The sequence below is a fragment of the Rutidosis leptorrhynchoides genome, chromosome 7 (assembly GCF_046630445.1).
Source record: "Rutidosis leptorrhynchoides isolate AG116_Rl617_1_P2 chromosome 7, CSIRO_AGI_Rlap_v1, whole genome shotgun sequence".
Classification (NCBI taxonomy): Eukaryota; Viridiplantae; Streptophyta; class Magnoliopsida; order Asterales; family Asteraceae; genus Rutidosis; species Rutidosis leptorrhynchoides.
Window position 1 is genome coordinate 71,835,861 of NC_092339.1, and position 72,089 is coordinate 71,907,949.

Genomic DNA, 72,089 nt, shown 5'->3' on the forward strand with positions numbered 1-72,089 from the left:
TATAAATTGCAAAGCAATTAAAAAGGGAGCAAATGAAACTCACCATACTGTATTTTGTAGTAAAAATACATATAACGACATTGAACAAATGTAGGGTTGGCCTCGGATTCACGAACCTATATCATTTATATTCTTATTAACATAAATGATCGTAATCGAATAAAATATATATATATATATATATATATATATATATATATATATATATATATATATATATATATATATATATATATATATATATATATATATATATATATATATATATATTATTAGTGACATAATTTTTATATCAATAACTTTTATATATTTCATTACATAATTAAATGTATTCGTTTTGTAAAATATATAAAAGTATTAATATAGTTAAGTTTTGTATATTTAAATATATTTTTATATATGTATCATTTGTTTGTTAAAACTAGTAATTAAAATAATTCTTAAATATGTAATGGTAAATATGTTAATAATGCGTATGCTTAATGTTAATAAGAATGGTACTAATATTTATGATTTCATTGATATAACTAATGATGTTAATAATAATAATAATACTTATATTAGTAATAATAACGATAACCAATATTTTTGTGTTTTAATTTCTAAACTACTAACTAAAGTTTATAACATCAATTCATAATTTTAATCATAATAATAATATCAGTAATGCTTATCTTGTTAATAGTCTTATAAGAATAATTTTATTAATGATAATAAAGTATTTAATGATAATACTAGTAATGATAATAATAGTAATAGTAATAATACTAATAATAAAAATGATAATATTCTAAGTTATGTTAACGATGATAAAAATTAACAATGCTAACCTTTAGTAATACTTATATTACTTGTATCTATGTCATTCATAATTTCATAATACTAATTACTATAATACCAATAATAATAATAATAATAATAATAATAATAATAATAATAATAATAATAATAATAATAATAATAATAATAATAATAATAATCATAATAATTATAGTAATAAAAATATTAATAATAGTAATAACATTAAATTATACCTTAGGGCATTAAAAAGTAACAACTGCTTGAGACGGGACTCGAACCCGAGACCTATCGCTCCCCCTCTAACCCCCTTAACCATCCAAGTGATTCTGTTTTTCTGAATATATTCAAATCAAGAAATATATATCCCGTATTTCATGTGCCTTTACTTCTTCTTCTTCATTCTTAAATTGACTCAAGAATCAAACCAACATGAAAATCAACTAAACGGTTTTTGGACTTTCTATTAATATAAAAATCAACCTTTCTCAGTTCTTGAATCAATTGAAATGAAAGAAAAAAAAAAGTAAAAAAAAAAGGCTGCTGTCGCAGCTATTTAAAAAAAAAATTGATTTCCACAATTTAGAACGTTTTAGATAAAAGTTCCTAAATGAAATAAGTTCTAAATCGTTCTTAGAAACTACCCGGATCATCAATTGAACCTAAAACCTCAAAACACTTACGAATTTCCTCATGAACACAAAGTTTTGACTTTTTATAAAATAACTTTGACCTCAAAATTCGTTGTTGATAGAACGAATTAAGGTATAAGAATTTGCAGAAAGTTCGAGTACGAGATTACTAACAATCCTGCATTTATAGTTTTTGAAATAAAAATCAAATTCGAGTTTTGGAAATAAAGTGAAGTAACAGAGGTACCGCAAATAAAAATAAAATATAAATATATCATTTTTTTTTTATTCAATCACAGCACACGTTGATATATAAATACAGAATGAATTGCTGATTGTAGGGTCGATGTTTGGAGTCTAATATTACGAGTTAAACAGTTTGACAACAACAGATAACAAATTGATTTTGATATATAAATTACGTGTATTTATAAATCATATTTAATATTAATATTTTATAGATACATTAAATATAATATTATGTTAAAAATATTTTTAGACTAAATTACTTAGTTTTTAATCAATGGAATTCATAAATTTTACAATTAATGTTAATAAGTAATATTCATAATATCCATAATAATAATAGTAAAAAAAAAAATTATACTTTTGATAATAATGTTTTTTTTTAAATGTTAATTTTTAGTAGTAAGCATTAAAAGTGGTAATTTTAATAACTCTTATATTACCAAATCCTAATGATATTAATATTAATATTAATACTAATAATAGTGTTATTGTTAACGATAACAATAATAAAAATGTTGATATAACAAATCACACCTATCAAATCTCATATCTATATGTATTAGCTTAATAATATTAATATTACTGGTATTAATGTTAATAATAAAAATAGGAATAACGAATATGCTTTAACTTGTAAGAAATTTTAATATGTTTATATTTTATTTAATATAAAAACTTTGACCACTATCTATTATATATGATAACATATCTTGATGATTTATTACAATATACATATACAATTAATTATACATAAAAATCATATATGTTTATATAAATTCATTTCAAATTTTACTTAATTATTATGTATCATATTTTACATAATTAATTCTAATGTTTAAATTATATTTTAAATTTTAAATTATTATTTATATTTACATTTATCTATAAATACATATTTATTTACAAGCAATTGTTTGTGAATCATCGAACACAGTCAAAGATCAATTGAATATATGGAACAGTTCAAAATTTTCGAGACTCACATTACAGATTTTGATTATCGTGTCGGAAACATATAAAGATTAAAGTTTAAATTTGGTCGAAAATTCCCGGGTCATTACAGTACCTACCCGTTAAAGAAATTTCGTCCCAAAATTTGAGTGAGGTGGTCATGGTTAACAATAAAAATATTTTTATGACGAATATGAATTGATAAATAGAGTTTTATCATCATTGAGTAATATGGATAAAACAATTCGATTACTTGAAGCATATGAGTGGATCTATCACAAAAGATCGAGATAGAGATTTAACTTTTGACGTAGTCATGGTGAATTTTCGGAATTCATGGAATTTAAAGAAAATCTTCTAATCAGAAAGAAAATGAAATATCACGATTTATTAGCAAACTGTTGGAATTACGGAAGAACAGAAATATCAAAGAAATATTTCCGTGATATGCTTAGAAATTGAGTAGAATGAAAGAGTCGTGTAGCATGGCACATGATGAGGATAAGGTCTGTGAATCATCATCACGTTACATTAGAAATTTAACATGACTTACTGTAATATAATCACGTTGGCCAAGCGCATTATATTATACTAACTCATGCTTCAGTTCCCAACACTTCTCCATAATTCATTCATAATTTATACTTAGACTTTAAAGAATATAGACACTAAAACAGTTTCTTTTGGAATGTAACACAGATAGCACGAAGAGATAGATAATTTCGAACAAGAATATTTATGAATATATCTTCAGAAATATCGCAGATATTTTATGATGATATTTTGGAAATTTTTAAGTTCGAAAGTTGATGAAGAAAAATTTTCCGTAAAATTTTAACATGACTTCGGAGCAAGATATTCTCTAAAGATTTCATCGGATCCAGAATTACCTGGATTCTTTGAATATAGGGTTTGGTCCTTGTATTCGTCCTTGGTCTCCTTCATGGTTAGCTCAATCCGTTTTTCGGTACCAAATTTTCTATTGAGTGTTTCCAACACTTCCTTCTTTATCATCAACTTTTGGCCATTAAGACCATCTACAACATGCTGCTTCGTCAACCTTTTCAAAGTTAACGGATCTGGGTCATCGGTTATTAAACCGAGGTGTTTTCAGGAAAATTGCGTCTTGAGATGATTAAATGCTGATGGTAGTATGGTGGAATATGAAAGATTCTCCGGTAATGATAAAAGAGCACGCATATATATCAAGGTTATAATAAGGTTGTTTCGAACGAAAATCGAAGTTGATTTGCTGGAGCGGTGACAAAATTGGCTATTTTGAAGAAGAACTGCAAAGTTATTTTGGGTAATAATAACACTAAAGGAATTAGCACAGCTAAGTGTTAAACGTTTACTCAGTTTCTGAGGGTTTTTCAGGTGTATAACTATATGCATCAATCTTTTCTTCCGTAGATGAAGTGCGGCTGGTTCATCCTCTCGATCGAGGTGTTTTCAAGAATCATGAAAGATTCGAACATGGATTGGAATCGACAAGATTCAAATAAGGTTTAAGATGAAATCAAGTTACAAAGGATGTTTAAGATGAAATCAAGTGGCAAACTTGAAGAATTATTTAGTTTCATATGTTATAATCAGTATTTTAATTCATTTTAATTGTCCAATATTATTCGTCCATAGTCTATAGTCCACATTTAACAGTCCACTAGTTCATATATAGTTTAATATATAACATTCGAATTAATTAATACGTATCGTGACCCGTGTACCGGTCTCAGTATTGATCACAACTCAAACTATATATATATTTTGGAATCAACCTCAACCCTGTATAGCTAACTCCGTCATTTACATATAGAGTGTCTATGGTTGTTCCAAGATAAATATATAGATGGGTCAATATGATATGTCAAAACCTTGTATACGTGTCCCGTTATTTAAAGTGCATAAAATAAATACAGAAATTAAATGACGATAAATAAAATTGCGAGAATGTAAATTGTGATAATTAAATTGCGATAATATAAAATGTAATCAGTTAGCTAGGAACAGTTAGCATGGATTCTTAACAAAATTTCTCAAAGTTAATTTGTTTGTTTCTAACAAATTTTATTTTGTCTAATGTTTTCTTCATTATGCCACTTGTTGGATTCTGATAGGACAAAATCCAAATTATGAAATTGTATGAAAATGGTTATTCTGCGGTGAACGGATACGTGTATCTGTGAATGTAAGTAGGATAGTAAATGACTGTTGAATCAGATTCGAAGAATGTAGAGTGTAACTTATTAATATGAAATTTAAATATTCCTCGGGTATTACCTACCCGTTAAAATATTTTCACCATTAACAGTTTGTACAAAAGAATTTTTAATTACAATCTTTATGAAAACATATATACATATATATTTTCTTCAGATGTAATCATGGATTTAATGAGTTAATATGATCTTAAACTCATTTGGTTTACCGTTAGAACTAGAATACCTAATCTCTAAAACATTTAGAGATTATTTAATCGCCATGAAGAACGAAGATAATTAATGTAGAATGATACGTAAAACGATGATTATACTCGAGGTACAGAATGAGATTTTTGAGGCATGGATTGTTGATGGTACTGGTGCTGTTACTAATGGTACTGTTGGTGCCGGTGATGAAGCTGGTAAATTTTGCACCATATTCTCCAAATTTATTACGCGAGCGTGAAGTTCGTTGACTTCTTGTATTACTCCGGGATGATTGTCGGTCGGAACGAGTAGATGAATAGGTTTAGAATTTTAGATAGAATATAATCGTGGTGAGATATTCGGGGAAAGAGGGTGAAAATGGTGTTTTGAACTGGTTCGCTGACAAGTGTTTTAGGTTCATCGCCAGGAGGTAAATTCGGTTGGTGAAAAGGATCGCTTTCTTCGAGTCTCCATTGATTAAGTCGACTACGTATTCATCAGATGAATTGGGGATAGATGATTGATTGATTCATTCTGGTGACACTGGTTTCGGAGCTTAGGTGAAACTTCATATCGGAATAGCTGTCGGAAAAACTATCGGAATAGCTATCGAAATCTGAGGGACTCGAACTGGTTGAGGGATTCATCTCGTATGATCAGATGAAGGATTTTCGATAAGAAATAGATTATAGGATGTAGATTAGTACCCTGCAGTACATAATTCACATACGCATATATAATACTAAAATCCATAAGTTACGGAGGAATCTACGGAATATGTTAGGCAAAGGTAACTATAACAGATACGCTAAGATATGAATTTATCTATACACTGTCTATGCAATAGAGGTAGTAAGACATGTCTAGACTAAGAATGATGAGCAGGTAATTTCCTAAGGATGATAAGCATATGATTTCCGACTAGAAATGATAAGCAAAACTTTTGACATGCAGACACGGTCGAAGTCCAGACTCATCAATGCATTCTAACAACTCCTAGTTAGACACACTAATGCAAGACCTAGTTCGCTACGACCACCGCTCTGATACCAACTTTAACGACCCGTCCTAATCCACCTGGACGAAATCATCAACATTTGGTCCCATTGCGATGATCGACTCCAAGTAATGTCCTTAAATTGAGCAAATGCACAGCGGAAGACTTAATTCGTACCTGAGAATAAACATGCTTTAAAGTGTCAACCAAAAGGTTGGTGAGTTCATAGGTTTATCATAACAATCATTTCAATATGTTAATAGACCACAAGATTTCTGTTTATAAAAATATATGTACACTCGCAAGTGTATAAAATCGTTCTGCTTATGTTGAGGCCTCAGTAACCAACCTTAACAATAATATAATAAGTCATCTTCGTAAAAATGGATATGTACACTCGCAAGTGTATAAATAATCCTCGAAGTACTAAACATCCGCCCACTAGTTCTTATGTCTAGTGCAGCCTACAGGATGGGGGTGTTAAGCCCGATAGATCTATCTTTAGGATTCGCGCTTACATGCTCTTATAACATATAACTAAATTACCTAGCACATCAATCTGCAGAATATCATTTTTAATTACTTGTCTCTATTTCGTAAAGCATTTATAAAAACAGCGCATGTATTCTCAGCCCAAAAATATAAATTGCAAAGCAATTAAAAAGGGAGCAAATGAAACTCACCATACTGTATTTTGTAGTAAAAATACATATAACGACATTGAACAAATGTAGGGTTGGCCTCGGATTCACGAACCTATATCATTTATATTCTTATTAACATAAATGATCGTAATCGAATATATATATATATATATATATATATATATATATATATATATATATATATATATTATTAGTGACATAATTTTTATATCAATAACTTTTATATATTTCATTACCTAATTAAATGTATTCATTTTGTAAAATATATAAAAGTATTAATATAGTTAAGTTTTGTATATTTAAATATATTTTTATATATGTATCATTTGTTTGTTAAAACTAGTAATTAAAATAATTCTTAAATATGTAATGGTAAATATGTTAATAATGCGTATGCTTAATGTTAATAAGAATGGTACTAATATTTATGATTTCATTGATATAACTAATGATGTTAATAATAATAATAATACTTATATTAGTAATAATAACGATAACCAATATTTTCGTGTTTTAATTTCTAAACTACTAACTAAAGTTTATAACATCAATTCATAATTTTAATCATAATAATAATATCAGTAATGCTTATCTTGTTAATAGTCTTATAAGAATAATTTTATTAATGATAATAAAGTATTTAATGATAATACTAGTAATGATAATAATAGTGATAATACTAATAATAAAAATGATAATATTCTAAGTTATGTTAACGATGATAAAAATTAACAATGCTAACCTTTAGTAATACTTATATTACTTGTATCTATGTCATTCATAATTTCATAATACTAATTACTATAATACCAATAATAATAATAATAATAATAATAATAATAATAATAATAATAATAATAATAATAATAATAATAATAATAATAATAATAATCATAATAATTATAGTAATAAAAATATTAATAATAGTAATAACATTAAATTATACCTTAGGGCATTAAAAAGTAACAACTGCTTGAGACGGGACTCGAACCCGAGACCTATCGCTCCCCCTCTAACCCCCTTAACCATCCAAGTGATTCTGTTTTTCTGAATATATTCAAATCAAGAAATATATATCCCGTATTTCATGTGCCTTTACTTCTTCTTCTTCATTCTTAAATTGACTCAAGAATCAAACCAACATGAAAATCAACTAAACGGTTTTTGGACTTTCTATTAATATAAAAATCAACCTTTCTCAGTTCTTGAATCAATTGAAATGAAAGAAAAAAAAAAGTAAAAAAAAAGGCTGTTGTCGCACCTATTTAAAAAAAAATTTGATTTCCACAATTTAGAACGTTTTAGATAAAAGTTCCTAAATGAAATAAGTTCTAAATCGTTCTTAGAAACTACCCGGATCATCAATTGAACCTAAAACCTCAAAACACTTACGAATTTCCTCATGAACACAAAGTTTTGACTTTTTATAAAATAACTTTGACCTCAAAATTCGTTGTTGATAGAACGAATTAAGGTATAAGAATTTGCAGAAAGTTCGAGTACGAGATTACTAACAATCCTGCATTTATAGTTTTTGAAATAAAAATCAAATTCGAGTTTTGGAAATAAAGTGAAGTAACAGAGGTACCGCAAATAAAAATAAAATATAAATATATCGTTTTTTTTTATATTCAATCACAGCACACGTTGATATATAAATACAGAATGAATTGCTGATTGTAGGGTCGATGTTTGGAGTCTAATATCACGAGTTAAACAGTTTGACAACAACAGATAACAAATTGATTTTGATATATAAATTACGTGTATTTATAAATCATATTTAATATTAATATTTTATAGATACATTAAATATAATATTATGTTAAAAATATTTTTAGACTAAATTACTTAGTTTTTAATCAATGGAATTCATAAATTTTACAATTAATGTTAATAAGTAATATTCATAATATCCATAATAATAATAGTAAAAAAAAAAAATTATACTTTTGATAATAATGTTTTTTTTTAAATGTTAATTTTTAGTAGTAAGCATTAAAAGTGGTAATTTTAATAACTCTTATATTACCAAATCCTAATGATATTAATATTAATACTAATAATAGTGTTATTGTTAACGATAACAATAATAAAAATGTTGATATAACAAATCACACCTATCAAATCTCATATCTATATGTATTAGCTTAATAATATTAATATTACTGGTATTAATGTTAATAATAAAAATAGGAATAACGAATATGCTTTAACTTGTAAGAAATTTTAATATGTTTATATTTTATTAAATATAAAAACTTTGACCACTATCTATTATATATGATAACATATCTTGATGATTTATTACAATATACATATACAATTAATTATACATAAAAATCATATATGTTTATATAAATTCATTTCAAATTTTAAATTATTATTTATATTTACATTTATCTATAAATACATATTTATTTACAAGCAATTGTTCGTGAATCATCGAACACAGTCAAAGATCAATTGAATATATGGAACAGTTCAAAATTTCCGAGACTCACATTACAGATTTTGATTATCGTGTCGGAAACATATAAAGATTAAAGTTTAAATTTGGTCGGAAATTCCCGGGTCATTACAGTATGGCCCAACAATAACTTAATCAAATCCAATTGTCTTAATTCAATCGGCCCAATTTGCATCATATATTTAATTGCTGGGTGATATTGTCCGGAAAAAATATATAGAATCAGCTAAACAATTTTGGTTCCTCACCAATTCTATCTAGGATTTGTTTTCCACTAAAAGACCCCATATCCTAGTCATTCTTCACTTTCATAACTCCTAAACATCATCAATATTGTTTTTATCATCACCATGATCAATCATATGCTTTACTTAATTATTATCATAAAAAAATACCAAACGTCACTTTTATGTTCCCCATTATGTCGGCTATGAGATTCCAATTTGTGTCCACATGCACATTTAGTAATGTGCTGTAAAGTATCATTCTTTAAAAACTAAGTTGACAAACTATTAAACAAGACATATGCCACTCATTTTAATTTGCTTTAACCGGATAAACATATAGTTACAGCAGTAGGTACAGCTGTGAGTTTTGGGGTGGTTTAAACCGAAAACATATGTAGTATCTGCTGTCTAAATAGCGGATAGAAATAGCTATAAATAGCAGCAGCATTCGATGAGGTTTTGTGATGTTTTCCAGCTGTAATAACAGCCTGGTTTGATCTATAAATAGCAGCAATTTTTGCTGTTTGGCCATCTATATAACAGAGAAAAAAATATTACAGCAGCGGTTTTAGTGGGTAACGTGTGGTTATAGTTGCAGAAACGACAGAAACCGTAAAAAGATTTAATGTTGGCTCGATGATATTAGTGACTGCAATAGAAGCCTTTCGTAGCAGCAGCAAAAGTAAATAGTAGTGAACGTGGTTGTGGTGGCGATGGCTGTGGTGGTGGTGTCCGAAGAGTGATGAGTGAGGGTGGTCGTTTTGATTGTTTCCGGATGGTGGAAAGTTTGTAAGGTGGCGGTTTGAAGAATTCACGACAGAAAATGATGGTGATGGGTTTGATTTCATGGTGGTTCATGATGGTGGAAGGTGGTTATCAAGGTGATGGTGTCGGGATTGAAGGTGGTAGTCGATCATATAGAGAAGAGATTGATAGAGTAGTTTCAATATGCATATGTGTAAATTTATAAATAGAAAATTAGATAATAATGGAGATAAAAGAACAAATATAGTGAAGGGTCACGAATATAGTTTTCACTCATTAATAATTCTCACGGATATAATTAACAATTTAAAGTAATACTAAATATAATAATAAATTAATAAATCAATAATGTAATATTAGTTGAAGAATAAGAAACGTGCACTCATATAATAATTTCTTACCGACAGTTTTTCATTGCGGATAAATATCGGACTCCGTTGATAAACAGTAGCGGATAAAGTTCTCAGAAAAATCCCAAATTTTTAAAGTAACTATTTTTATTTATTTCAATCATTTTGGTATAAAATTCGGTCATTAATTATTAAATAAAAATTACATTAATTATTCACTCCCAACCCCAAGTAACATATAAAAAGTTTCGAATCATATTTTATTATTACGCTCTAGAACTTTGTTTGATATAATTCATTTATGCGCCAACATCTATTCTAACTTCTCAAACATTCTACTTAACATAACTAAATATCAATCGAATCAATAAACAAGTGTTGCTATCGTTTACTTAATTAATTTGCAATCATATATATATATTCAATATTCATAGACAAGTTTTAAATAAATGTTGCAAGTTATTTATATATATAATTCTAATAATTAATATTTTAACTTATTATATATATATATATATATATATATATATATATATATATATATATATATATATATATATATATATATATATATATATATATATATATATATATATATAGACACACACATATCCATTTGCAAATAGTTGTTCGTGAATTGGAGGTTATAGTCCAATGAATAAATAAATGTATGAAATTATTTTAATGTAACACATTAATTTGCTTAATTTGTCTATATTCATCTTCTAAATTATCTATAGCTCATAATTTCACCTTTACATTAAATAATATGAAAGTTAAATGATTACCTTTATCAAAAGTCACGATTAAATTATTGTAAAACATGTATTGGAAATCAAACAGGAATCTCCACTAATTTTTGCCTAACTCTCGTTAATTGACACTTTGTTCTTACTTGTAATCACTTTATCATTTATTCCGAATATTGTTAAAAATGTAAGATTTCCTAAATCAACGTGGACCTCACAACAGAGACCTATAATAATATCGTGATAATTATGGAATTGTTAAATGCTAACAAAAGTATCTATTAATTAAACCGTTTGATATTATCTTTTAATTCCGTCGATAAAAATATTAGACATATATTGAAACAGATACGTTCATGTGAAGTATTATGCATCTAATACTTTATTAACATTTTCAATTAATATAACTATATATTATATATACACACCTATATACACATGAATGTTCGTGAATCGTTGAGCACGGTCAAAGGGTAATTATTACATGAATATAGTTCCAAAATTTTGAGACTCAACATTACAGACTTTTCTTATCGTGTCGAAATCATATAAGGATTATGTTTAAATTTGGTCGGAAATTTCCGGGTCGTCACATGTAAATGTCTGACTTTGATTTCAGGCCGCTACATGCGCTTTTTGGTGTAACATTATATGATTATATATTGAATGAAACTTTGGCCCTTAAAAAAAACTTTATATCCATCATTTGGTCCAGAAATCGAATTGAAAAATATATATTTAGTTAAGTTAAGATTTTGTAAGTAACTATAGGGGGGTGAATAGTTACTTAATGTGATTTTTAAAAAAATTTCGATTTAGAACTTGAGATTACTATAGTGTGATTTGATTTGTTTGTTCACAAGTAATGTAAATGCAAAGATAAGGGATAAGAGAACAAACACGGAGATTTATAGTGGTTCAGGAAGATGTTAACTAATCTTCCTTAATCTACTCCTCAATTCTAATGAATTGAGAGTTAGTTTCACTATGATGCTCCAAACTCGGTGGAGTGTCCGGATACAACACTAGCTCCTCGATAAGCCGCAACTTATGACCCCTTACGTCCCTTTGAAGAATTCAAAATTACCAAATGCTCTTACCACAAGATCCTAATGCTCCAACTAAGTGAAACCTTACCTATCTTATAGATTCCTTTAAGAAGATGGTTTACATGTAAACTTACAACTAAGTTTACAATCACACTTTTGCTTGAATCACTCTAAAATAGATTACAATAGTATTTGAATGATATCAGCAAATATATGAAAATGTAAGTGCAAGAGGTGAGTCTTCAAGTGCTCAAAGGTTAGGCTTTTATAGGCAAGACAAATTCAAACCCTGCTGACTGCGGCTCACCTCACGATCGACCGTGCAGGTCTCTGAATTATGAATTAATAGCCGTTTGAGATCTTTAACTTTGTCATTTTCCCTTATTGGATGGCTGCAATTAGATGCCAAAAACATCTGAAAAGACCTGCATTACCCCTTTTGTCTTGGATGTATTTTTTGAGGTTGTACTTGGCTTAAAAGAGGAAAGTTTCATTGTACTAGTGATGTGTCATTGATTTCTTTTTATGGCAAATGCAGAATTTTGATCCCTTGACAACCACAAACTTCCAAACTTCAAGTCACAAGTCTTCAAGGCTTTTGTCAACATTAGTTTTGCAAGTATATGCATTCATTGATTACTTGCATATATATATATATATATATATATATATATATATATATATATATATATATATATATATATATATATATATATATATATATATATATATATATATATATATATATATATATATATATATATATTAGTTTTACAAGTATATGCATTCATTGGTTACTTGCAACCTTTCAAATAAGACCAATTTGTTTTACATGAAGACTTTTGGGGGTTTACACTAAACTCTTATTAAGCATTTAATTAATGCTTAATGGTTAATCAAGTGAAGAGCATATCTTTAGTTGGGTATTTAATGACCATCCTAATCACTTCATTATTTTAATTTTAATTTAAAAAGATGACTTTGAAAAAGAACTTTTAGCAATACTTATGTATTTAACATTAATCATAAGCTAAAAGTGTCATTAAGACGTCATTAAGTGTGATTTACCAAGATTAGTGTTTTAGTGACCAAAATTCATTTGGATATGAAGGAGGCACCTGTTCTAAACATGTTAGAATAAGTTTAGTAAATTATAGATGTTCCGAAGTAGTCAAAACATCTTTTGATCAAAAATTCGGACAGAGAAAACAGCGGTCAACCCACGGCTGACCGTGGAGTCGACCGTGTACCTTGTTCCTTTGAATCAAGGTACAGGTCATCCATGGTCTGACCTGCGGTCGACCCCAGACCTAGCCGTGCTCTTCTAGTGTTTTTCAAATGACTTGTTCTATTTTGTGTATTGGTCGTTTGCTAGAGATTGTGTAGGCTTGTAAACTTGTGTTGAACTATATGTTGTTTAAGCACACAAGATTTGGTGTCATCATCAAAACAAAGTGTTTAACATTTGAATATTATCATTGGATCACTAACCAACAAATTCATTATGATTTATTTATTTTTAAAAGTAAGCTCACACAACACCACATGAATTAATGAAAATATGATATATTGCTTGCATTAAAATACACATACATAAACACACCACTTTAGTTCGTTATGATGTACGTATACACAAACACAATATGTCCACAACATGATATATTATAACTAGGAAGAGATCCGGTGGCTTACTTCGTTGGGTCAAAAACTTAGAAACGAAAATAACCAAATTTCTCAACAAAAAAAAAAATAATAATAATAAAATAAAATAAAATAGGAAAAATATAAAATAGTTGACGTCATGCTGACGTCGGCATGACATTAGCCAGTGTTACTATAGCTACCGACCAAGGACTTCCGCTGATATACTTAATAGAAATTATACATACTGATATATACACGCTAAGACATATAGTGAAGACGTAAATTTATACACTCAGGAAATTAAATATTGTTAACAGAATAAACTACTTCTTTTTAGCTCAAACAACTTGTATATATTTTATAGGGTTAAAGTCAAAAATAGGCTACAAACTTACACAAATGTACCGATATCGTCCACAAACTCATTTCCGTCCTAATGTCGCCTACAAACTTTCAAAAAAATGTGCTAATATCAACATTTTATAGTTTTGACCTGATAATTTTTTTTCGTTTTTAAGAATTAAGATCCAATCCACAAACGACACGTGTTGATTTAACCAGTTTAGCCGGTAGCAAGTCATTTTTGTTTACATTGGGTCACTTTTTAAAAGTTTTTGTTTACATTGGTACACTTTTTGAAAGTTTGTAGGCGACAGTAGGACGGAAATGAGTTTGTGGGCGACATCGGTACATTTGTGTAAGTTTGTAGCATATTTTTGACTTTAACCTTATTTTATAATCGTATAGAAAGGACAAAAAATATATTTCAAATTGCATGAAATACAAGGAACAAATTGTGGGGGTTGTAACAAATGATAGAATCATTCTGACATTACAAATTACTGAAAAATTGTTCTACACAAAAATACACCCTTTTTTTCTTACACGAAAGTGGCTGCTAATTTATTTTATATTTATATAATCTTAAAAGGTTTGCACATAATAATAAACTAGTTAAAGGACCCGTGGTAACACGGGGTTTTAAAGGAAAAAATGTTGAATGTGAATCTTTATGGTGCTGGCTGTAAGCGATATGTTGTATTTAAGAATTAACAAATAAACCTCAAGTAAAAGTTAATCGATTCAAGAACATCCACATTAATTATTCAACAATATATTACAAAGCACCATGCAAATAAAACCTGCGCATCTTACATAATTCGCTACACTCAAGCATCCACAATCAAACCACATGCAATTACCCAAATTACAATCAAATATTGACCCATTTTAAATGCCATAAAGTTGTTGCCTTTTGAACTGCACATAATCTTTTGACTCTTAGGCAAATCAATGAGAACTCCACATCTTGACCACTACCTATTGATTAAATCAATGCATTACTCATCAATGGTCTTGACATATTTCAATAGAAACATCAATTAACATTTTGGAAGGTCTACTGCCATGTTTCAATAGCTTCACCCACCATTCTGCACACAACATAGTTTGTTGTCAAAAGCTCAGCAAATAAAATAAAAAAAAAACTATAAAACTATTTCCAAATATATATATTATAACCAATTTCAGAATATAGGAAATTACTACCAAGTCTTTTTGCTTATCAAATGCATCCAAAAAGTTGTAACCAACCTATTTATATAGAATTACGGAGTGATAGAAAAGCCTATATCAAACCCCTATTTCATACTGTAGTTGTATTCTTGCTCAATCATTTTATTGAAAAATTGATGCTCATCAAATACCTAAAGCATATACAATAAAAAGTCCTAGACTCAAAATTGTTTGTAGTACTTTGTAAGCCTTATACTCAAATTATATATTGTAACGTACAAACAGTCAATTAAAGCATATATTAGATACACTAAAGCAAGCATACTTTGTCATCTAGAACCGAAGTCGGAACACATTGGACTATGTAACATTGCATGTACCATGGCCTATTAAAAGCTCCGAAGTAAACATCATAATCCACATATAAGTTCACTATTATTGTTGATGATTTAAAACAATTTGAATCTTTCTTTATGTCTCACACCAACTGACAGAGAAACAAACATTAACAAATGTAAAAATGTTAGTACCTCTTTCATTAGTGTCTTGGTGAGATTGACATCTTTGTATTAGTCTCTAAGGTTTCTTTATCAATGTCAAGTTCATCAACCTGTACCTTCAAACAACATTTACAAATTCAAAAATATTACCAAAATATGAACCGAATGAATTTTAATTATACAAATTTGGACAAATAAACAATTAATTTAATATGTCAAATTGCTAAGTTGGTTATTTAACTAAAAGAGCATGCCCCACTATTTCCTCTTTAGTAGTGATTTAAGTTTAAAGCCTGGTTCAGAACAAAAATGATGCCTGCAATAAACTTTTAATTAGCATTGAGAATCAATTAAGTAGAACCATTCTATAATCATCGATGAAAATCAATACTATATATACAATTAATAAGTAATTTGGGACTATATTGGTCATGTGTTAAAAAGAAGAATAAGTACCATAATGACCACATTTGCAACTTTGTTGATCATATGTTAGTAGCAATACCATGACTCAATGAGAACCTGTAACAAAATCCATACAATATGTGTCACACCATATAACTCATTTCAAGTTGTGAACAACATGAATCCATATATCAGAAGTTCAAATGGGTACAACCTACAATCATCTCTTATGATACAACCTACAAATATCATACTATACATTGTATACTTGCAGAACAGGCGGGTCAGACTCTGGTAAAGGTATAAAATAAATATGGGTCATAACAAAAAAGTCTTTGCTACTTTCTACACAACTTACATATTCTCATGTCAATGTTTCCAATAACCTAAAAACAAATTAGACCATTTATTTCATTCAGACAAATATTACATCACAGTTGGTCTCGTAGGTCTTCAATTTACTAATTTCTTTTTCCTAAAAAACTAAAATATCACCTTGAGTCATGACTTGCTACAACTTTTGGAAATTCAAACCTTCTTGACCCATTGGTATTGCATCACATCAACATGAGCATAAAGAGTAACAAAAATGATTAAAAGCTTCTTTAGAATCATTCAAACCTTTTTTTTAAATCCAAACGGTGCAGCAGCAGCAGGAACAGCAGGAACATCAGACGTGTTTTATCCTAAATCTACTCAGGTTACCATCTTCATCCTTCATCAATCACTTACTGAACTTAATAACAACAAAATTTCTAAAGTTCTTCAATATTTGGAGCAATAAAACTATTAGACGAGATATGCCAGCAAGGCATATATTGTATATATTATTTTGTATAGTTGACTTTATCTATTCTGGTACATGATTCTAGGGCTTAGCACATAATTAGCAAAGTTGTTATTGTTTCCTAGTTTAGTGATACAATCGGCTGTATATAATCAAGGTGATCTGATCAATGCAGATCATTCAATTGACACATCTTTCATGGTATCAGGCCTAACTATCTTCTAAATTTTTTTCTTCTTTTCTTTGATGTCGATCCTCATCTCTTCTCCAAATGGCCGACAAACCAAAATGCCACCCTGCTTTAACAGTTACCAATATCAAGAATGCAATTCCTATTGTCCTTTAGATGAATAATGGGCAATACAACTCATGGGCGGAACTTTTTCGCATCCATTGTATCGCATATGATGTGTTGGATCACATCCAGCCTTCAACCGATTCTACAGACTCCTCTGCTTTTGTTACTATTACTACGGCCCCATCCACAGATGCTGACTGGAACCGTCTTGATGCAGTCGTTCAGCAACGGATCTATGGAACCATCTCAACCGAACTACTCACCATCATCTTGAAAACCAAATCCACCGCTGCTCAGGCTTGGGAAAGACTTCGCAACATTTTCCACGACAACAAGAATTCTCGTGCTCTATACTTGCGTCAACAGCTCGCAAATGTTAAGCTTGATCAATTTTTGTCTGTCTCTGCTTATTGCCAAGAACTCAAGGTTCTTGCCGATCAACTTTCAAATGTTGATGATGAAGTTAGTGATGATAAATTGGTTCTTCAGCTTGTTTCTGGTTTGAACGAAACCTACCGTACTGTTGGTTCCCAAATAATACAAAACGATCGCCTACCTTCTTTCTTTGAAGCACGGTCACGCCTAATTCTTGCAGAGACTCAAATCAAACATCAGTCAAGCTCTTCTACACCGGTACCTTCGCCTGACACTGCCCTTCATACCTCTGCCGTGCCCGTGCCAGATACTCGTCACCAATCGAGTCACTTTCGCAGCTCCTCCTCCAATCGTGGTCGCAGCGGTGGTCGTAATTCCAGCAATCGAGGTCGTAACCCTACCACAAAGGGACGTGGCCGAGGGTTTAATTCAAATCATAGTAATCAGGCTCCTTATTGGGCTGCTTATCCTCCATGGGCCTGGCCCCTTGTCCGTATCCCACAGTGGGCTGGCATCACCCAAATTCACCCAACACACAGCCTGGTCTTCTTGGGCCGAGACCACAACAGGCCCACAACAATTCTACCACTGATGCATCTGGGTATTATCCTACTGACATTGAAAGCGCGATGCATACTATGACCCTCAATCCTCCCGACAATACATGGTACATGGATTCGGGCGCCACTTCTCACATGGCAGGTAACCAAGGTAAATTTCTATCTTATTTTCCATTAAAGCTACCTAAACAAATTATTGTTGGAAATGGCCAAAGCATACCTATACTTGGATTTGGACACTCTACTTTACCTTATACCTCACGACCTCTCATGCTCAAAAATATTCTCCATGCTCCCCAACTCATTAAAAACCTAATCTCTGTTCGTCGTTTATCTTGTGATAATAATATATCTCTTGAATTTGATCCTTTTGGCTTTACTGTGAAGGAATACCCTAAGGGAACCAAAATCCTCCGATGTAACAGCACAGGCGATTTGTATCCCATTACCTCCTCGGTTCTTCAACAACTTTCGTCTTCAACTGCTTGTCTTGCAACTTCTAGTACCCTTTGGCATCAACGACTTGGTCATCCCGGGCAAAATATACTCGGGTCTCAGCAATAAAAAAATTATTTCATGTAATAAATCAAAGTTGTCTTCTTTTTGTCAATCTTGTGTGCTCGGTAAACACATAAAATTACCTTTTCGTGACTCTTTTTCTTCTACTATTATGCCATTTGATATAATTCATAGTGATGTATGGACATCACCGATTGCAAGTACCTCCGGTCACAAGTATTATGTGTTGTTTCTAGATGATTATTCTAATTTTTTGTGGACTTTTCCTCTTGGTACAAAGTCTGAGGTTTTTAATACTTTTCTTCAATTTAGCACTTTCATTAAAACACAATTCGGCAAAACTATTAAATCTTTTCAATGCGATAACGGAACCGAGTATAATAATAACAACTTTCATCAATATTGTAAGAACAATGGCATGACATTTCGTTTCTCGTGTCCACACACCTCTTCTCAAAACGGGAAATCCGAACGCAAAATACGATCCATTAATAACATCATCCGTACAATTATGTCTCATGCATCCGTTCCTACAAATTTTTGGCAACACGCCCTCGCAACCGCAACATACATTCTAAATATTCTTCCAACAAAACTTCTCAACTTTCAAAGCCCTACTCAAATACTTTTTAACCGTCGTCCTTCTTACCAACATCTTCATATTTTCGGTTGTCTTTGTTTTCCATTGTTCCCGTCGACCACCATCAACAAATTACAACCACGCTCCACTCCATGTGTTTTCTTAGGGTACCCGCAAAATCACCTAGGGTATCTCTGTTACGACATGTTAACAAAACGTTTCATTATTTCCCGACATGTCCAATTTAATGAAAGTGTATTCCCATTTTCTCAAACTCATACTACCAATTCTAATACATATAAATTTCTACATGAATCTGTTCACCCATTGTTTATGTTCCCTGCCCAATCTCACGGCCCAAGTACACACTTGGACAACACTGCCTCAGGCCCAATTTCGAGCCCAGTTACACCTACTCCTAGCCCACATCGATCCTCTCCTTCGTCTCCTTCCAGCCCACCTAATAATATTTCTAATCCTCCTATCACTACCGAAACAAACAGTGAACCACCTTCTACCAATTCTCAGTATAATTCCTCTTCCACTTCTAGTCCCACGCCTATTACCTCTGTTCCACCTACACAATCAATTCAACCTACTCGTACCATTATAACACGCTCCATGACCGGTATTTCTAAGCCTAAGATTCCTTTTAATCTCTCGGCCTCCACGTCCCTTTCTCCTCTCCCGAAATCTCCACACCATGCTATGTCCGATCCAAACTGGAAAATGGCCATGACCGATGAGTTTCGTGCTTTAATGGACAATGAGACTTGGACGTTAGTACCCCGAAAACCTGACATGCACATAATTCGATCTATGTGGGTTTTTAGACATAAAATGAAAGCGGATGGTACATTTGAACGCTATAAAGCGCGGTTGGTAGGTGATGGTCGCTCACAAACCGTGGGCATTGATTGTCTAGATACTTTTAGTCCGGTAGTAAAACCAGCAACTATACGAGCTGTTTTAACCATAGCACTCTCGAAATCATGGGATATTCATCAACTAGACGTAAAGAATGCCTTTTTACATGGTACGTTACATGAGACAGTTTTTATGCACCAACCGTTTGGTTTTCGTGATCCCTCACGCCCTGATCATGTCTGTTTGTTGAAACGCTCTCTTTATGGCCTTAAACAGGCGCCGCGTGCTTGGTACCAAAGATTTGCTGAGTTTGTATATACTATTGGTTTTACACACAGTCGTTGTGATAATTCTCTATTTATTTACAAAAATGGTAGTGACGTGGCTTACATACTTTTGTATGTCGATGACATAGTTCTGGTTACATCAAACAATGCATTACGGATTCGGTTAATGGGTCTCCTTGCCCGCGAGTTTAACATGAAAAACCTCGGGCCCCTTCACTCTTTTTTGGGTATCGATGTACAAAGAACTAAAGCAGGTTTGTTTTTAAACCAAACATCGTATGCTAAAGAGATTATTGATCGAGCCGGTTTAACTGATTCGAACTCGGCCCGCACCCCTGTTGACACAAACGGAAAGTTGAGTTCTACTTCTGGTTTGCTTCACCCAAATCCAACACTCTTCCGCAGCTTAGCAGGCGCTCTCCAGTGCCTCACTTTCACACGTCCAGATATATCTTATGCCGTGCAACAAGTATGCTTACATATGCACGCTCCAACTGAAAGTCACATGTTCGCACTCAAACGCATCATCCGGTATGTTAAAGGCACTCTTACTCACGGTTTGCATCTCACTAAATCGAATGTTAATTCTTTAGTTGCTTATACTGACGCCAACTGGGGTGGTTGTCCCGACACTCGGCGCTCTACATCAAGTTATTGCGTTTTTCTCGGCTCCAACTTGGTATCTTGGTCCGCGAAGCGACAACCTACGGTATCACGATCTAGTGCGGAAGCCGAATATCGGGGAGTTGCCAACGTTGTTTCCGAGTCTTGTTGGCTACGAAATTTGTTACTCGAGCTTCACTTTCCCATTCCCAAAGCTACCATCATATTTTGTGACAACGTAAGCGCGATTTACTTATCAGGGAATCCCGTCCAACATCAACGTACCAAGCACATTGAAATGGACATTCACTTTGTGCGTGAAAAAGTAGCTCGTGGCCAAGTCCGTGTTCTTCATGTTCCCACACGTTTTCAGGTTGCAGACATCTTCACAAAGGGTCTTCCTCGGGTTCTATTTGACGAGTTTCGAGACAGTCTAAGCGTTCGCCCTCCTCCCGCTTCGACTGAGGGGGTGTATTAGACGAGATATGCCAGCAAGGCATATATTGTATATATTATTTTGTATAGTTGACTTTATCTATTCTGGTACATGATTCTAGGGCTTAGCACATAATTAGCAAAGTTGTTATTGTTTCCTAGTTTAGTGATACAATCGGCTGTATATAATCAAGGTGATCTGATCAATGCAAATCATTCAATTGACACATCTTTCAAAAACAATCTTATAAGAGTTACAAATAAAAATATTGATGATTTAGTATGAATGAATAAAAAGAGATTAAGAATCATACTTGAACAACATCCAGAATGACAATCAATACGTGTTACCTTTTTCATCATCCTCAAATCACCTTCATCAACGGTGTCTTCCTCTTTGTAAGACTCTCAATCATCATCCTCGTCAGTATCATCCTGGCCCTGCAAATGAAGACATATCATACAGTAAAATTATTGAGTTCATTGAGACATAACCACAAACACCTAGTGTGCAAAACCAACTTAAGAAATTTTGAAACTACCAACACAATCATCATAAATATCACTTTATAAATCTAAATCATCTCTTAAAACCTCATGTAAATATAAAAAATAAAGATAACTTACAGTGATTATTTAAACCATAATCATTCAAGGAAAAATTAGTAATATGAATATGAAATTTCATGCCGCAAAATAATATAAAAAGCCACAAATATCATATCAGAATCGCATAATCAGAATCGCATAATAATATAATTCAGTTGATTTCATTTTAATTTAATTAAACTCAAAACCCTAAAAATTAACAATTCCAATAACTGTTAAAAGAAAGTAGAAGAACATTAGATAGGAACCAAAAATCGTAAATGAGAAAAAATACCTGTTGAATATGAAGAAATCTTGATTACAATCGGCATTTTCATTGAATCTGAAACCAAAGATGAAGCTGTTGAGGAGCGTATCTTCAAAGGAGCTTATCTTTTAGGGTTTATTTCGATTTAAGATTAAGATGTGTTTTTGAAGTGGAAAAGATTGAAAGCACCATCAGAGAAGTTTGTTTTTTTGAAAGAAAAAGCTGCCAATGAAGGCACGCGTGTGAAGCTTCCAAGAGAACTCGCTCACTTTTTTACTGAAAAGATTTTTTTTTGCGTGCAATATTTTTTTTTAATAATTTTTTTAGTTTTTTTTAATAGAACACTTTAAATTATATTATATTATATACCTATATCTAAAAGGTAGAGTGTAAATGAATAGCACTATTCATTTCACTTTCCTCAAATTTAACCCCTTAACTTTCATTACAATATAAATCGAACCCCCCACTTTATACGTATATTTTTTTCTCAAATTTCACAAGCTTAACCCCTAACTTTTATTAAAATACAAATCGAACCCCTACTTTACTAACTTTTTTTTTTTTACTAATATTCAATTTTCACAAACTTAACCCCCTAACTTTTATTAAAATACAAACATTTTTCCACTTTTCCCAAACTTAACCCCTTAACTTTTATTAAAATACAAATCGAACCCCCCACTTTATACGTATATTTTTCCCCAAATTTCACAAGCTTAACCCCTAACTTTTATTAAAATACAAATCGAACCCCCACTTTACTAACTTTTTTTTTTACTAATATTCAATTTTCACAAACTTAACCCCCTAACTTTTATTATAATACAAACATTTTTCCACTTTTCTCAAACTTAACCCCTTAACTTTCATTAAAATACAAATCGAACCCCCCACTTTATACGTATATTTTCCCCCAAATTTTACAAGCTTAACCCCTAACTTTTATTAAAATACAAATCGAACCCCCACTTTACTAACTTTTTTTTTGTTGCTACTATTCAATTTTCAGATACTTAACCCCCTAACTTTTATTAAAATACAAATCGAACCCCCACTTTATACGTAAAGTTTTTTCAAATTTCACAAACTTAACCCACTAACTTATATTAAAATACAAATCGAACCCCCACTTTACTAACTTTTTTTTTTAAAATAAAACCCGAACGCTAAAAGAATCAACTTTCACAAAAGGAACAACCCTTCAATGTTATGTCGAAAAAAATTCTTTTTTACAAAATAGATCAAGATTTTTTTTTTAACTCGCATTCAAAACGGAGCCCCCGGCGCGAAGCGAGGGCTCCACAACTAGTTTAATTCTAAAACAAAACTTTTTATGACATCACCATCCATGCCTCTTCTTTTTTCTTTTTTTCTTTTTAATTTTTTTTAAACAAAGGAAAGGCTTTTTTATGACATCACTTTTTTTAGAGTAATATAAGAATAGAATAGAAGTTAAAGGACAATTATACCCTCCCTATTTCATGTATCGCTTTCTCGTCTTACTTTTTGACGTCATGTCCTTTTTCCTATCATTTGTAGATTCTTTTGACAAATTACTCGTAGTAGTAGTTTTTTTCACACTTTTATACTTTTACAGTTATGATTCAGCAAATGTTAAAATACGTAATAAAAAAGTTTTAGAGTTATACGCGAGAAAATGCATACATTTTACTTGTATAAAATGAAAATGTTTAATTTGGTCAAAGTTATGTTAAATAATACTAGTATACGAAATGCTAAATTAAGTTTACGTGATATGAAACACCTCGAAATAAATTTGCTTTTAGTGTATCTTTTGTAACAATTACATTTATATCATTAATTTATTGCATTTCACGTGATTAAACAGTCCAATTGATCAGAGTCGGTCTTATGATTTTGAATGCTTCAGGCGAAAGAGTCGAAAATGATAACTTCAATATCTTCGACTCTTTCAATATTTCCCTTAATCAAATAAGTTAACATTATAAGATATATATACATACAATATTAGTCATGCCAAAAGAGTGAAAGACTAACTATAAATGATATGGCTGGTAAGTTCACTACCACTTTTCCACTTTCATTTTTATTCTTTTGCATAGATCTTCTTCAATTTTTCTTTGTTGCCATATTTTTTACATAGCCGCCACCCACCTATTCTTCATCTTCTAGATCGGAGGTTTTATAGTTTCTTTGCCGCTTATATCTCCGACCACCGACATCTCGCCAGTGGCTCAGCTTACTCGCTTTCCGTTTATAAAGCACAACCACTCTCTTCTCTTTTCAGCGATGATTTTTGGCCCGATCCACTTCTTCGGTCTCACCAGAGGCGACCAGGTAGTGAATATGTGTGACTCTTGCACAGGTTCTGGTAGTTTCTTGTGTTTTTGGAGTGTTTAGCGGGTTTCCGGTTGTTCCGATGGGGAGGTCTGGCTGTTGTGGTTCTTCCGCCACTTGCTGCCGTTTTCTTCCCTTTTGCAGTTGTAGGAAACGAGTTCCGACGGAACTCTACAACTCTCTTGGCCGGACTTCGGATTTGGTGCGTGTTTTAGGTCGATATGGTTGGTGTGGTTTGTGCATTTTTGTCTGTTTGAAACCCGGTGGATTTCGGTGGTTAGGCTGCTGCCAGTGGGTGGCAGCTGCTGGTGGCCTTAGATAGTTGTTACAAATGCTGCCGGTCCTTGGTGGATGCGGGTATGTGCAAACAGCGATTGGTTGTCGTTGCGTTCGTCGGTTGTTGCTGGTGGCTGCCGGCGAAAGCTAGTTGCTGTTTGATGACTGCTTGAGTCGCCGGGTTTGTAAATGTCCTTAGAAAATTTGGTGGAGATGGTCCAGTTCCTTTATGGTTTGATTCTGCTTTGGGTTCAATTCGGTTACTGCTAGTTTGGTTCATTCATTCCATTTATCCCTTCATCGAGTCTTTAGTGGGCTTAGTGTTGTTTCCGGCATTGTTGACTTTGTTGACTTCGAAAAATAAGCCTCGGGTTAAGTGTTCTTGGGTTGCCTGGTGGATGGTTTGAATATGCGGTTTCTGAGGAGTGAAGTTGCTGGATTGAATACGGGGTCGGGGTTATGTATATGTTTTAGGCTTACGTTTGGTGGTTTGTATGCATTTTCATTTGTAATTTCTATAGTGCTCGCTCTGTCTTTCAATGTTATCGTTCATTGTGTTTTGAACGAATCGAGCAAGAGTCAATGTGTTTCGGTCGTTTGTGACCAAGTACCTCCTCAACCAGATCGTCACAATCTGCTCTATGTTGTTCCACTGGATCCTTTGTTCTATTATATATATTGAAATTTTCGCAAAAAATTATATAAATGATATGTCATTCATATTCCAAGCATCTGTTATGTAACATCCCGCATTTTTCCGTTAAATTATTTTAACGCCCGTATTTTTTTTTAGATAATATCTTTCGTTATCTGAATTCGTATCTTTCATTAACTAACGTTCTCAATATTTCCGTTATTCGATTATAACATCTCCAGTTTATTCTCGCGTATTTAAATTGATTTGTTTGGTTAATTCACGCACCCGCTTTAAACTTGAGGGACCGAAGTTGCCAAGTGGGCAAACTAGTTGACTAGGTCAACTAGTCAACCCACTCTTCCCCACCATTCATTCCATTTTCTTTTTCTTTTCCTTTTTCCTCTCAAGTAATACTTCCAACTTTCACCATTTTCATCTTCATCATTCAATCATCATCCATTTCGAATCTAGGAAGCTCATCACAAAACGAATCATACTTTTGGAATCCTCTCTTCATCCTCTACGTTTTGGTACCAATTTCACTACTTGGGGTAATGTTTCTAAAAACTCTAGATTTCTCTAATTCGATTTATAGACTTGAAATGGTGTTAGTTAGTGTCTATGGCTCAAGTCTAACATGAATATGTGATTTGTTTGCTCGATTTGTTGTTTTGGAGTAACTAGCATGAACACTTGAAATGGATTAATTTAATCTTTGATTTTGGATGATTAAATGTTGTTTAAATGTTAAAATTCATGTATTAAATGTGTTACTAGCATCATTAGCTTCGTTTTGGTATGTAGGATGATTTAGAAAAGTTTCATAAACAAAATTGATGAATTCATGATTCTTGGTTAGGGTTTGATGAACTTTAAAAGGGATTTTTGATGCGTTGAACGCAATGAAATGTTGTTAGTAAGTGTTTAGTTGCAATGTATGTTTAATTACCTTCGAAACGGCATATCGTATGTGTAAATTGGTTTCCCGAATCATGAAATGCATTTTATGAACTTGAAACTTTGATAATGAACTTTTAACGATCATTCGATGAGGATTTTGATTTTTATAAATGATGTTTTTGGTAAATGAAATGTGTTTAGTTTTATTCCTCGTCAAAATACATTTCCAACGATATAAGATACGTGTTTTGAATGTTTACGGTTCATTATTTATGGTTGTTTGAAGTTAGATTCGTTTAAGTGTTCAAACTGCCCAGATTTACTGAACAGATGGTCTGATCGCCGCTCAGGGTCTTTGGAGCGCCGCTCTGGGCCCCGGCTGTCAAAAAATGCACATTTTCGTTTAATTCTAACTATGCTACGCACCTCCGATCAACATTAAACTTGGCCAACATGATTATATATGATTAATTAGCTCAGAAAAATAGTTCAAGACCCGACTCGAACGTGTTGACTTTTTCATTGACTTTGACTTGGACCAAAAGTTGACTTTTATTCAAACTTAACCAATACTTTGTTTAATCGTTATAACCTTTCGTTTACACTTATATCTTGCATGAAACTTGACAACGTGATTCACATGCTACATAATCGAGTCGTAACGAGCCATAGGACTAATTGAACACATTTCGCCCGACCTTGTGTCGTAATCGGTAATTGATATAACTTATTTGTTTAGGTCGAGGCTAAGCAACTTTTGTTTGCACAATGTTTAAATACAAGTACTTTGGCGTGCAACTATGGTGAGATCATAGTCCCACCTTTTCAACAACTTTTATACTTTTAAATCGTGGGTTGAGAAACATATACATTTCATACTTATATACATTTCATACGTATATACTTTTTATACTTTTATACTTTGAACGTAAATACGAATACAAAGATACGTACGAGTTAGAACAAAAATCCTCAAGTCCAATTATCATTAGTTACACTTTTAGTGTGAGCGTGAACTTATGTTGTGTGGCCATACGGGTTTGACGAACCCTCATCCGGACGGATGAAACGTATTTTCGGTGTATAGTGTAGGTTCTAACACTATTATGCAGAGGTAAGATTCAGTTAAGCTTTGGTAATTGGGTGCTCGTGATACAAACAACATCTTTGGGATGTATACGTTTTGGATAATCAACTTTATGGAAATACAAAATCTTGTGGTTCAAAAACAACGTTTACAAATACACCTATGATTTCACCAACGTTTTTTGTTGACAGTTTTCTATATGTTTCTCAGGTTCATACTTGGCTACTTGATACATGCTTCCGCACACTTTGATTACTTGCTTGGAGTCAAGCATACATGCATACGCTAGCGATAGCACTTTTGAATTCAAACTTAAAGCATACATACTTACGCTATTTATAGCAACCGTGATTTTAAACTTATTATGTCGCAAGTTATTTCATTTATACTTTACAACTTTTGTAAACTTTAAACTTGTTGTCGAACCGTTTGGTAAACTAAACTTTGTAAGTCTTGTACATTTCAAATGAATGCGACATAATTTTGGTCAAACGCGTCTCATTTAGGGACTATGACCACGTAACGGGACCTGAGTTAACGGCGCCGCCAATGACGATTTTGGCGGGTCATTACAGATGGTATCAGAGCGTTGGTTGTAGGGATTTAGGATGTGCATTAGTGTGTCTGACAGAGTTGTTAGGACGCATTATTGAATCTAGACTACAACCGGATAGTTAGCCATTGTATTCTGACATACATTTGCTATAGATAGCACTTACTTGACTACTTGTGCATTTATACTTGAATCATTCTTAGGCAAACTTCTTAATGGTACCAAGTTTTCATCATACGAATCCGTATTCTACCCCTTTCTGGTAACACACGTAAATTCAAGATTCATACGCATAAGGATGACGACGACTTCATTAGTCACACTAGTTCGGGAACTCTGTATCCTCGGTTGTTATTCGTCACCATCCTGGCTTACTATCCACAAGTGTTGTAAAGTTACCACCACTACTTTAGATGAGTATCGTCATCACTATTTATCACTACGGTTACGTACTACTCGTTATCATAATTCGTTACTCTTTTAGTGCCTAAAGACATTATTGTTTGACTCGAACCGCATTGACGTGAACAATCATTCATACACTTCCCTCAGGAAACGCTTCTTCAGAGTTGCACAAATTCTTTCGATTCAATACGAGTCACGTTAGAGACGTCGTTACACTTTGTTCATTTTAAAACTTCACGATCACACGAACTTGATTCTATGGAGTGATGTGGGAATGGAGGTATGAGTTAGCATAATATAACGACACTCGATCAATGTGGTTATATTATGGTAAGTCATACCAAAGTTCTAATGACTCGTGATGGTGGTTGGACTCGATCAACCTAATCACCATCATGTGCCATGTACAAGACTTCATTTTTCTTGTTGGACATCCAAAAACTCCGAGAATATTGATGACAGCCATACCAAGGACACACCTTTGATTATTGTCGAACCATATTATGCTTCCGAATGAATGACAAATTCTTTAAACTTCAAACATATGTTACACGTGTATACTATCTCGTTTCGCACAGTTTTATCGATGAACTACAATATGCTTGATATGCTCACATCGAGGCAGAAATTTCTCTCGCATTAAACTCGTACCCCCATATAAGGAAATCTTTTATCTAAATTCTCAATAGAGAGAGAGAGACTCTTCACGTTATACTAGTATTCGCCATGAGGGTGAATAGTCCTAACGAACGTTTTCAGAACCCGATAAGAAACTTGCTCTAACAAACATTTTTTTTTTTGAAACCGATAAATCTTCCGCGGCGCGAATTTCTTGAGAAACGAAAACTTGTTCGAATATACCTTAAAGAAATGTACCTCGTTTCAGATCGAGATACTCATTTCACTTATAGACTTACAAAAAGCCTCGGGACCATGTTTATACATGAGTACGGCATATCAACCACAAACCAACGAACCAAGTAAATGTACAATTCAAACCTCGGAAGTCATAAAACAAATTTGTGTTATCGAATTTCAAATTTACTAGGGGAAAAGTATTTACCTTTAACCGAATTCTCTTACAATGATAGTTATCACACGAGTATTGACGCCACACCTTTTGAAAACTCATATAGCCGCAATTGTCGTTTTCTTAATTGTTGAACCGAAGTAGGCGACAAGCAAACCACCGGATCCGAACTCATTCATGAAACAACCGAGAAATTATTCAAATCCAAGAAAGGCTCAAGACGACCCGTAGTCGCCAAAAGAGCTATGCCGATGTTAGACGTAAACCTCTCGAATTCCAAGTGGTTGGCCGCGTAATGTTAAGAGTCGCACCTTGAAAAGGTGTAGTCCGTTTCGGAAACGTAGAAAGCTAAATCCGTGATACATTGATGCTTTTGAAATCTTGGGGCGTTTTAGACCCGTTGCTAGTCGTTTAGATTTTCCGACTCATTTGAGTCTCCGTTCATCCTACATTCCATGTATCAAACTTAAAGAAGTGTCTTGTCGAACAAGAACTTGTTATTCCTTTCGATGAGCTTACTATCGATGACAAACTCCACTTCATGGGAAAACCGGTTGAAATTATGAATCGTGGGACCAAACTTTAAAACAACGTAAAAATCCCGACTGTCAAAGTTCGTTGACATGCCCAAGGAAGTACCTTCACTTATTCGTAGAATTGGTAACACAAGATCTCGAGGAAGAAACGACGGCTACTACTTCCAACTAAATTTCGGGACGAAATTTCTTTTAAGGTGTGGGTAATGTAACATCCCGCATTTTTCCGTTAAATTATTTTAACGCCCGTCTTTTTTTTTAGATAATATCTTTCGTTATCTGAATTCGTATCTTTCATTAACTAACGTTCTCAATATTTCCGTTATTCGATTATAACATCTTCAGTTTATTCTCGCGCATTTAAATTGATTCGTTTGGTTAATTAACGCACCCGCTTTAAACTTGAGGGACCGAAGTTGCCAAGTGGGAAAACTAGTTGACTAGGTCAACTAGTCAACCCACTCTTCCCCACCATTCATTCCATTTTCTTTTTTTTTTCCTTTTTCCTCTCAAGTAATACTTCCAACTTTCACCATTTTCATCTTCATCATTCAATCATCATCCATTTCGAATCTAGGAAGCTCATCACAAAACGAATCGTACTTTTGGAATCCTCTCTTCATCCTCTACGTTTTGGTACCAATTTCACTACTTGGGGTAATGTTTCTAAAAACTCTATATTTCTCTAATTCGATTTATAGACTTGAAATGGTGTTAGTTAGTGTCTATGCCTCAAGTCTAACATGAATATGTGATTTGTTTGCTCGATTTGTTGTTTTGGAGTAACTAGCATGAACACTTGAAATGGATTAATTTAATCTTTGATTTTGGATGATTAAATGTTGTTTAAATGTTAAAGTTCATGTATTAAATGTGTTACTAGCATCATTAGCTTCGTTTTGGTATGTAGGATGATTTAGAAAAGCTTCATAAACAAAATTGATGAATTCATGATTCTTGGTTAGGGTTTGATGAACTTTAAAAGGGATTTTTGATGCGTTGAACGCTATGAAATGTTGTTAGTAAGTATTTAGTTGCAATGTATGTTTAATTACCTTCGAAACGGCATATCGTATGTGTAAATTGGTCTCCCGAATCATGAAATGCATTTTATGAACTTGAAACTTTGATAATGAACATTTAACGATCATTCGACGAGGATTTTGATTTTTATCAATGATATTTTTGGTAAATGAAATGTGTTTAGTTGTATTCCTCGTCAAAATACCTTTCTAACGATATAAGATACGTGTTTTGAATGTTTACGGTTCATTAGTTATGGTTGTTTGAAGTTAGATTCGTTTAAGTGTTCAAACTGCCCAGATTTGCTGAACAGATGGTCTGAGCGCCGCTCAGGGTCTAGGAGCGCCGCTCCGGGCCCCGACTTTCCAAAAATGCACATTTTCGTATAATTCTAACTATGCTACGCACCTCCGATCAACATGAAACTTGGCTAACATGCTTATATATGATTAATTAGCTCAGAAAAATAGTTCGAGACCCGACTCGAACGTGTTAACTTTTTCATTGACTTTGACTTGGACCAAAAGTTGACTTTTATTCTAACTTAACCAATACTTTGTTTAATCGTTATAACCTTTCGTTTACACTTATATCTTGCATGAAACTTGACAACGTGATTCACATGCTACATAATCGAGTCGTAACGAGCCATATGACTAATTGAACACATTTCGCCCGACCTTGTGTCGTAACTGGTAATTGATATAACTTATGTGTTTAGGTCGAGGCTAAGCAACTTTCGTTTTCACAACGTTTAAATACAAGTACTTTGGCGTGCAACTATGGTGAGATCATAGTCCCACCTTTTCAACAACTTTTATACTTTTAAATCGTGGGCTGAGAAACATATACATTTCATACTTATATAAATTTCATACGTATATACTTTTTATACTTTTATACTTTGAACACAAATACGAATACAAAGATACGTACGAGTTAGAACAAAAATCCTCAAGTCCAATTATCATTAGTTACACTTTTAGTGTGAGCGTGAACTTATGTTGTGTGGCCATACGGGTTTGACGAACCCTCATCCGGACGGATGAAACGTATTTTCAGTGTATAGTGTAGGTTCTAACACTATTATGCAGATGTAAGATTCAGTTAAGCTTTGGTAATTGGATGCTCGTGATACAAACAACATCTTTGGGATGTATACGTTTTGGATAATCAACTTTATGGAAATACAAAATCTTGTGGTTCAAAAACAACGTTTACAAATACACCTATGATTTCACCAACGTTTTCGTTGACAGTTTTCTATATGTTTCTCAGGTTCATACTTGGCTACTTGATACATGCTTCCGCACACTTTGATTACTTGCTTGGAGTCAAGCATACATGCATACGCTAGCGATAGCACTTTTGGATTCAAACTTAAAGCATACATACTTACGCTATTTATAGCAACTGTGATTTTAAACTTATTATGTCGCAAGTTATTTCATTTATACTTTACAACTTTTGTAAACTTTAAACTTGTTGTCGAACCGTTTGGTAAACTAAACTTTGTAAGTCTTGTACATTTCAAATGAATGCGACATAATTTTGGTCAAACGCGTCTCATTTAGGGACTATGACCACGTAACGGAACCTGAGTTAACGGCGCCGCCAATGACGATTTTGGCGGGTCGTTACATGTTATCATTCACCCGCATCGGGAGTGAAACGAACGGTTAAATTGGATAAATTTTTTTTCTTGATTCGTTGCATGAAGTAGACTGATAACCGGCGACATAGTAGGGTATCGTTCTGACTTTCTCATTTTCCGTAACGAGGCCGTGGCATGCGTCGCCTAATGATTGAGCAACCTAGTCAAGCTAAACGGCTCATCCTCACGCCAATTATTCATATTATTCAAAGTAAGAGAGAAAAAAAGTCAAGAAACGTAGCAACGCAAGGATGATATGGCTAGGTGGTTTCCATTGAGAGAGATGGTTAAACCTGAATCGTATTGCTCGGATACCATGATAACTTTCATTATTTTCCTTGATCAAATAAGTAAACATTACAAGATATATATAGATACAATACTGGTCATGCCGAAAGATTAGCTATATATGATAGGCCATTCATATTTCAGACACCCTGTAACAGAAAAATGCCCCAAATACATTTTGCAAACAATTTAGCAATAAATTATTTTGATAGGTTTTAAATTAAGAATGTGTTTGTTTACCTCTTAATTGAATGATTCAGCGCTGAATGTTGAATAATTCAACATTTAGCGCGTTTGTTTCTGACTTCTAAATGACAGGTGGTTCTGAATGGTTCAACATTCAGTGCTGGAATTATTTCTTAGCCATTAAGCACCTAAAAATTATGAAACATTCTCATTTAATTATATCAATAACACTTATTTAACAACTATTTTGTAATTTTTATTCATGTCAAAAGTTAATGAGGTAATTTTCCATCATTCACATTAATTGTTCTAAATTATTATTAAACAGGTTATTGTCATTCGGAAGCAGCTTCATTTAAAATATTTGAATCATTCAGATTGAACCATTCGTTGCTAAATCATTCAGTGTTATTAAACGCATCTTAATTTAATGATGACAACTAATTCTCGGGCGTCTCTATTATATAGATGCTAAATCTTGAAAAGATAGAAAAGTAAAAAATTTAAATCACTCATGCCATTAGCTTTGTAATTAAGTACCACAATATTGCATCTTTTTTTATAACTTTGAAAAATGAATTAAAAGTTTAGAATATAAGTCTCTCACTAAGAGTACTTATTGAAAATTGGCAACACAGAGATAGTCACTTTTTATTTCATAAAACTTTTAATATCTTTTGAAATGATATTTTATTTTATTATTTTTTATTTGCCCATTGTTTGTTATAGCATCTTCTCTATTATGTAGATTAAAAATTAAAAATACTCGTAGTCAAATTCTGAAATTGAATTGATAAGTAGAAGGGATTCAAAATAAAAAAGAAATTGTTCATAATCACAAGGAGGTCATCTTCCTCGGTCGACACCTGCAACTCAAACTGGTTTCGAACAATTTCAAATGTTTAAATCTTATATTTGATTATATAATAATCAAATTTAAATCCTAAAGTATATACTTTTCATTGTAGATATTATTTAATGAGTAAATTTATTTATATATTTATATATAAATAAAATAAGATCATAGAAAAGAATATCATTTTTTTTTTTTTGAAAAGCCAAAGAATTTATTAAAATCAAAATTAGAGTACAAAGGTAACCGCAAGGAACTCGAGAAGATAATTACACAGGTAAAAAAACTCGACCTAAAGGAGAACATAAAACTATACAAACTAGAAAAAATCTCGAGATAAAGTTGATATCGGGGGAAAAGACTCTTTTGCTCTTAAGTCACATGGATAGAAAACAACTTGGAAATCAAGCCGGGCAGGATTAGACACTACAGTGCCAATTATACGACTACAAAGCAGGACTAACCGGCCCACTTAGTTTCAGAGCCACGCAATTTAAGAGAGAAGAGCCAAAAACCACCGGTTAACCGATGCCCTCTTTGTTGCGAGAAAAACGAACTGCAGAGAAAGGATTGGAAATCCATGTCAACCACTCGATAGATACAGACTTCCCACGGTAATTGATCCACTCGTAACATTTGGATTGGATATCGGAAAGCAGTTTAGGGGGGCTAGTAGAGTTATTATTAAAAACCTTATTATTACGGTTTTTCCAAATAAGGTAACAAGCCACCCAGATAACAGATTGCCATATAAGCGCAATATCAGGATGTTTGAAATTCGAATTAGTAGCTTTGGAGAGGTCTGACAGATTATCGATCATTAAGTTGTCAATACCCCACCAGTTGCGGATTCTATCCCATACGTCCGAAGCAAATTTGCATTTAAGTAATGTGTGCTGAAGGTTTTCAATATCATCATCACATATCGGACATCTAGATGTGTGAAGGTCAATCCCGCGAATATCAAGTTCGGTGCGCACCGGGAGTTTATTCCTAACAGCGCGCCAAATGAAAATCCCAATCTTTTGGGGTAATAACGAGTTGGTGATGGTCGGCGTGGGGGTGGCCTGGTTTGCCACAGAAAGCTCAACAAGGATGTCGACAAGAGATTTGGTAGAGAAACGACCGCTACTATGATATTTCCAGGACCAAAAATCACGAGGTTTGTTAGATGGAACGTAAGACCGCAGTTTGCTGATGAGACAATCAAGTTCTGATTCAGCTCTCCATTTTGGATCGACACTCCAAGCCCAGGTGAATGCTGATGGATCCGCCCAATTAACCCGATCAGAAACCGTAGCAGTTTTGTTTGATTCAAGTCGATAAAGCCTAGGATAAGCAGCTCGAAAGATGACATCTCCGCACCATTTGTCCTCTCAAAAGCTCGTCTCCGAACCATTACCTATAACTTTAACAAACGCGTTAGAAATATCACACATTAACTTGGTTAGGGTATGCTCGACATTAAAAATATTAAACCACGTTCTTCCGGAAAAAATTTTAAGTTCGTGAAGAGGAGAACTTGAAACGCCACCCAAACCACCATTTTTCCCATAAACACTTTTGATAACACGAGCCCAAAAGGAGTTATTAAAATTAAGAAATCTCCACCACCATTTGGTTAGAAGAGCGAGATTTTTAAATTTTAAAGACCCGACGTTTAGACCACCATATTCATGGGGTAAGAGCACTTGGTTCCAATTTACCCATGCCATTTTCTTATGATCCATAGAGCCGCCCCAAAAGAAATTCCGACGCAAACCTTCTAGATCATTTAGAACACGAACCGGGGCTTTGAAAAGAGAAAAGTAGTAAAGAGGTAAACTACTTAAAACCGATTTGACTAATGTAAGTCTACCTCCAAACGAGATAGTTTTAGCTTTCCAATCCGATAGACGCAATTTGAATTTGTCAAAAATGGGTTGCCAATTTTTATGTAATTTTAAGTTTTCCCCGATAGGTAAACCAAGATAATTAAAGGGAAAAAACCCTTCATTACACCCAAACCAAGAAGCTAACAAGCTTAATTCATTCTTGGAAGTCCCAATCCCATAAACATTGCTTTTGCTTAAATTGATTTTTAGAGTGTTTCTCACTTCAACTTTATTCCATCTCCCAAAAATGATAGTGTCGTCGGCATATTGTAAATGTGATACAACAACCTTATCATGCCCGACCTCGACACCACTTATAATTTTGTTATTTAAAGCCACATTTAGGAGATAATTGAGACCTTCACTTGCCAAAATGAAGAGGAACGGGGCAAGGGGGTCACCTTGACTTACCCCTCTTTTCGGAAAAAAATGTTCGGTTGGGGAACCATTAATGAGGACGAAAATTGAGGTCGAATTAAGGCAAGAATTAATCCATTTGATCCACTTGCAACCAAAGCCCATGAAACCCAAAATCTTAGTTAGAAAATCCCAATCAAGACAATCAAAAGCTTTTTCGAAATCAACTTTAAAAATGTAACTTTTTTGTTTTCTTGCTTTTAAATCGTCTATTGTTTCAAGGGCCACAAGGACGCCATCAAGGATATATCTGTCACTGATAAAAGCACTTTGTTCCTCTCCAATTAACCATGGAATGATTTTTCTAATACGATTAGTAAGTAATTTGGATAGGATCTTATAGTAACTGCCAATAAGGCTTATGGGGCGGTAGTTTGAAAAGTTTAATGGTTCATGAATCTTTGGAATAAGGGTAATGAATGATGCGTTGCAACCATTAGAGATGATACCCGTTTCCCAAAACCAGTTGATAGCATGCAAAAGGTCAACCTTAATAATGTCCCAAAATTTAGAGAAAAAGAGGAAGTTGAAACCATCCGGACCCGGGGCTTTATTTTTGCCACAGCCCTTTATGGCTTCGAACACCTCATTTTCACTAAAAGGGGCCTTTAATCCTTCAACACTGTGACTATCTAGTTTAGGGCCATTCCACTCGTTTAGTTCAAAGTTATTGTTATCTTTCTTCTCAAAAAGGGTTTTAAAAAAGTTAAATGCTTATTTTTTTATATCAGAGGGGTTAGAGGACCAAATTCCCGCCACATTAATCCCATGAATACCATTTTTACGCTGTCTAGAACGGATAACAGAATGGAAAAACTTACTATTTTCGTCCCCCTCCAAGGCCCATTTATATCTCGATTTTTGCTTGAGCATTTTACTTTGGGTCTTTTCTTTTTGAAGGAGGTTTTCACGGTCATTCATCCAGTTTTGCAATTGATCTTCGCTTAATTCATTTTGCTCAGCTAAGATTTCCCAGTCTTCACGATTTTGGTGAGGTCTTCAATTTCGGAATTGAGCTTCCCTTGGGAGGTAGAGAACCATCTTCGTAGTTCCAATTTAACATTTTTAAGCTTATCGCGGAACACACAATCTGGTTTTGAACTGTTGACATTTAAATTCCATGCTTTTTCGATGATATCGTGAGAATCCTTGTGTTTCAACCATTCATCAAAAACTTTAACGGGTTTAGGGCCAAAGTCAACGTTAACATCTTTTAACAAGATCGGGCAGTGGTCAGTATATTTCTTATCAAGGACTAGTGCACTAGTATTTGGCCATTGAGCAATGAAGCTATCCGAAACAAGAAATCTATCCAGTTTGCTAAATTTGCGTCCATTATCACTGATTCTTGTGTACATTCTTCCACCAAGCGGTAAGTCAAGGAGATTATTGTTTTTGATGAACTCATTGAAACGGGCTGCTCGAGATACTGAAAATTTAGAGTTTTTCCTTTCGGAGCAAAATCGGACCTAATTGAAGTCTCCTAAGAGCAGCCACATTACCCCATCACAATTCATTACCTCATTTAGATCATGCCACATTTTCTTTTTTTTCTCGTCCGAATGAGAGCCATAAATGTTAATAACAATTAAATCGGAACCTGCATCTTTCCATTTTCCTCTTATCGCAATAAAGGAGTCACGTTCAACAACAAGGTTAGCAACGAAAATATTAGGATCCCAAACCATGAGTAAACCACCCGAATTACCCTTGGAGTTTTTAACAGAGTATTTGAAATCATTATTACCCCATATTTTATGAATCCAATATTCAGGAAATTTTTTACTTTTGGTTTCTTGAAGTGCTATAAGATCCGGGCATTCACGAAAGCAAAGTTTTTTGAACCAATTTAGTTTATTTAAATCATCTTTTCTTAAACCTCTAATGTTTAAAGAAAATATCTTCATTGTAAAAAATGTTTAAAGAAGAGCGCGAGGAGGAAACCTGATTATTGAGGGTCATTCTTCTTGACAAGACCAAGAGCAAACCGAATTTGGTTCACGCTTATCATTTAGTGAGTAAAATCATAAAATGAAAAATGAAACATTACATATCATAAGAAATTTAGTATTTGAAGCTCGGTGATGCCCCTTCAATGGTGATCCCCTGAGTGGTCTTCTGTCCTGCCTATCAGCGACCCTGTAATTGATCTATTTTTTTCATACATTTTTCTCATTGGAATACGAATAATTTCATATACTGAACATAGAGATAATGATATACGAAATAAAATAATACGGAGTAATTATTTGTAATTGTTTAATATTTAATAAAGTTGATCAAGCATAATTTAGTCAAATAGTTGATTTGAGTGCACAATTGAGATTATATTAATTTAGATGGATCAACTGTTTCAGGATATGTTAATTGTGTAAACCCGATCGAGATATATAAGAAATCTACGAGGAAGGTAAACAATCAATAGCAAAATCTTTAAATGACGAGAATCTAACTGGGCAATGAAAAATTTCTTTAAATATTGATTGAAACTCAACTAACTTTAGGAATATAAATAGACCCCTGGGTCACCACATTTCACATCTGAACTTTAGTCAGAGAGAAGTACAATTTCTCTCTCACACAATACTTTCTCACTCTAAAACTTTAACCGCTTAGCAACAGAACGCTACACGGACCAACTTCAGCTTAGTCCCTAGACTGATTGAGGCCACCCCACCGATTTTCTCATCCGTGTTCCGGGTCTGCAGGGATCCAATCCCGAGGGCAAATATCAGTCGACAACATATCACTCAACGCTAGACTATTATAGTACTGTACTGGTACATTTCATCCGCTATACGGAAAATAGTACCAACACATATCAGTTAATATCTCTGTATAATTTTAAGATATATGAAAACACTATAATTGAAAAATTCATGACCTAGGGTGTATTTACCTTTTAACGGACACTACTAGCCTTAACATTTTTTTTATATAGTATCCTTCAAATAGCATACGACCAGCGGCGGAAATGAAGAGGGGCAAGTGGGGTTACCCGCCCCCAGTGAAATTTTTTTTGTAGTTCAAAAAATTTGGATTTTTTCGTTTCGAACCCAGTGAATTTTTTTTTTTTGGCTTCGTCTGATAAAACTGAATAATTTGACGCTCAATTATTCAGTTTGTAAATATTCCGAAGGTTTTGAGTTATTAGTTCTGAATAACAATAACTTGTTTGATAATCATTTTAACTGAACAATATGAATGATGTAAAATTTTCATATTAACCTTTTGCACAATTAAAAAAATCATATAGTTATGTAATAAGTACGTATTTTAAGGATGATATTACATAAAATATTGGTGCTTAATGGTTAAGAGAGTATTTCAGTTCTTAATTGTTTAGCGTTGAATGTTAAACCATTCAGCGCCATATGTAATAAACAAACGTGCTGAATGTTGTGGGTGACAGACAGATATATATTTTTTCGAGAGCTGAATGTTAAACCATTTAACGACATATGTGATAAACAAACGCGCTGAATGTTGGAGTTCATCCTTCATTAACAAGTTTTTTCCGAGAACTCCATATATTCTGTTGTGGGTGACAGACAAATATGTATTTTTTGATTTCAACAAGACTCCTTACAAACGTTGTTTATGTTTACTATTATCTAAAAGTAATTGATAAACCACTTGTAAAGTTGTAAACGTTAAAGTTACTTACAAAATGAAGTACAAGTTGTATCATTTAAAAAATATTGACTCGAGTATCGTTTTTTTTTTTTCTTTTCTAAAAGTTACGATAACGATTACTGTTAAGCCAAAGAACCTTTATCAAAAGATGAAAGCACCTACAAACGATACAATTCAAGCCAATGGACATTAGCTCGAAAGCAGAAAACAGAATGCAACAAATTAACTAAAAGAAGTTGTGATGTGGTCCAGCGGTTGGTGGTCTGCCTCCTTTAGGGGAGGTCAGGAGTTCGACCTCCGTTGACTACATATTACGTAGTAAAAACACAATTTCATCTCTGCCATAAAGTATCCACACATGACACTTTTTCCATATCGTTTGGGGGGGGGGTTTACTTGGCCGTGCCCTTAGATCGGTTTCAAGGTTTCCTCCCGGGCAGCGACGAGGACGGGGTTATTATCGTTGCATCGACATAGTCGAAACGAAAGATTATCGCAACGGGTGGTTTAGTCCTCCTCGAGTGATTCCAATCGCTATAAAAAAACAAATTAACTAAAACCGAGTCACCTTCAAACCAAGCTATCAAACGCAACCATACTAAGGAACTTAAACATACAAGAAATACATCACAATACATAAATATGTAACATCAAGCAAGCAAACACAACACAACCACAACCGTAATCGCTAATTATGATTAATGATAAATTTATTACATCTACGTAATTGCTTATTTTCATTTTGAACTTTTAAAGAATTTGATGAAAGGTTCCTTAAATTTATTTTCATTTTTAATCTCCTTTTTTCCCGGAAAAAATATTAAATTGCCAGTATTCTATATCTATATATGTAAATAAATTTTGACAATAGAAGTATTTTGCCCTCTAACCAATCTACATTATGTGTTTGGTGTATGATTGAAGTTGAAACCATCGAACATTTGTTACTTCATTGCAAATGGTCCTCACTCATTTGGGCGGATTTATTTCGTTGGTGGAACATTCGGTGGACCATGCCAAAGTCTATTGTCGATTTCTCTTTTGATTGGTATCATGGAATGGGTATTAAGGCTTCAAATTTTTGGAAGTTAATCGGGCCCGCAACTATTTGGGCTATTTGGATGGCTAGAAACGACGTTATCTTCAATGGCAAGTTTACATGTCAATCCGTAGTTGTTCGGAACATCAAGCTAAAGGTCTTTTTATGGGCGTCTAACCTCAAGTTGGTTCACGGTTTACCAGCATACATTTGGGAGCAAAATCCGTTTTTACTTTGCCTTTAGGATCTCTCTTGTTGTAATCTTTCTTTGTTGTTATCTTTCTTTGTTTTCTTGCTAGAATGTGTACCTATACCGATAGCCTTCATTGTTTTGATGAAGCTATGGTGTTTTAATAAAATAAAATCCTTTCTTTCACTAACAAAAAAAAAAAAAAATATGTAAATAAATTTCCCTATTTTTTTTAAATTCTATCTCTGTACATAAAAATAAATAAATAAATAAAATAAAATCTGTACATAAATAAAATACAAAATTTCATTACTCGTCCCTGAACTTTACATCAAATTTGACTCCTTGTCCCTTTTCTTTTATTTTTTGTGCATTCCTCGTCCCTAATGTATCAAAAATTTACATCCCTCGTCCTCCCGTTTACTTTCTGTCAAAATCAGACGTTGAGTGTAGTCATGTGCGAAGCATGTAAGGGTAGTTTCGTTATTTTACATATTTCTTTTCCATTTTCATTCTCTTTCATATTAACCTCTTTCCTTTTCTCATTCATCTTCTTCTCATTTATACCTAATCAACATATCAACATAAACCCTAATTGAACACAAATAAAAGAGCATAGATATAGATAGTAGTAATCGGAAAAAAAAATTGAAGCAATTAGAGACAAATCAAATTTTTATAAATACACTTACATATTTAATTACACTTATAGATTAGTAATGGCGGTTTTTGAATATGAACACCAAATTGCAAATCTTCGATTTAGGTGTTATCAGGCCTCGATCTCTATAGAAAATATGTTTGTAAACACCTTATTAACACTCGTCAAGCATCAATTAATCCAGAAACACTATATAATTCAAGAATCAAATCGTTGACTTCGATGAACATAACTTTAACCTTACAAATTTGAGTTCGGAGATGAATTTAACTGCGATATATTGCTCCAAATAGTTTCGTTGAATGATTTCGAACTAGAATCTGAGATGAATTTGATTTATAATCAGATATAAAAATTGAGTTTTGTCAAACAACTCAACTTGAGTTTTGTCAAACAACTCAACTTGCTCCTCTGTCTGAAAATTGACGATACCACTTCGCGGTTACAACCCATTATCGGAGTTCAGATCTGGTGAACATAGGTTAAATGAGGCGTTGTAAACCATTGTTTAAACTTGCTCCTCGATTTAGTGAAGGATTGGATCTCGATCGATGGTGTTCAGTAAAAGGGATATAATTTTGAAATATTGAATACAGATCTGAAAGTTTGTATAATTGTGTTAATGAAATTGAAATGAAATGCGGAGTATATGACGGAGTATTTTATTTGGGTTGTAAAGATTTGTGTATTTTTTAAATTTAATTGTTTAAATGTATTTGGACCGGAGAGTTTGTGTTTGGACATGGGGTTCATGTGTAGGTTGAAGATGAAAAAATAATGATAAAAATACCCACATGATATGCACGTGATAAGAGGTAACGGCTGATTTTGACAGAAAGTAGACGGGAGGACGAGAGACGTAGATTTTTGATACATTAAGGACGAGGAATGCAAAAAAAAAAAAGGGACGATGAGTCAAATTTGATGTAAAGTTCAGAGGAATTAAATTTTGTATAAATTAAAAGATTTTTTTTAAGTATAAAATGAAATCAATAATCAAAATCAGTTAATCATTTAAATTAATTAATAAGCATTAAGAATAAAAAGTTATCTCACTCTCGCTATCTATTAGAGCTCTCGGTGTCCATGGGAAAATCGACCGTCAACCCCAAATCGACGCCGGGATCGACGGTCGGTCGACACCGGCACGGCGTCGATCCCGCCGTCGATTTCCAACCTCCACAAACTGACGCCGGTGGCAACGGATGAATTGTTTGATTTTTTGAAAAAACTAGCCGTTTAACGGCTAGTTTTGGGTTTTTTTTTTTTTTTTTTTCCCTTCCTTTTTTACACTATAAATAACACTACATTTTAACATTTTAACACACACACGCACACACACACACACACATACTCATTATTCACCTTTCACCACTTTATATCTTTATTCATCAATTTTTTTTTATCTTTTTCCCAAAATATGTCGTCTTCTTCGAGTTCTTCCGGCGACTCGTTCACGAAGTACACAATAAACGTAATTGAAAATTTATCCGATGAAGAAGAAGAAGTTAACTCACGTCGTTATATACGTCGAAATCATTATGAAGCACATGATCGTTTGATGGACGATTATTTTAACGAGGGTTGCAAATATTAGGCTGATAATTTCAAACGAAGATTTCGAATGCGGCGACGTGTTTTTCTTAGGATTATGAATGATATTCTAAGCTACTCAGCAAATCCATTGCCGTATTATTTTAGATGGTTTCATCGAAGACAAGATTCACGTGGTAAGTGGAGTATTAGCCCACATTTGAAGATGACAGCCGCGCTACGTCAGCTAGCATACGGTTATACACCGGATGCGTTGGATGAGTATCTTCAAATGTCCGAACGAGTTGCTCGGGAATCTCTACACAACTTTTGTAGGTGTATCATTGATTTGTATGCTAACGTGTACCTAAGAGAGCCTACTTTGCACGACATTCATCGTTTGTATGATGGTCATGAAAGGATTCATGGTTTTCCGGGCATGTTGGGTAGTATAGATTGTATGCACTGGGCATGGGCAAAATGTCCAGTTGCGTGGAGAGGACAGTATATGCGAGGTGATCACAGTCACCCAACTATTATGCTTGAAGCGGTCGCCTCGTATGATAATTGAATTTGGCATGCGTATTTTGGTGTAGCGGGTTTAAACAACGATATTAATGTGCTAAACACTAGTGATTTGTTCAACTCAATGCTTAATGAGGAAATGCCGGACGTTCCTTATGAAATAAACGGGGTTCATTATAGCAGGGGGTATTATTTAGCTGACGGTATTTACCCAACTTGGGCGGCCTTTGTTAAGGGATTTTCAAGTGCCGTTGACGAAAAACGTACTTACTTTACTAAGAAACAAGCGAGTGCTCGCAAAGATGTTGAAAGAACGTTTGGGATCCTTCAAAGCCGTTGGCATATTCTTCAGCAACCCGTACGAGCTTACGAGGTGAATATAATGAGACAACTAATGTACACCTGCATCGTGATACACAACATCATTATCGAAGACAATGGATACAACCTTGCTGAGAATGATTGGGTAGTTGAGCCCGTCCAACATATACAACGTACGTGGATCGATAGGTGCGACGCTCGAGCAAGAAGAACGGGGGAGTTACGTGATAGAGAAGTGCATGAAGGCATACGATCTGATTTGGTTGAACATTTGTGGGATCTTCGTGACGACCTATGAATTTTATTACGTATTAGTTTATTTTATGAATTTTAATAAATGTAATGGTTTATTTTATGAATTTTAGTTAATGTAATAGTTTATTTTATGAATTTTAATCAATTATTTTGTTTTTATATTAAATTAGTTAAATACAATATTTAAAATTCAATTTAAAAAAATAAAAAATAAAAAATGGACACTTAAATCGACCGTGGACACCTCCACCTTACACACTGTCAGTCAATTTTAATGTCAAAAATAGACACTGAAATTGACACTGAGAAATCGACACTGATACCTTGCGCTCTTAGTATCTCAATCCCCCTCTACGTAATAAATTAACATCACAGACCTTCAAATCACCCTCAAACCCCCCACCGCCATTTTTACTCAAATGCCAACCTCATTCGAACGTAGTCTTCATCTCTGCTTCACTAAACTTAAACGCTTCCAATCACCGCCGCCGCCACCGTCACACCGCCGCCGTCACTCTAAATCCAATCTATTCAAAACATTTAACACTCTCTACGACCTTCCCCCACCTTCCACTTCCGATTCCGACGACACCTCCACATCCACCGCCGTCGCCGCCGTCACCACCATCAGCGCCGCAGATCTCTCCACCGCCATTAAATCCAACCGTTTTTTCTTTTCCTCTCCCGGCAGGTCCAATTCAATCATTGAATCGTCGTCTCCGTCTACATCGTCGCTCGCGTCGACTTCTTTTTCGCCGGAAGATTGTGCCGACGGATTCGCCGGTGGTGGAGTTGCGATTCCAACGATATCGCCGGACCCGTATTTTGACTTTAGGAAATCGATGCAAGAAATGGTGGAGGCACGTGAAATTAATGACGCACGTGCCAACTGGGATTATTTGCATGAGCTGCTCACGTGCTATCTTGACTTGAACCCGAAAAGTGCTCATAAGTTCATTGTTGGTGCTTTTGCTGATCTTTTAGTTACTCTTATGGCAGATAATGTTGCTTGCCGGAATATTTAATTTTTATTATTTTAATTTAATTCAATGTATTTTATATTTTATTTTTGTGGTTGACGGTGGTGGTGGGTGTGTATTTATTTATTGTTGTAATTTTTGTAGTATGACAGAAATGATTAAATTGTCAATTACTCCTATTATAAAATTATTATGATTTTTTGGTTTTATAGGAGTTGGGAAAATTACAATTAACATGTGAGGGGTGGATAGAGTTGTTGGGGATTTATTAAGGGTGTTTAATGGTTTGGATTAATATGGTGTTTTCAGTTTAATGGGTTGACTTTTTAAATTTTATAGACTGTATTTTTTTTCGAAAAGCCATTCCATTAAAACTTAGAAACTATACAGCGAGAGTTCGTGAACTACTATAGAGTACAACAATTGACCCTAAACACAAGAAACCACCTCAAAAACACCATGAATATATGACTATAACAGCTGATCATTTAGTTCACTTTGTGACACTCCAGTTGCAGAGATAGCAACTTGCAGCTCACTTATGTAGCAGAACCAGTTAAGCAGCTTGCAGAAAAGGCAGCTCACCGATCACTTATGGGGTACACTCTGTTGGCCAGCTTCCCTCCGTTGGACAGCTTGTAGGATTCGAGAGCCATTGGGGCCAATCAATCTTCCCTTTCTTGTAGCGTTTCGAAATCCACTCGAAAGACTTTAATTGAATTTCCATTAGAGCGTTCGCCCCATTCCACGATTTGTTGGAAAAAACCTTATGATTACGATTTTGCCAAACAAGATACGCACTCGTCCATTCAACCGCTTGCCATAATTGGCTTCCTGAAGTTGATAGCTTCGTAGGGGCGTTCCCTCGAAACGAATCTCCAATGCTAAAATTTGAGACACCGCCAAAACCCCACCACTTATAGATACGTTCCCACACATCCATTGAATTTTTACAAAGAAAAAAAGTGTGATCTAAGGTTTGTGAATCGTCATCACAAAAGGGGCATAATACGGAGTTTAGGTCAATGCCCCTTTTGTCTAGCTCAACACGTACGGGTAGCCTCCGCCTTAGTAATCTCCAGATAAATATCTCGACTTTTAGTGGAACAAAACGATTCCTTATTGTTGCTTCCTGCAGATGCGAACTATTTGGACAAAGGCAGTTTTCATCGACGATTTTGGAGAGTTCCTTAGTGCTAAAACACCTGTTTCTCGAGAGCTGCCATTGCCAAGAGTCACGTGGTTTATTGGATTTTGCATAATTTGCTAACCTGTTGCTTAGATCAGCAGCTTCGTCTTGAGCTCGGCCTGAAGGCATTCGAGTCCAACCACCATTAAAGATGCAACCATGTTCACTCCACTCAACTCTGTCATTTACTGCAACACTTTTATCCGATTCCAGATTCCAGATGATAAAGGCGCTAGAATTTCGTATTCAAAGGAGCCTCCATCAGCCACGTATCCTCCCAGAACTTGGTTGACTTGCCATCCCCAATTGCTTTGATAAAGGAGTTCCTGAAACCCGCCACGTACTTCTCTATCTCCCACCATGCACACACAATGTTAACCCACACCCCACCCTTGCTTTTTGGCCTGTGTGAGTTGAAAGAATTAATCAGCCCCCCGACCCATGTATAGAGGTGACAATTTTCGCCCAAAACGACTTAGGCTCATTTTTAAAGCGCCACCACCACTTGCCTATCAAAGCAAGATTTTTCCCTTTTAAAGACCCGATATTTAACCCCCCCATTCCCATAAGAGGATATGACATCATCCCATTTGACCCAAGACATTTTTTTCCCCTCACCCGACCCGCGCCAAAAGAATTTTCGACGAATACCCTCAAGATGATCGATGACACTCCCTGGAGCACAAAAAAGTGAGAAATAATATAGCGGTAAACTATGAAGGTCCGATTTAACAAGGGTTAGCCTTCCACCAAACGAAATAGAACGTGCTTTCCACTCCGAAAGTTTTGCATTGAATTTTTCTACTACCGGTAACCAATTCTCCACCCGATTCATATTGCAACCAATGGGAATTTTAAGATACTTAAAGGGAAACTCACCTACATTACAACTCACCCGATTTTCCATTCTTACAACTTCATCTCTCAACACACCCAAACCAAAAATTGAGCTCTTATGGTAATTGACTTTTAATCCTGATACCTTTTCAAAGCATTCAAGAAGTTTCATAAGATTGCAAATATTTGCTCTACTCCATTCACCAATAAAGAGTGTATCATCTGCGTATTGGAGGTGTGAAACCGCCACTTTATCATAACCGACCTCTACTCCTTTGAACAACCCATTCTCGATAGCTTTTTTTGCAAGAATGTTCAACTCCTCTGCCGCAATAATGAAGAGAAAGGGGGATAATGGATCGCCCTGTCTTACCCCTCTTTCGAGAGAAAACTCATTCGTAGGGGAGCCATTTACTAAAACAGAAATCGTAGCGGACTTGAGACATGCCAATATCCATCCCCTCCATTTGTCACCGAAACCCATCTTTTCCATTATGCCCATCAAAAAATCCCAACTTAAACTGTCGAAAGCCTTTTCAAAGTCTACCTTGAAGATTACACTTTTCTTTCGATGTTTATTCAAATAATCAATGATTTCATTAATAATAAGGGCCCCATCAAGTATGTACCTCACTTTAAGGAAGGCACTTTGCTCGACACCGACAAGACTTGGAACCACTTTCCTTAGTCGAATAGAAAGTATCTTGGCAAGAATTTTGTAATAGCAACCTATTAAACTAATGGGTCGGAAGTCATTTAGGCTTAAGGTGTAGTGACCCGAACTTTTCCATGTTTATATATATTAATTGAGATTGATATTTACATGACTAAATGTTTCCAACGTGTTAAGCAATCAAACTTGTTAAGACTTGATTAAATGAAATAAGTTTCATATAGACAATTGATCACCCATGTTGACCGGCGATTCACGAACGTTACAAAATTGTAAAAACTACATGTTGTGGTATATATAGACATATATATATGGTTGACATAAGATTATGATGAGTAAGTATCTCACTAAGTATATTAACAATGTGTGATATACATAAGAAATGAGATTATTAAGTTAAGAAACTCGAAATGATATATATAACGATTATCGTTATGATAACGTCTACTAAATACATATGTATCATATTAAGATATTGATACACTATATTTAACATGATAAAATGATATTTTTAAGTGTGTTAATAATGAACTACATATGTAAAAACAAGACTACTAACTCAAGAATTACGAAACGAGACTTATATGTAACGATTATCGTTGTAACCATATTTTAATGTATATATCATATTAAGAGATATTCATACATCATAATATCATAATAATATAATAATTTAACATCTCATTTGATATAATAAACATTGGGTTAACAACATTAATTGAGATCGTTAACTTAAAGGTTTCAAAACAACACTTACATGTAACGACTAACGAAGACTTAACGACTCCATTAGAATGTATATACATGTTGTGTTTTGATATGTATTCTTATACTTTTTAAAGACTTCAAGACACATATCAAAGTACTTCTACTTAACAAAAATGCTTACAATTACATCCTCGTTCAGTTTCATCAACAATTCTACTTGTATGCACCCGTATTCGTACTCGTACAATACACAGCTTTTAGATGTATGTACTATTGGTATATACACTCTAATGATCAGCTCTTAGCAGCCCATGTGAGTCACCTAACACATGTGGGAACCATCATTTGGCAACTAGCATGAAATATCTCATAAAATTACAAAAATATTAGTAATCATTCATGACTTATTTACATGAAAACAAAATTACATATCCTTTATATCTAATCCATATACAACGACCAAAAACACCTACAAACACTTTAATTCTTCAATTTTCTTCATCTAATTGATCTCTCTCAAGTTCCATCTTCAAGTTCTAAGTGTTCTTCATAAATTCCATAAGTATAGTTTCATAAAAATCAAGAATACTTCCAAGTTTGCAAGTCTACTTCCAAGCTTTCTAATCCATTCCAAGTAATCATCTAAGATCAAGGAACCTTTGTTATTTACAGTAGGTTATCTTTCTAATTCAAGGTAATATTCATATTCAAACTTTGATTCAATTTCTACAACTATAACAATCTTATTTCGAGTGAAAATCTTACTTGAACTGTTTTCGTGTCATGATTCTGTTTCAAGAACTTTCAAGTCATCCAAGGATCCTTTGAAGCTAGATCCATTTTTCTCATTTCCAGTAGTTTTATCCAGAAAACTTGAGGTAGTAATGATGTTCATAACATCATTCGATTCATACATATAAAGCTATCTTTTTCGAAGGTTTAAACTTGTAATCACTAGAACATAGTTTAGTTAATTCTAAACTTGTTCGCAAACAAAAGTTAATCCTTCTAACTTGACTTTTAAAATCAACTAAACACATGTTCTATATCTATATGATATGCTAACTTAATGATTTAAAACCTGAAAACACGATGAACACCATAAAATCGGATATACGCCGTCGTAGTGAAACCAAGGGCTGTTTTGGTTTGGATAATTAAAAACTATGATAAACTTTGATTTAAAAGTTGTTCTTCTGGGAAAATGATTTTTCATATGAACATGAAACTATATCCAAAAATCTTGGTTAAACTCAAAGTGAAAGTATGTTTTTCAAAATGGTCATCAAGATGTCGTTCTTTCGACGAAAATGACTACCTCTTTAGTAATTGACATGTAACTTAAATTTTCGACTATAAACCTATACTTTTTATGTTTGGATTCTTAAATTAGAGTTCAATATTAAACCATAGCAATTTGATTCACTCAAAACGGATTTAAAATGAAGAAGTTATGGGTAAAACAAGATTGGATATTTTTGATCTTTTTAGCTACGGGAAATGTTTAACAAATCTATACAAATCATATCCTAGCTAACTTATATTGTATTATACATGTATTCTAATATATTATGTAATCTTGGGATACCATAGACACGTATGCAAATGTTTTGACATATCATATCGACCCATGTATATATATTATTTGGAACAACAATAGACACTCTATATGCAGTAATGTTGGAGTTAGCTATACAGGGTTGAGGTTGATTCCAAAAATATATATACTTTGAGTTGTGATCTAGCCTGAGACGTGTATACACTGGGTCGTGAATTGATTCAAGATAATATATATCGATTTATTTCTGTACATCTAACTGTGGACAACTAGTTGTAGGTTACTAACGAGGACAACTGACTTAATACACTCAAATCTTTAAAACATAATAAAAAATGATTGTAATTATATTTTGATCATACTTTGATATATATGTACATATTTGTATAGGTTCGTGAATCGATCCGTGGCCAAGTCTTATTTCCGAGGAAGGAAATATCTGTGAAAGTGAGTTATAGTCCCACTTTTAAAATCTAATATTTTTGGGATGAGAATACATGCAGGTTTTATAAATGATTTACAAAATAGACACAAGTACGTGAAACTACATTCTATGGTTGAATTATCGAAATCGAATATGCCCCTTTTTATTAAGTCTGGTAATCTAAGAATTAGGGAACAGACACCCTAATTGACGCGAATCCTAAAGATAGATCTATTGGGCCTAACAAACCCCATTCAAAGTATCGGATGCTTTAGTACTTCGAAATTTATATCATATCCGAAGGGTGTCCCGGAATGATGGGGATATTCTTATATATGCATCTTTTTAATGTCGGTTACCAGGTGTTCACCATATGAATGATTTTTATATCTATGTATGGAATGTGTATTGAAATATGAAATCTTATGATCTATTGTTACGATTTGATATATATAGGTTAAACTTATAACTCACCAATATTTTTGTTGACGTTTAAAGCATGTTTATTCTCAGGTGAATACTAAGAGCTTCCGCTGTTGCATACTAAAATAAGGACAAGATTTGGAGTCCATGTTTGTATGATATTGTGTAAAAACTGCATTCAAGAAACATATATCGATGTAATATATTTCTATTGTAAACCATTATGTAATGGTCGTGTGTAAACAGTATATTTTAGATTATCATTATTTGATAATCTACGTAATGTTTTTAAAACCTTTATTGATAAAATAAAGGTTATGGTTGTTTTAAAAATTAATGCAGTCTTTGAAAAACGTCTCATATAGAGGTCAAAACCTCGCAACGAAATCAATTAATATGGAACGTTTATAATCAATATGAACGGGACATTTCAGTTGGTATCCGAGCGTTGGTCTTTGAGAACCAGAAAATTTGCATTAGTGTGTCTTATCGAGTTTGTTAGGATGCATTAGTGAGTCTGGACTTCGACTGTGTTTTCTTTAAAAATGATTGCTTAACATTTTTGTTGGAAACTATATATTATTAACATGTAAATATTATGTGATATATTAATCTCTTAACATGTTTGATATTGTATGATAGATGTCTACCTCTAGCACAAATCCCATTGACTCACCTAATAATAACAAAGAGTCGAATATATATTCGCAAGATTCACAAGTTTCCGAAGAACCGGAAGAAGAGGAAACGGAACTGGAAGAAAAGGAACCGGAAGAAGAGGGACCAGAAGAAGAGGAACCGGAAGAAGAAGAGGTTCCGGAGGGGGGAATAGTAGGAACCACAGAAAACCGGTCAAATAAAAGAAAATCCTCAACCAATGGACCAAAGTTAATAATGGTCAATGGTGTTTCCGTTAAGGAAGCAAAATATTGGGAAAATTACCAATTTTTCGATGAATCGGATCCTGATGAGGATTCCGATGATGTTATAGAAATTACCCCGACCCAATTTAATGAGGCAAAAGAAAATAATAAGGGAAAAGGCATCAAAATAGAGAAATCTGATTCCGACCCCGATGAACTTTATATGTTCCGTCAACACTCGTATTTTCAATATCGTGACAATAACCCGGGAACCTCTAAACCACCAGGTTTTTCTAAACCAATGTGGAAAACGACGGCTCGTATTAGAGGAACATCATATATCCCTAGAAAATTAGGAAAAAGAACTAAGTCCGAAGAAGAAGAAACCAGTGATTCAGATTAGAGGGGTGTGAGCATGTTGTGTAATAAATGTATTGTAGTGTGCTTGTACTTTTATGTTCTATGTAAAAATTGCTTGTATCGTTTGTTATTACGAATCTAATCCTTGTCTATTTTACAGTATAAAAACAAAATGGACGTTAAGGGGTAGACAACCGAATATTTTAGAAGACCTACCAGAGGATATGATTGAGGAAATCTTGTCTAGAGTCGGTCAGAATTCATCAGCACATTTAGTTATGGCGAAATTAACTTGTCAAACATTTGAAAGACTTTCCAGAAATGCCTTAGTTTATAAAAGGCTTTCCTTTGATAGGTGGGGTATATCACATTGGGGAGACTTTAAGTTACACCGTGTTTTCTTTAAAGCGTTAAATACGGGGAACCCAAATGCAATTTTACGCTATGGGTTAAGAACCTATTTTGACTCAACATATCCCAACATAGGATTTCATGAATTAGAAAGAGCTTCTAACATGCAACATAAAGAAGCATGTTATGCTTACGAGTTAGTGATATTCGCTTCTTACCAAAGTGAGAAAAAGAACATCGGATTGCAGCTTTTAAATAAAACTTTCCCACAAGTGACGGATTCAGTAGTTGGGGTGAGAAACAAGGTTTTTAGATTATTACGGGGCTGTTGGACATTACGAAACCCTCGTCCTTTTGACGACATTACAACATGCTGCCTAGCCAACGGTCATAACGGTTATTTTCCACAAGACCAAGGATGGAAAGTCGTCTTAGTAAAACCAGAATGCATGACTTGTTTCTGGACTTATGAATTACGTGTCTTTATTTCCTTTGCTGAACAACTTGCGTATTAACTAGATTTATCTTCAAAACTGTCCTGTATCATAGTGTACTATATTTCATGTTATATGTAATATAGGGAAGTTGTAAGTTTGAAGAATATTTGTATGTGATATATTATTATAATCAGTTTTTCATATGGAATTGTAGTAGTTGAATTGTATATTAGCTACTAAGTATGAACTTAACTGGTAGGTATTACCCGAATTTAAAATTATAAAACGCTAATATGAAGAAAAAGCTTTTATAAATGAGTTCATATTAGCTACGAGATACTATTGACTACTCTTAATATTCTGTATGATTAAATTGTTTCATTTGACTATTTTGAAGGAAATGGCACCGAGTACTCGACACACCTTGAATATGAGTGAAGAGGAATTTCGTGCCTTTCTTGCTTCAAACATAGCCGCAGTACAGGCCACGCTACATACCAACAATAACTCTGAATCTAGCAATACAGCTAACGGCGCAAAAAATCGTGTAGGATGCTCCTACAAGGAATTCACTACCTGCAAACCTTCGGAATTTGATGGGACCGAAGGACCAATCGGATTGAAACGGTGGACCGAGAAAGTTGAATCGGTGTTTGCCATAAGTAAGTGTGCTGAAGGAGACAAAGTGAAGTACGCTACGCATACCTTCACAGGTATTGCGTTAACATGGTGGAATACCTATCTAGAGCAAGTGGGACAAGATGCTGCTTACGCGCTACCGTGGTCAGCATTCAAGCACTTGATGAACGAGAAGTACCGTCCCAGAACCGAGGTCAATAAGCTCAAGTCAGAACTTAGAGGGTTACGAACACAGGAATTCGATATTACTTCGTACGAAAGACGATTCACAGAATTGTACCTATTGTGTCCAAGAGCGTTCGAAGATGAGGAAGAGAAGATCGACACATTTGTGAAAGGGTTACCGGAGAGAATCCAAGAAGATATAAGTTCACACGAGCCTACCTCCATACAAAAGGCATGTAGAATGGCTCACAAACTAGTGAACCAGATTGAGGGAAGAATTAAAGAACAGGCGGCCGAAGAGGCCAACGTGAAGTTAGTCAAAAGAAAGTGGGAGGAAAACGGTGATAAGGGTCACCAAAACAACCACAACTATCCCAACAATCGCAACTACAACAAACGGCACAATAACAACAACAACAACTACAACAATCATCCCAACAACAATAACAACTGCAACAACAACAACAATCAGAAGCAGCTATGCCAAAGGTGTGAAAAGTATCACTCGGGGTTTTGCACTAAATATTGCAACAAGTGTAAAAGAAATGGTCATAGTGCGGCGAAGTGTGAGGTCTACGGACCAGGGGTTAACAGAACGAAAGGAACAAATGGTGTTGGAATGAGTAATGGCGGAGCAAGTAGTGTCGGAGCAAGTTATGCCAATGTAGTTTATTATAAATGTGGAAAACCGGGCCACATTATTAGAAATTGCCCGAACCAGGAGAACACGAATGGACAAGGCCGAGGAAGAGTTTTCAATATTAATGCGGCAGAGGCACAGGAAGACCCGGAGCTTGTTACGGGTACGTTTCTTATTGACAATAAATCTGCTTACGTTTTATTTGATTCAAGTGCTGATAGAAGCTATATGAGTAGAGATTTTTGTGCTAAATTAAGTTGTCCATTGACGCCGTTGGATAGTAAAGTTTTACTCGAATTAGCAAACGGTAAATTAATTTCAGCAGATTATATATGCCGGAATCGAGAAATTAAACTGGGTAGCGAAATATTTAAGATTGATTTGATACCAGTAGAGTTAGGGAGTTTTGATGTAATAGGTGGCATGGACTGGCTGAAAGAGATGAAAGCAGAGATCGTATGTTACAAAAATGCAATTCGCATTGTACGAGAAGAAGGAGAACCCTTAATGGTGTACGGAGAAAAGCGCAACACGAAGCTACATGTTATTAGTAATTTGAAGGCACAAAAACTAATAAGAAAAGGTTGCTATGCTGTTCTAGCACACGTCGAGAAAGTACAAACTGAAGAAAAGAGCATCAATGATGTTCCCATCACAAAAGAATTTCCCGATGTATTTTCGAAAGAATTACCGGGACTACCTCCACATCGATCTGTTGAATTTCAAATAGATCTTGTACCAGGAGCTGCACCAATAGCTCGTGCTCCTTACAAACTCGCACCCAGTGAGATGAAAGAACTGCAAAGCTAACTGCAAGAACTATTAGAACGTGGTTTCATTCGACCAAGCACATCACCATGGGGAGCTCCTGTTTTATTTGTCAAGAAGAAGGATGGTACATTTAGGTTGTGTATTGACTACAGAGAGTTGAATAAACTTACCATCAAGAACCATTATCCACTGCCTAGAATTGACGACTTATTTGATCAACTACAAGGCTCGTCAGTTTATTCGAAAATCGATTTACATTCTGGATATCATCAAATGCGAGTAAAGGAGGATGATATTCCAAAAACTGCTTTTAGGACACGTTATGGTCATTACGAGTTTATGGTTATGCCGTTTCGATTAACTAATGCACCAGCTGTGTTCATGGACCTTATGAACAGAGTGTGTGGGCCATATCTTGACAAGTTTGTCATTGTTTTCATCAATGACATACTTATTTACTCAAAGAATGATTAAGAGCACGAAGAACATTTGAGAAAAGTGCTAGAAGTATTGAGGAAAGAAAAACTGTACGCTAAGTTTTCAAAGTGTGCATTTTGGTTGGAAGAAGTTCAATTCCTCGGTCACATAGTGAACAAAGAAGGTATCCAGGTGGACCCAACAAAGATCGAAACCGTTGAAAAGTGGGAAACCCCAAAAACTCCGAAGCATATACGTCAATTTTTAGGATTGGCTGGTTACTACAGAAGATTCATCCAAGATTTCTCCAAAATAGCAAAACCCTTGACTGCATTAACGCATAAAGGGAAGAAATTTGAATGGAAGGATGAACAAGAGAAGGCGTTTCAGTTATTGAAGAAAAAGCTAACTACGGCACCTATATTGTCATTGCCTGAAGGGAATGATGATTTTGTGATTTATTATGACGCATCAAAGCAAGGTCTCGGTTGTGTATTAATGCAACGAACGAAGGTGATTGCTTATGCGTCTAGACAATTGAAGATTCACGAGCAAAATTATACAACTCATGATTTGGAATTGGGTGCTGTTGTTTTTGCATTAAAGACTTGGAGACATTATTTATATGGAGTCAAAAGTATTATATATACCGACCACAAAAGTCTCCAACATATATTTAATCAGAAGCAACTGAATATGAGACAACGCAGGTGGATTGAACTGTTGAATGATTATGATTTTGAGATTCGATACCACCCGGGGAAGGCGAATGTGGTAGCCAACACTTTGAGTAGAAAGGACAGAGAACCTATACGGGTAAAAGCTATGAATATAATTATTCGTACTAACCTTACTACTCAAATAAAGGAGGCGCAACAGGGGGTTGTAAAAGAAGGAAAGTTAAAGAATGAGATACCCAAAGGATCAGAGAAACATCTTAATATTCGGGAAGACGGAACCCGATATAGGGCTGATAGAATTTGGGTACCAAGGTTTGGAGATGTGAGAGAAATGGTACTTAAAGAAGCACATAAAACCATATATTCAATACATCCCGGAGCGGGGAAGATGTATAAAGATCTCAAGAAACACTTTTGGTGGCCGAGTATGAAAGCCGATATTGCTAAATATGTAGGAGAATGTTTGACGTGTTCTAAGGTCAAAGCTGAACATCAGAAACCATTAGGTCTACTACAACAACCTGAAATCCCAAAATGGAAATGGGAAAACATTACCATGAATTTCATTACTAAATTGCCAAGGACTGCAAGTGGTTATGATACTATTTGGGTAATAGTTGATCATCTCACCAAGTTAGCACACTTCCTGCCAATGAGAGAAGATGACAAAATGGAGAAGTTGGCGCGATTGTATTTGAAGGAGGTTGTCTCCAGACATGGAATACCCGTCTCTATTATCTCTGATAGGGATGGTAGATTTGTTTCAAGGTTCTGGCAGACGTTGCAACAAGCATTGGGGACTCATCTAGACATGAGTACTGCCTATCATCCACAAACTGATGGGCAGAGCGAAAGGACGATATAAACGCTTGAAGATATGCTACGAGCATGTGTTATTGATTTCGAAAACAGTTGGGATCGACACCTACCGTTAGCAGAATTTTCCTACAACAACAGTTATCATTCTATTATTGAGATGGTGCCGTTTGAGGCACTTTATGGTAGAAAGTGCAGGTCTCCGATTTGTTGGAATGAAGTGGGGGATAGACAGATTACGGGTCCGGAGATAATACAAGAAACTACCGAGAAAATCATCCAAATTCAACAACGATTGAAAACCGCCCAGAGTCGACAAAAGAGCTACGCAGACAGTAAAAGAAAAGATATAGAGTTTGAAATTGGAGAAATGGTCACGCTTAAGGTTTCACCTTGGAAAGGCGTTGTTCGATTTGGTAAACGGGGGAAACTAAATCCAAGGTACATTGAACCATTCAAAATTATAGATCGTGTCGGACCAGTAGCTTACCAACTGGAGCTACCTCAATAACTCACGGCTGTACATAACACTTTCCACGTCTCGAATTTGAAGAAATATTTTGTTAAAGAAGATCTCACTATTCCTTTGGACGAAATCCAAATCAATGAAAAACTTCAATTCATTGAAGAACCCGTCGAAATAATGGATCGTGAGGTTAAGAGACTTAAGCAAAGCAAGATACCGATTGTTAAGGTTTGATGGAATGCTCGTAGAGGACTCGAGTTCACCTGGGAGCGTGAAGATTAGATGAAGAAGAAATACCCGCATCTATTTCCAGAAGATTCGTCAACACCTTCAACAGCTTAAAATTTCGGGACGAAATTTATTTAACGGGTAGGTACTGTAGTGACCCGAACTTTTCAATGTTTATATATATTAATTGAGATTGATATTTACATGACTAAATGTTTCCAACGTGTTAAGCAATCAAACTTGTTAAGACTTGATTAAATGAAATAAGTTTCATATAGACAATTGATCACCCATGTTGACCGGCGATTCACGAACATTATAAAATTGTAAAAACTACATGTTGTGGTATATATAGACATATATATATGGTTGACATAAGATTATGATGAGTAAATATCTCACTAAGTATATTAACAATGTGTGATATACATAAGAAATGAGATTATTAAGTTAAGAAACTCGAAATGATATATATAACGATTATCGTTATGATAACGTCTACTAAATACATATGTATCATATTAAGATATTGATACACTATATTTAACATGATAAAATGATATTTTTAAGTGTGTTAACAATGAACCACATATGTAAAAATAAGACTACTAACTCAAGAATTACGAAACGAGACTTATATGTAACCATTATCGTTGTAACGATATTTTAATGTATATATCATATTAAGAGATATTCATACATCATAATATCATGATAATATAATAATTTAACATCTCATTTGATATAATAAACATTGGGTTAACAACATTAATTGAGATCGTTAACTTAAAGGTTTCAAAACAACACTTACATGTAACGACTAACGAAGACTTAACGACTCCATTAGAATGTATATACATGTTGTGTTTTGATATGTATTCTTACACTTTTGAAAGACTTCAATACACATATCAAAGTACTTCTACTTAACAAAAATGCTTACAATTACATCCTCATTCAATTTCATCAACAATTCTACTCGTATGCACCCGTATTCGTACTCGTACAATACACAGCTTTTAGATGTATGTACTATTGGTATATACACTCCAATGATTAACTCTTAGCAGCCCATGTGAGTCACCTAACACATGTAGGAACCATCATTTAGAAACTAGCATGAAATATCTCATAAAATTACAAAAATATTAGTAATCATTCATGACTTATTTACATGAAAACAAAATTACATATCCTTTATATCAAATCCATATACCAACTACCAAAAACACCTACAAAAACTTTAATTCTTCAATTTTCTTCATCTAATTGATCTCTCTCAAGTTTCATCTTCAAGTTCTAAGTGTTCTTCATAAATTCCATAAGTATAGTTTCATAAAAATCAAGAATACTTCCAAGTTTGCAAGTCTACTTCCAAGCTTTCTAATCCATTCCAAGTAATCATCTAAGATCAAGGAACCTTTGTTATTTACAGTAGGTTATCTTTCTAATTTAAGGTAATATTCATATTCAAACTTTGATTCAATTTTTACTACTATAACAATCTTATTTCGAGTGAAAATCTTACTTGAACTGTTTTCGTGTCATGATTATGTTTCAAGAACTTTCAAGACATCCAAGGATCCTTTGAAGCTAGATCCATTTTTCTCATTTCCAGTAGTTTTATCCAGAAAACTTGAGGTAGTAATGATGTTCATAACATCATTCGATTCATAAATATAAAGCTATCTTATTCGAAGGTTTAAACTTGTAATCACTAGAACATAGTTTAGTTAATTCTAAACTTGTTCGCAAACAAAAGTTAATCCTTCTAACTTGACTTTTAAAATCAACTAAACACATGTTCTATATCTATATGATATGCTAACTTAATGATTTAAAACATGGAAATACGATGAACACCATAAAATCAGATATACGCCGTCGTAGTGAAACCGGGGGCTGTTTTGGTTTGGATAATTAAAAACTATGATAAACTTTGATTTAAAATTTGTTCTTCTGGGAAAATTATTTTTCATATGAACATGAAACTATATCCAAAAATCTTGGTTAAACTCAAAGTGAAAGTATGTTTTTCAAAATGGTCATCAAGATGTCGTTCTTTCGATGAAAATGACTACCTCTTTAGTAATTGACATGTAACTTAAATTTCCAACTATAAACCTATAATTTTTCTGTTTGGATTCTTAAATTAGAGTTTAATATGAAACCATAGCAATTTGATTCACTCAAAACGGATTTAAAATGAAGAAGTTATGGGTAAAACAAGATTGGATATTTTTGATCTTTTTAGCTGCGGGAAATGTTTAGCAAATCTATACAAATCATATCATAGCTAACTTATATTGTATTATACATGTATTCTAATATATTATGTAATCTTGGGATACCATAGACACGTATGCAAATGTTTTGACATATCATATCGACCCGTGTATATATATTATTTGGAACAACCATAGACACTCTATATGCAGTAATGTTGGAGTTAGCTATACAGGGTTGAGGTTGATTCCAAAAATATATATACTTTGAGTTGTGATCTAGCCTGAGACGTGTATACACTGGGTCATGGATTGATTCAAAATAATATATATCGATTTATTTCTGTACATCTAACTGTGGACAACTAGTTGTAGTTTACTAACGAGGACAACTGACTTAATACACTCAAATCTTTAAAACATAATAAAAAATGGTTGTAATTATATTTTGATCATACTTTGATATATATGTACATATTTGTATAGGTTCGTGAATCGATCCGTGGCCAAGTCTTATTTCCGAGGAAGGAAATATATGTGAAAGTGAGTTATAGTCTCACTTTTAAAATCTAATATTTTTGGGATGAGAATACATGCAGGTTTTATAAATGATTTACAAAATAGACACAAGTACGTGAAACTACATTCTATTGTTGAATTATCGAAATCGAATATGCCCCTTTTTATTAAGTCTGGTAAACTAAGAATTAGGGAACAGACACCCTAATTGACGCGAATCCTAAAGATAGATCTATTGGGCCTAACAAACCCCATCCAAAGTACCGGATGCTTTAGTACTTCGAAATTTATATCATATCCGAAGGGTGTCCCAGAATGATGGAGATATTCTTATATATGCATCTTGTTAATGTCGGTTACCAGGTGTTCATCATATGAATGATTTTTATATCTATGTATGGGATGTGTATTGAAATATGAAATCTTGTGGTCTATTGTTACGATTTGATATATATAGGTTAAACCTATAACTCACCAACATTTTTGTTGACGTTTAAAGCATGTTTATTCTCAGGTGAATACTAAGAGCTTCCGCTGTTGCATACTAAAATAAGGACAAGATTTGGAGTCCATGTTTGTATGATATTGTGTAAAAACTGCATTCAAGAAACATATGTCGATGTAATATATTTCTATTGTAAACCATTATGTAATGGTCGCGTGTAAACAGTATATTTTAGATTATCATTATTTGATAATCTACGTAATGTTTTTAAAACCTTTATTGATAAAATAAAGGTTATGGTTGTTTTAAAAATGAATGCAGTCTTTGAAAAACGTCTCATATAGAGGTCAAAACCTCGCATAGAAATCAATTAATATGGAACGTTTATAATCAATATGAACGGGACATTTCATAAGGGGTCTAATTTTTTCAGGACAATGGTAATAAAAGAAGCATTGCAACCCTTCGAGATTTCACCCAGTGCCCAAAACCAATTCTACGCACTGATGAGGTCACACTTTATGAGATCCCAGAATACCTTAAAAAATTTAAAGTTGTAACCATCGGGCCCCGGTGCCTTTGAGCTGCTACATTCGTTGATGGCTTCTAGAACCTCCTTCTTCAAAAACTCTTCTTCCAATCTAGCAGCCTGTGATTCTGTTATTTTCCTCGAGGTGAATTGTTGGTCAGCTGCTGGAATTTTCAGGTCGTTAGTAACTCTTTTTGAGAAAAAGGATTTGAAGTGATTGAAGACTTCATCTTTGATAGCAGCAGGGTCTTCGTTCCACACACCTTTTATATTCAGCCCCCGATGTTTCTTTTATTGTATCTCCTACGAATAAGTGAATGAAAATAGCTCGTATTCTCGTCGCCTTCTAGAACCCACTTTACCCTCGATTTTTGCTTTGCCATACTAGACTTGATTTTCTCCCTATCTAACCATTTTTTACGGGCCTCCATCCATTCACTCCTTTCTGAAACTCCTAAGGACCTGTTTTCAGCTTCACATTCCCATTTGGTTGCAATCTCCCTAAATTCATGCAGCTCCGAGTCAATTTTACCGAATTGTTTCGAACTCCATTGTTTGAGTGTAAACTTAACATTTCTCAATTTAATTATAAAGATATTGTCTTTCCTCCATCCTGTTACATTTGTATATCAAGCTTCAGTGATAACCTTATTCGCACCAGCAGTTTCAATCCATTCATCGAAAACCTTTATAGGTTTAGGTCCGAAATCGATGAATTTGTCACGAAGAATGATAGGGCAATGATCAGAAATATTTTTCTCGAGTGCCGTGACTGAGATATCTCTATACATCTGACAGAATTTCTCCGAGACCAAAAACCTATCCAGTTTACTAAGCTTAATCCCGTTAACACATATTCTTGTATACTTCTTCCCAACTAATGGAACTTCCACTAAACGAGAATTGTTTATGAAATTGTTGAACCATTTTTCTCTTCTTTCTATAAACTCACAATTCATTCTTTCCGATTCTTCCCTTACCTCGTTAAAATCTCCGCACACCACCCATGCCACAACATAAGAGCACACTAATTCTAACGACTACCACATTTTTATTTTATTTGAATCGTCTTGAGGGCCGTAAACATTCAAAATAATTGACTCGGTATTACTGCCTAACCACCTACCTTTAACTCCTATGTAGCAATCTTCTTGTATCGTCTGATCAACCATGAACGAGTTTTTATCCCAAATTAAAAGCATCCCTCTCGACTTCTGTAGTGACCCGAACTTTTCCATGATTATATATTAAATGAAAACTATATTTGCATGATTAAATGTTTCCAACATGTTAAGTAATCAAACTTGTTAAGACTTGATTATTTGAAATGAGTTTCATGTAGACAATTGACCACCCAAGTTGACCGGCGATTCACAAACGTTAAAACTTGTAAAAATTATATGATGATATATATGTATGGATATATATATATATATATATATATATATATATATATATATATATATATATATATATATATATATATATATATATATATATATATATATATATAGTTAACATAATATTATGATAAGAAAGTATCTCACTAGGTATATTAACAATGAGTTATATACATAAAATGAGACTATTGAATTAAGAAAACTCGAAACGATAAATATAATGATTATCGTTATAACAACGTCTTACTAAATACATATGTATCAAATTAAGATATTAATACACCATGTTAACATAACAATTTAACATCTCATTTAAGTGTAATAACAATGGATCAATTACATTTAACAAGATCGTTAACTTAAAGGTTCCGAAACAACACTTACATATAACGACTAACGATGACTTAACGACTCAGTTAAATGTATATACATATAGTGTATTAAGATGTATTAATACACTTTTGGAAGACTTCATGACATATATCAAAGTACTTCTACTTAACAAAAATACTTACAATTACATCCTCATTCATTTTCATCAACAATTCTACTCGTATGCACCCCTATTCGTACTCGTACAACACACAGGTTCTAAGATGTATATACTATTGGTATATACACTCAATCATTAGCTCCTTAGTAGCCCATGTGAGTTATTAAGCATGTGGGAACCATCATTTGGCAACTAGCATGAAATATCTCACAAAATTACAAAAAATATTATAAATCATTCATGAATTATTTACATGAAAACAAACTTACACATCCTTTATATCTAATCCATATACCAACGACCAAAAACACCTACAAACACTTTCATTCTTTAATTTTATTCATCTAATTGATCTCTCTCAAGTTTTATCTTCAAGTTCTAAGTGTTCTTCATAAATTCTATAAGTTCTAGTTTCATAAAAGCAAGAATACTATCAAGTTTGCAAGATTACTTCCAAGCTTTCTAATCCAATCCAAGTAATCATCTAAGCTCAAGAAATCTTTCTTATTTATAGTAAGATATCTTTCTAATATAAGGTAATACTCATATTCAAACTTTGATTCAATTTCTATAACTATAACTATCTTATTTCGAGTGGAAATCTTACTAGAACTTGTTTTCGTGTCATGATTCTACTTCAAGAACTTTCAAGCCATCCAAGAATCCTTTGAAGCTAGATCAATTTTTGTTACTTCCAGTAGGTTTACCTACTAAACTTGAGGTAGTAATGATATTCATAACATCATTCGATTCATATATATATAACTATCTTATTCGAAGATTTAAACTTGTAATCACTAGAACATAGTTTAGTTAATTCTAAACTTGTTCGCAAATAAAGTTAATAATTCTAACTTAACTTTTAAAAACAACTAAACACATGTTCTATATCTATATGATATGCTAACTTAATGATTTAAAACCTGGAAACACGAAAAACACCGTAAAACCGGACATACGCCGTTGTAGTAACACCGCGAGCTGTTTTGGGTTTGATAATTAAAAACTATGATAAACTTTGATTTAAAAGTTGTTCTTCTGGGAAAATTATTTTTCTTATGAACATGAAACTATATCCAAAAATCATGGTTAAACTCAAAGTGGAAATATGTTTTTCAAAATGGTCATCAAGATGTCGTTTTTTCGACAGAAATGACTACCTCTTTAAAAAATGACTTGTAACCTGTATTTCTGACTATAAAATTATACTTTTTATGTTTAGATTCATAAACTTAAGTTCAATATGAAACCATAGCAACTTGAATCACTCAAAACGGATTTGAAACGAAGAAATGACAGGTAAAACAAAATTGGATAAATTTGCTAGTTTTAGCTACTAAAATTTTGTAACAAATCTAGACTAAACATATCCTAACTAATTTATATTGTATTATACATATTATGAAATCTTGGGATACCATAGACACGTATACAATGTTTTGACATATCATATCGACCCATCTATATATATATTTCGGGACAACCATAGACACTCTATATGCAGTAATGTTTGAGTTAGCTATACAGGGTTGAGGTTGATTCCAAAATAATATATATACTTTGAGTTGTGATCGAGTCTGAGACTTGTAGACACTGGGTCGTGGATTGATTCGAGATAATATATATTGCTTTATTTCTGTACATCTAATTGTGGACAACTAGTTGTAGGTTACTAACGAGGACTGCTAACTTAACAAACTCAAATCATTAAAACGTAATAAAAATGTTGTAAATATATTTTGAACATACTTTGATATATATGTACATAATTGTTGTAGGTTCGTGAATCGACCAGTGGCCAAGTCTTACTTCCCGACGAAGTAAAAATCTGTGAAGTGAGTTATAGTCCCACTTTTAGAATCTGATATTTTTGGGATGAGAATACATGCAGTTTTATAAATGTTTTACGAAATAGACACAAGTAATCGAAACTACATTCTATGGATGAATTATTAAACCGAATATACCCCTTTAGCTTGGTAGCCTAAGAATTAGGGAACTGGCCCCTAATTGACGCGAATCCTAAAGGTAGATCTACGGGAACTAACAACTCCCATTCTGGAATTTGGAATGCTTTAATACATCGAGTTTATCATGTCCGATGGGTGTCCCGGAATGATGGGGATATTCTATATGCATCTTATTAATGTCGGTTACCAGGTGTTCACCATATGAATGATTTTTATCTCTATGCAGTTTGCGACATGTCTGAAATGAGATGTGTTATAAAAATGAAATCTTGTGGTCTATTATTAAGATTTGATAATATATAGGTTAAACCTATAACTCACCAACATTTTTGTTGACGTTTTAAGCATGTTTATTCTCAGGTGATTATTAAGAGCTTTCGCTGTTGCATACTAAAATAAGGACAGGATTTGGAGTCCATGCTTGTATGATATTGTGTAAAAACTGCATTCAAGAAACTTATTTCGATATAATATATTTTTATTGTAAACCATTATGTAATGGTCGTGTGTAAACGGTATATTTTAGATTATCATTATTTGATAATCTACGTAATGTTTTTTTTTTAAACCTTTATCGATAAAATAGAAGTTATGGTTGTTTTAAAAATGAATGCAGTCTTTGAAAAACGTCTCATATAGAGGTCAAAATCTCACGATGAAATCAATTAATATAGAATGTTTATAATCTATATGAACAGGACATTTCAGTCGGTATCCGAACGTTGGTCTTAGAGAACCAGAAATTGCATTAGTGTGTGTCTAACCGAGTTTGTTAGGATGCATTAGTGAGTCTGGACTTCGACCGTGTTTTCTTTAAAAACGATTGCTAAACACTTTTTGTTGGAAACTATATATTATTAACATGTAAATATTATGTGATATATTAATCTCTTAACGTGTTTGATATTGTGCGATAGATGTCTACCTCTAGTACAAATCCCATCGACTCACCTAATAATAATGAAGATTTGAATATATTTTGGGAAGATTCACAAATTCCCGAAGTGGAACTGGAAGAAGAGGAACCGGAAGAGGAGGAACCGGAAGAAGAGGAACCGGAAGAAGAGGTTACGGAGGAGGAAATATTAGGAACCACAGAAAAACTGCTAAAATAAAAGAAAATCCTCAACCAATGGACCAAAGTTAATAATGGTCAATGGTGTTTCCGCCGAGGAAGCAAAATATTGGGAAGATTACCAATTTTCTGATGAATCGGATTCCAATGTGGATTCCGATGATGTTATAGAAATTACCTCGACCCAATTTGAAAAAGCAAAAGAAAATAATAAGGGAAAGGGCATCAAAATAGAGAAACCTGATTCCAACCCCGATGAACTTTATATGTATCGTCAACACCCGTATTTCTTAAGTTGTAACAATAACCCGGGAACCTCTAAGCCACCAGGTTTTTCTAAACCATTTGTGAAGACAACGGCTCGTATTAAAGGAACGTCATATATCCCTAGAAAATTAGCAAAACGAAATAGGTCCGAAGAAGAAGAAACTAGTGAGTCAGAATAAAGAATGGTAATCATGAGGTGTAAAATATGTAAAATAAGTGTGCTTGTATTTTTCTTGTTGTATGTGAAAATTGCTTGTATTATTTGATAATTATCTTTTACGAATCTAACTCTCTTCTATTTTTACAGTATAAAAACAAAAAAAATGGATGTTAAGGATAGACAACCAAAAATTTTAGAAGACCTATCCGGGGACATGATTGATGAAATCTTGTCTAAAGTCGGTCAGAATTCATCGGCACAATTATTTACGGCAAAATTAGTTTGTAGAACATTTGAAGAATGTTCCAGGCATGCCTTAGTTTATAAAAGGCTTTCATTTGAAAGATGGGGTATATCACATTGGGGACACCGTAAGTTACGCCGTGTTTTCTTTAAAGCATTAAACGCGGGGAACCCAAATGCAATTTTACGCTACGGGTTAAGAACCTATTTTGACTCAACATATCCCAACGTAGGACTTCGTGAGTTAGAAAGAGCTTCTAACATGCAACATAAAGACGCATGTTATGCTTACGGGTTAGTGATGTTCGCTTCTCACCAAAGTGAGAAAAAGAACATCGGATTACAACTTTTAAATAAAACCTTCCCACAAGTGACGGATTCAGTAGTTGGGGTGAGAAACAAGGTTTTTAGATTATTACGGGGCTGTTGGGCATTACGAAACCCTCGTCCCTTTGACGACGTTACAACATGCTGTCTTGTCAACGGCCACAACGGTTATGTTCTACAAGACCAAGGATGGGAAGTAGTCTTAGTAAAACCAGAATGCATGACTTATTTATGGACTTATGAATTACGTGTTTTTATTGCCTTTGCTGAACGACTTGCGTATTAACTAGGAATGTTTTCACAACTATTTTGTATCAAAGTGATTGTGTGCTATATTTCATGCTTTATGTATAATAGCGGTATTGTAAGTTTGTAAATTTTTGTATAAATGTTTGAACGCGAAATATTATTATAATCAGTTTTTCATATAGAATTGTTGTAGTTGAATGGTATATTAGCTACTAAGTATGAACTTAACGGGTAGGTACTACCCGAATTTAAACTTTAAAACGCTAATATGAAGAAAAAGCTTTTATAAATGAGTTCATATTATGCTACGAAATACTATTGACTACTCTTAATATTCTATATGATTAACTTAATTCTTTTGGGCTATTTTTGAAGGAAATGGCACCGACGACTCGTCAGAATTTGAACATGAGCCAGGAAGACTTCCGTGTTTTCCTTGCAGCAAACATAGCCGCAGTACAGGCTGCAATGCAAAACAACAACAATAACTCGGAATCTAGCAATGCAAATAACGCCACAAGAAATCGTGTAGGATGCTCCTACAAAGAATTCATTGCCTGTAAACCTCTGGAATTTTATGGAACCGAGGGTCCAATCGGATTGAAACGGTGGACCGAAAAGGTTGAATCGGTGTTTGCCATAAGTAAGTGTACTGAAGAAGACAAAGTAAAGTACGCTACGCATACCTTCACAGGTAATGCGTTAACATGGTGGAATACCTATCTAGAACAAGTGGGACAAGATGCTACGTACGCACTACCGTGGTCAGCATTCAAACATCTGATGACTGAGCAGTATCATCCTAGAAGCGAGGTCAACAAGCTAAAAGTAGAGCTTAAGGGATTACAAACACAAGGATTCGATATTACCACGTACGAACGACGATTCACGGAGTTGTGCTTATTGTGCCCGAGAGCGTTCGAAGATGAAGAGGAGAAAATCAACGCATTTGTAAAAGGGTTACCAGAAAGGATCCAAGAAGATATAAGTTCACACGAGCCTGCTTCCATACAAAAGGTGATTTGAATGGCTCATAAACTCATAAATCAGATTGAGGAAAGAGTTAAAGAGCAGACGGCCAAAGAAGCCAACACGAAACAAATCAAAAGAAAGTAGGAAGAAACCAGTGACAAGGGTCACAATTTTAACAATCAACACAACAATCACAACTTCAATCGCACCAATTATCGCAACAACAAACACAACAACAATCGTTCCAACAACAACTACAACAACCATCCTAACAACAATAACCACCACAACAATCGTCCCAACATCAATAACAACCACAACAACAATAATTCCTATAACAATAATAATTAGAAAAAGCCATGCCAAAGGTGTGAAGAGTACCACCCGAATGAGTTCTGCACGACATTTTGCACCAAGTGTAAAAGAACTGGCCATGGTGCGAGAAAGTGTGAGGTCTACGGCCCAATGAATAACAGAAATAAAAGAACAGATAATGTCGGAATAAGTAATGCCGCCTTTGCTTGTTATGGATGTGGAAAACTGGGCCACATTAGGAGTAATTGCTCGAACCCAGAGAAAAATAATGGGCAAAGTCGTGGAAGAGTTTTCAATATTAATACGGCAGAAGCGCAGGAAGACCCGAAGATTGTTACGGGTACGTTTCTCATTGACAATAAATCTGCTTATGTTTTATTTGGTTCGGGTGCGGATAGGAGCTATATGAGTAGAGATTTTTATGCCAAATTAAGTTGTCCATTGACGCCTTTGGATAATAAATTTTTACTTGAATTGGCAAACGATAAATTAATTTCAGCAGATAATATATGTCGGAATCGAGAAATTAAACTGGTTAGCCAAACGTTTAAGATTGATTTGATACCAGTAGAGTTAGGGAGTTTTGATGTGATTATCGACATGGACTGGTTAAAAGAGGTGAACGCAGAGATCGTTTGTTACAAAAATGCGATTTGCATCATACGAGAAAAAAAAAAACCCTTAATGGTGTACGGAGAAAAGAGCAACGCGAAGCTAAATCTTATTAGTAATTTGAAGGCACAAAAACTAATAAGAAAAGGTTGCTATGCTGTTCTAGCACATGTCAAGAAAGTACAAACCGAAGAAAAGAACATTAATGATGTACCCGTCGCAAAAGAGTTTCCCGATGTGTTTCCAAAAGAATTACCGGGATTACCTCCACACCGATCCGTTGAATTTCAAATAGACTTGGTACCAGGAGCTGCACCAATGGCCCGTGCTCCATATAGACTTGCACCCAGCGAAATGAAGGAACTCCAGAGCCAATTACAGGAACTTTTAGAGCGAGGTTTCATTCGACCAAGCACGTCACCTTGGGGAGCCCCTGTTTTGTTTGTCAAGAAGAAAGATGGTACATTCAGGTTGTGTATCGACTACTGAGAATTGAACAAACTTACCATCAAGAACCGTTACCCACTACCGAGAATTGACGACTTATTTGATCAATTACCAGGTTCGTCAGTTTATTCGAAGATTGATTTACGTTCCGGATATCATCAAATGCGGGTGAAGGAGGTTGATATTCCGAAGACTGCTTTTAGGACGTGTTAGGGTCATTACGAGTTTATGGTTATGCCGTTTGGTTTAACTAACGCACCAGCTGTGTTCATGGATCTCATGAACCGAGTGTGTGGCCCATATCTTGACAAGTTTATCATTGTCTTCATCGATGACATACTTATCTACTCAAAGAATGATCAAGAGCACGAAGAACATTTGAGAAAAGTGCTAGAGTTGTTAAGGAAAGAAAAACTGTACGCTAAGTTTTCAAAGTGTGCATTTTGGTTGGAAGAAGTTCAATTTCTCGGTCACATAGTGAACAAAGAAGGTATTCAAGTGGATCCGACAAAGATTGAAACCGTTGAAAAGTGGAAACTCCGAAAACTCCGAAACACATACGCCAATTTTTAGGATTAGCTGGTTACTACAGAAGATTCATCCAAGATTTTTCCAAAATAGCAAAACCCTTGACTGCATTAACGCATAAAGGGAAGAAATTTGAATGGAAGGATGAACAAGAAAAAGCATTTCAATTGTTGAAGAAAAAGTTAACTACGGCACCTATATTGTCATTGCTTAAAGGGAATGATGATTTTTTGATATATTGTGACGCCTCAAAGCAAGGTCTTGTTTGTGTATTAATGCAACGAACGAAAGTAATTGCTTATGCATCTAGACAATTGAAGATTCACAAGCAGAATTATACGACACATGATTTGGAATTAGGCGCGGCTGTTTTTGCATTAAAGACTTGGAGACACTACTTATATGGGGTCAAAAGTATCATATATACCGACCACAAAAGTCTCCAGCATATATTTAATCAGAAACAACTGAACATGAGGCAGCGTAGATGGATTGAATTGTTAAATGATTACGATTTTGAGATTCGTTACCACCCGGGGAAGGCGAATGTGGTAACCGACGCTTTGAGTAGAAATGACAGAGAACCTATGCGGGTAAAAGCTATGAATATAATTATTCGTACTAACCTTACTACTCAAATAAAGGAGGTGCAGCAGGGAGTTGTAAAAGAAGGAAAGTTGAAGAATGAAATACCTAAAGGATCGGAAAAACATCTTAATATTTGTGAAGATGGAACCCGGTATAGGGCTGAAAGAATTTGGGTACCAAAGTTTGGAGATATTAGAGAAAAGGTACTTAAGGAAGCACATAAAACCAGATATTCAATACATCCCGGATCGGGAAAGATGTACAAAGATCTCAAGAAACACTTTTGGTGGCCGGGTATGAAAGCCGATATTGCTAAATACGTAGGAGAATGTTTGACGTGTACTAAAGTTGTAACGAC

The 72,089-nt window shown here is 34.0% G+C and overlaps 5 protein-coding genes and 2 long non-coding RNA genes across 9 annotated transcripts; 2 read left to right on the plus strand and 5 right to left on the minus strand.

Annotated features, from left to right (window-relative positions):
* Positions 1-15,021: 15,021 nt before the first annotated feature.
* On the minus strand, positions 15,022-22,794 carry LOC139857281 (uncharacterized). 3 transcript variants are annotated; one of them, XR_011762448.1, is made up of 5 exons: positions 22,569-22,794; positions 22,037-22,126; positions 16,426-16,491; positions 16,000-16,285; positions 15,022-15,387 (listed from the first exon to the last, which is right to left on the minus strand). It is a non-coding gene; the product is annotated as an uncharacterized lncRNA (long non-coding RNA). The 3 variants fall into 3 exon arrangements; XR_011762450.1 differs by having other exon boundaries at positions 16,000-16,085; positions 22,569-22,792; XR_011762449.1 differs by lacking the exons at positions 22,037-22,126; positions 22,569-22,794 and having other exon boundaries at positions 16,000-16,085; positions 16,426-17,191.
* A 12,018-nt stretch (positions 22,795-34,812) lies between these two features.
* Positions 34,813-38,489, minus strand: LOC139859334 (uncharacterized). The gene is made up of 4 exons (XM_071848128.1): positions 38,103-38,489; positions 37,566-38,051; positions 35,998-37,263; positions 34,813-35,664 (listed from the first exon to the last, which is right to left on the minus strand). Exons 1-4 carry the CDS (start codon positions 38,487-38,489, stop codon positions 34,813-34,815), a joined length of 2,991 nt encoding a protein of 996 aa, XP_071704229.1.
* A 3,163-nt stretch (positions 38,490-41,652) lies between these two features.
* On the minus strand, positions 41,653-42,823 carry LOC139858820 (uncharacterized). Its single transcript, XR_011763088.1, has 2 exons — positions 42,140-42,823; positions 41,653-42,014 (listed from the first exon to the last, which is right to left on the minus strand). It is a non-coding gene; the product is annotated as an uncharacterized lncRNA (long non-coding RNA).
* A 936-nt stretch (positions 42,824-43,759) lies between these two features.
* On the plus strand, positions 43,760-44,785 carry LOC139859335 (uncharacterized). Its single transcript, XM_071848129.1, has 2 exons — positions 43,760-44,156; positions 44,238-44,785. Exons 1-2 carry the CDS (start codon positions 43,760-43,762, stop codon positions 44,783-44,785), a joined length of 945 nt encoding a protein of 314 aa, XP_071704230.1.
* Positions 44,786-45,105: 320 nt separating this feature from the next.
* Positions 45,106-45,821, plus strand: LOC139858895 (transcription repressor OFP16-like). The gene has a single exon (XM_071847733.1). The coding sequence runs from the start codon at positions 45,162-45,164 to the stop codon at positions 45,765-45,767; it is 606 nt and encodes a 201-aa protein (XP_071703834.1). The 5' UTR covers positions 45,106-45,161; the 3' UTR covers positions 45,768-45,821.
* A 493-nt stretch (positions 45,822-46,314) lies between these two features.
* LOC139859336 (uncharacterized) lies at positions 46,315-48,241 on the minus strand. The gene is made up of 3 exons (XM_071848130.1): positions 47,421-48,241; positions 47,209-47,315; positions 46,315-47,099 (listed from the first exon to the last, which is right to left on the minus strand). The coding sequence occupies exons 1-3, from the start codon at positions 48,239-48,241 to the stop codon at positions 46,315-46,317; spliced, it is 1,713 nt and encodes a 570-aa protein (XP_071704231.1).
* Positions 48,242-62,052: 13,811 nt separating this feature from the next.
* On the minus strand, positions 62,053-63,044 carry LOC139859338 (uncharacterized). The gene is made up of 3 exons (XM_071848131.1): positions 62,744-63,044; positions 62,448-62,698; positions 62,053-62,373 (listed from the first exon to the last, which is right to left on the minus strand). Exons 1-3 carry the CDS (start codon positions 63,042-63,044, stop codon positions 62,053-62,055), a joined length of 873 nt encoding a protein of 290 aa, XP_071704232.1.
* Between the last annotated feature and the right edge of the window lie 9,045 nt (positions 63,045-72,089).

Bases quoted from the DNA above. Each gene is read 5' to 3' on its own strand.
- LOC139859334 (XM_071848128.1), bottom strand. From the start codon at position 38,489: ATGAAGATATTTTCTTTAAACATTAGAGGTTTAAGAAAAGATGATTTA. The intron at 38,052-38,102 runs GTAATGAATTGT...GACTTCAATTAG, and splicing joins TGTGGCATGATCTAAATGAG to GTCCGATTTTGCTCCGAAAG. The intron at 37,264-37,565 runs GTGAAGACTGGG...CTTTTTGAGAAG, and splicing joins TTGAAGACCTCACCAAAATC to AAAGATAACAATAACTTTGA.
- LOC139859335 (XM_071848129.1), top strand. From the start codon at position 43,760: ATGAATGATATTCTAAGCTACTCAGCAAATCCATTGCCGTATTATTTT. The intron at 44,157-44,237 runs GTGATCACAGTC...ATTTTGGTGTAG, and splicing joins GAGAGGACAGTATATGCGAG to CGGGTTTAAACAACGATATT.
- LOC139858895 (XM_071847733.1), top strand. From the start codon at position 45,162: ATGCCAACCTCATTCGAACGTAGTCTTCATCTCTGCTTCACTAAACTT.
- LOC139859336 (XM_071848130.1), bottom strand. From the start codon at position 48,241: ATGGAAAAGATGGGTTTCGGTGACAAATGGAGGGGATGGATATTGGCA. The intron at 47,316-47,420 runs GCAAGTGGTGGT...CAACTCACACAG, and splicing joins GAAAAATCTTGCTTTGATAG to GCCAAAAAGCAAGGGTGGGG. The intron at 47,100-47,208 runs GCAAGTCAACCA...AAAGTGTTGCAG, and splicing joins TATCAAAGCAATTGGGGATG to TAAATGACAGAGTTGAGTGG.
- LOC139859338 (XM_071848131.1), bottom strand. From the start codon at position 63,044: ATGAATTGTGAGTTTATAGAAAGAAGAGAAAAATGGTTCAACAATTTC. The intron at 62,699-62,743 runs GTGCGAATAAGG...CAAATGTAACAG, and splicing joins TGAATGGATTGAAACTGCTG to GATGGAGGAAAGACAATATC. The intron at 62,374-62,447 runs GTAAAGTGGGTT...ATACAATAAAAG, and splicing joins TGGCAAAGCAAAAATCGAGG to AAACATCGGGGGCTGAATAT.